The sequence below is a fragment of the Protomyctophum parallelum genome (genome assembly GCF_964188405.1).
Source record: "Protomyctophum parallelum genome assembly, chromosome: 2".
Classification (NCBI taxonomy): Eukaryota; Metazoa; Chordata; class Actinopteri; order Myctophiformes; family Myctophidae; genus Protomyctophum; species Protomyctophum parallelum.
Genome location: NC_139699.1, coordinates 24,974,941 through 25,035,888, shown reverse-complemented (window position 1 = coordinate 25,035,888; position 60,948 = coordinate 24,974,941). Strand labels below are relative to the sequence as shown.

The window sequence follows — 60,948 nt, the reverse complement described above, 5'->3', positions numbered from 1 at the left end:
TCCTACAGGGTGACACTCTTGCCCCTTTCCTGTTCGTTGTAGTGATGGACTATGCACTGAGACTTGCAATCAATGGCAGAGAGGAGGCGCTGGGGTTCACTCTGGTCCCGAGGAAGTCAAGGCGAGTACACCCCATCATGGTCACTGACCTCGACTACGCAGACGACATCGCCCTAATCTCGGACACAGTCGAGAAAGGAACGGAGCTACTAATGGCAGTAGAAAAGGAGTGCAGGAAGATCGGCCTCAAGCTCAATGCCAAGAAAACAAAGGTAATGACAATTAACACGGCCTCAAGCTCAATGCCAAGAAAACAAAGGTAATGACAATTAACACCAAGGACAAAACCATTGCCACTGCAGACGGGACGGTGCTCGAGCAAGTCGAGGACTTCAAGTACCTCGGGGCCTGGACTGCCTCAACTGAACAGGATCTGAAGGTTCGGAGAGCACTTGCCTGGAAAGCCTTGCACGGGATGAGGAGAGTGTGGAAATCAGGCATGGGAGAAGACCTTAAGAGGCGGCTGTTCATAGCTACTGTGGAGTCAGTACTGCTGTATGGGGCCGAGACATGGACCCTCACAGTACAACAGGAAAAAGCCCTGGATGGAGTCTACACAAGAATGCTACGAATGGCACTAGGTGTCACATGGATGGACCGCATCAGAAATGTGGACCTCTATGGGGACCTACCACGCGTCACGGGTGGGGTGTATAATGATTATTTACAGTAGTTTGAGCCAAAGTTTATCCACCAAGCTATCCAAAACTTTTCAATATTGCAATCATGTAGGCTATTATCTATCAACTGACAATATTCTCTGCCACAACCTTCTGAATTACTGAAAATTGTTTTGTTGTGTTTTGAGGATATCTTGAAACCTTATTCCAAAAAATATATAAATATTCAGACATTTATTAAATATTTAGTTTAGTTAACTTGAAACTGGTGACTATTTCAGAGGGTTTTAACAGAGTCACAAACACAATATTGGATTTAACAATTATATAATTGTATCTCTGCAATTTGAACAAGTTCAATGGACTCCTAGACCCCAAAAACATGGGGTTAGACACAAAAAGTACTTGTCTAGGATGAATAATGAAGGAGTTAGGCTATTTTAATGGTTTTTAGGCCATCTTGGACGCCATCTTGAAAATAACACCTTTCGGGTGGTCAAACTTTGGTAAACCTTTAGTATGTTATTAGGGACACCTAATACTACAAAAAACTGTTGAGAAACCTTTTGTTGCAATTTTTTTAGGGTAAGGTGCTTTTTTTTCATAGATTTACTCGCCTATGTCTCTCATCCACTGCCATCCAATAACACAAAAAGTCCTTGAAAAGTATTGGGAAACAAAGTGTAACCTTTACCCCATGTCATATTCAGAGTTGAATCATACTTTATTGAAAATAACAATGATCCAAAATGTACAGAATTATATTGACAAAAGATTGACAGTAAGATTAGTACAGAGACATAGAAATCAATAAATACCATATTTAATAAACATGCCAGACTATTGTAAAATGATGAACTCCTATGATTGACTGGGAGGTTGGGGTTCAATCCCCGGCCGGGTCATACCAAAGACTCTAAAAATGGGACCCAGTGCCTCCCTACTTGACACTTAGCATCAAGGGTTGGATTGGGGGTAAGTCCCTGTGACATACTAGCGTCATGTCCAGGGAGTGTACTTGTACATCAAGCTGCCTCACGCTACAGAAACAGGAGATAGGCTCCTGCCCTATGGGCCTCATGGCTCGGAAAGGCTACTTACTTACTTATACTATAGCCTTTAAACTCTTATCAACGGAGCTGGCAGCATACACCAAAGTTTGTTTTGGCTTACCGAAACCGAACAAGTTCTCAGACAAAATTATATTATACTCCATGCAGCTCCTCTTTCAGGGCTTTATACCTCCTGTATTATGACTGTGGGAATAAAACAAACCACATCACGAGCACCTTATATTTTGGACCAATCAGACATGATGTTCACATTGGTGTGTCTCTACGGTGATGTCCAGCTAGTTAGGGCATTCTTAGATGTGAAATAAGTTATGAAACAAACTGGCAAGGCAATGCCTTCGTTTGCTTTGCAATTATGTCATTTTCACGACATGGCTCTGCACTGCAGTCTATAGCCTAGTGCTAGTTTTAAGGGGTGAAATCTACTTGAAATCTTTAACTATAATTATAGAATACAGTCAATGGGGCTCTGATCAGGCTGAATCATTTTCCCAGCCTGTGTTTCGGTAAGAAGTATGCAGCCTTTACAGTACAGTGAGAGAGGTTCCGTATTGTTTAAGGCAGGGGTTCCCAAACTGTGGTGCGTGCACCCCTTGGGGTGTGCTAACGCCTTCTCGGGGGTGCGTGCACCCCTTGTGGTGTGCACCTTGTGGTGTTATTTAACACAAACGGCAAAATCCGCTAAAACACTATACAGCAGCTGGATGTCTCTCAGTGCAGTGACATTCTGTGATTATTTGCCATAATCACATTCAAAAATGTATCATTTTCGACTGAGCTTTGGGGGGTGCGTCAGCTACACGTAGGTCAGGAGGTAACAGGGACCGCTGGTTTAAGGAGTACTTTGATGACTCAGGGACTAGGAGTGGACATACTGTAGTGCAGACTGAACCACTATCATCATACAGTACAGTGTACATCATGTACATCATCTCTGGTTGTTTGATATCAAGAACCACGTGAGTTCAGAATCAGAGTAGCCTAAGTGTAATTTACCGTCTGATGATTGTAAACAGCAACTGACATCCAATACAGTACAGTGAGAAATGTGTGCGTGCGTGCGTGTGTGTGTGTGTGTGTGCGTTTGCGTGTGCGTTGCGTGTGCGTTACGTGTGTGTGTGTGTGTGTGTGTGTGTGTGTGTGTGTGTGTGTGCGTGCGTGCGTGCGTGCGTGCGTGCGTGCGTGTGTGCGTGTGTGCGTTTGCGCGCGCGTGTGTGTGTGTGTGTGTGTGATAAAAACTGATTTTAGGTGTTGACAGTGTTAGCAGCTAACAGTAGTTGGGCGAAGAACGACTCTGGTTTTAGTCTTAACACCTCCGGACGATCAAACTCCACCACCTGAGAGGGGGACAGGAAAGAGAAGGACAGGTGCAAGACAGGCAGGGACAAGTGTGACATGTGACAGATGGACAGGGTGGTGAAATATAGGGAAGACAAAAAAAGGAAAAAGAGAGAAAAGAGAGACAGAGAAGAGTTGGACAAAGAGAAGGAGGACAAACACCCTCAGACATTTTATTGTATTTATGTAACCTTTATTTAACCAGTAAAAACCACATTGAGACTACAGTCTCAATGTGAACTGGACAAGAGAAGAGGCGAAATAAGTAAAACAGCTCTGCCAGTAACAATAAATACAAGACAATAACAGGGCAAGTAACATTCATAAACACACTAGTTAGTACCCACTAACGAAGAAGCTCAAAGGTAGAACAAGAACGTCTAATAAGGCCCAGGCCGTAGCGTAACGGTCTGGGCACCGGACTGGTAATCCAGTCGCAGTGTGCCGCGGGTTCGACTCCCGGACCCGACACGGCCTTTACTGCATGTCATCCCCCCATCTCTCTCCCGTTTCCTGTCAGCCTACTGTCTGTCCCTTCAAAAATCAATAAAAGGCGTAAGCCGCAAAAAAATATCTTTAAAAAAAAAAAATAACGTCTAATAATGCGAACAATAAGGCTAATACGGTATATAAAACTAAGTAACAAAATGTGCTAATAAACTAAAAAGCAAGAGAACCAACATAATTATGCTATACGTCAAAGCAGGAGCAATGTCTGGGAAGTGATCCAAACATGCAGGATCCATTTGAACCCTAGCATCCCTATTCTAGGTATTCTAGGCAGCGCTATGATGTACCCAAGCTACTGAAATGGGTGTGGGGGGGACTAATAGCCAACTCCAGTCAACTCCAGTCAGTGGTAAAAAGGACTCAAATGTTTTACTTATTACTTTAAAAAGTATCAATACTGCAATGCAAGTAAAATCACAAATGCAATGCAAGTAAAATCACAAATAAAAGAAACACTTGAGTAATAGTAGCCTAAAAAACTATTGCCATCAAAATACTTAAAGTACCAAAAGTAGAAAGTACTCTTCATGCAGTATATCCCATTTCAAGTTTTCAAATCTATAAACATCTTTTGAAAATAGCCGAAAAGCTCACAACTCAGCAACGCATTATGGGCTTGTGGATTGGCTATTTTCAGATGGCCGAAATGCATATAGGGCTGGAGTGGTTAATACATGTTTTGTAATAATAATCTAAATCTACAAAGTAACTTGTAATTAAATCTTTCAAATTAATGTAGTGGAGTAGAATAGAAGTACAATATTTGGATCCGAGATGTAGTGAAGTAGAAATAAAAGTATTGGAAATCCACACTGACTATTCGTTTACTAAGTAGCCTATGGGGTTTAAGTGAATGGTCCTTTCTGTCTGTTGATCTCCCTATTTGTCTTTGTGATTGGCTGTGCATGTCTGTGTTACCTTTCCGTTGTCCATGACCATTATTCTGTCTGTCTCCAGGACGGTGTTGATGCGGTGTGCGATGGTGAGGACCGTACAGTCGTAAAACGCATCTCTGATGGTTTGCTGGATCTGAGCATCCGTCTCTGAATCGATGGACGCCGTTGCCTCGTCCAAAATGATGATCTGAGAGGAAAGAGGATGAGAGAGACGAGGGACGATGGAGAGGACAGGAGACAATACAGGTGCGCATAGGGAGGACAGACGGACAAAGGAAGACAAGCAGAGGGACAGACAGATTAGTACAGTTTATTGCATATTGTTGCTATATCGGAAACCTTCTGAAAACCTTTCAGAAAATGAAAAGAACCACGGACTGAATGAAGATTATTTAGTCACAAGTCACTTGTTAATACTTTTCATGTGTTAAATAATAAACATAATAAAGATCAAATATAGAGATACAAGGTTGTTGCCCGAAGGAAGGCAACAATGCTATATATACTCAGGGGTCGAGTGGCCGGTAGAGCGGGTGGAAGGGAACCGTGAAATTACCAGTTCGATCCCCCCAGAGTTAGTGTTGAAGTGTCCTTGAGAAAGACGCTGAAGTTGAACCCCTAATTGCTTCCGATGTGCAGGTTGGTGCCTTGCAAAGTTTCCTCCGCCATTGGTGTAGGAATATATGTGTGAATGGGTGAATGTGATGCACAATCTATGTAAAGCGCCTTGGATAAAGGCACTATATAAATGCACCATTTACCATTTATCTACTATTTACAAATTTGGGAAGCGAAAGTGAGAGGGAGATTGGATTTCTGTAATTAAGAAGGAATCACATAAATGTACTTCACAAACGTATTTGTAAAACCTCTCATCAAATGTAAAAATTACATTCTAGGACAATAACAGCGTTGCTGTTTTGTACAGCATATTGATGTATTAGCTGAAATTGTTCATCGTTTATTGCTACTGCTGCCAGCTGCTGCCGTCCATTACATCCATTCATTGGACGTAATGGACTCAGAAATAAACAGAGAGAAAGAGACACACTGATTGACAGGCAGGTACCTTAGAGTTCCGGAGCAGTGCTCTGGCCATGCACAGCAGTTGTCTCTCTCCCACAGAGAAGTTCTCTCCATTCTCAATCACCTCTGCCTCCAGCGACGCAGGAAGGCTAGCGATCTATAGAGAAAATACATTATACTACTACGGATAATAATAATAATCTATCTATAAATACCAAGAATGTATAGATAGATTATACATTTAACATAGGTAGACTAATAATAATACCCAATGTCTGTCTGTCTGTCTGTCTGTCTGTCTGTCCGGTCATCCGATACATTTAACAAGTGCTTCTTCACTTTGGAGGAAAATGTGCTTTCGTGGTGAAATGTGACTTTGATATTCTGGGAGCTGTGCTTGTGCTGCTGTACAAGTCTTAAAGAGAAAACTGACTGTCACACCTAGCTCCTCTGCCTTTGAATTTGAGCATTGACTTAGGTCCAGACCACTGGACTAATATTTGGCTTGACCTTAATGGTTATGTGGTTGATTTATGTTCTGTATTTGCTTAAGTCAAGAAAGGAAGTTGTTGTTACTATTCTTGCCTTTGTACTTGTTTACTAATACTGCAGTCCTTCGGACTTATTCTGTTATTGTCTGTATGTTCAGTATTTTGCCTTGTCTCCCTGTTCTGTTTGGTTTTCTGTTACTCTGTTGGTTTTGTGTATCTTATTTTGTAGTATGGTCCCTAGTGTTTCCTGTCTGCCTAGTTACTGTTCCCTACCTTGTCTCACTTACCTTGTGATGTGTCAGTGTTTTCACCTGTGTCCTCTTAGTTCTGTTAGCCTATCCTGTGATTGATTGTATTTTGAGTTCACCTGTGTCTAGTTAGTCTTTGTCTATTTATATACCCCAGTTTGTTCAGTTCCTCTGAACGCACCCTGACACTGACAGACACACATGCAGGCAGAGATAGAAAGACAGACATATACTGTAGACAGAGAATTCCACACGGACAACGTACGGCATCCTTCATGTATGTCTTTTCCAGGGCCATCCAGACCTCCTCATCAGTGGAGTGGTCAAAGGGGTCCAGGTTATACCTGATAGAATAGAAACATTATTGTCCATACATGGTTGTTCATGTTTAGCTTCATTAGGCTGAACTTAACCACATGAACGCCACAGTAGCAGCCCTATTCAGGGCATGTCATAATAGTACACAAAGTGAACATCCACTGAAAAGTCCTATACTTTTGGGAGGTTGAGTGCCAGCCAGCCACTGTACACACACACACTTTACAAATGGAACCAAATGGATCCATATGGGTCCATTTGGTTCCATTTGTACACTCTCAGAGTTATGGGGGTCGTTGCAAATCAAATGTTTGAACCACTATAGTACTAGGTTGGACTCCTAATATGCCACAGTGTCGTGTACAATTGTACATATTCTGAAGAAAACCTGTAGACTTAGCATAGTAATTGGGTTTTATGATCAAAATAAGAACATTCTAATGTTATAAAGAAATCACACCCATGTGAAGTGAGGGGCGCTCTTATCATCATACATCCATCATCATACATCATCTCATTCAAGCCAATCACAATTTGCGTCCTCACCTTTGTCTTCAATGTCTGTGTTTACATACTTTTGTTTTCAATGTTTGTGTTTACACACTTGTCTTCAATGTTTGTGTTTACACAAACACTCAAAGCTGGACATTGGAGGGGCTAGGGCCCCTCAAAAAACGGACAAGACCAAATCTTTGCCACGGATACTTTGTCCATGTATGGACATACTGTATTGTTGACCCCTGCCCCCATGGTTTAAGTGGTTAAAAAGCAAGAAAGACAATAAATAGATACCAGGAAACATAAGGACAACATAATAGAGCTTCAATGAGAAAGATTGACAGTGAGACAGGCTAAGACACAACGTACCTGACAGTTCCTATGAACAGCACAGGGTCCTGTGGGATGATAGACAGTTTGTTACGGAGGTCTTGCAGCCCGATGGTGGTGATGTCCACTCCATCTATCAGGATCTTGCCTGCAGCTGGCTCCACCAGTCTGAACAGTGCCACACCTAGAGAAGATTTACCTGGGAAGGAGCAACAATATCACCTTGCCGTTTTTGCCGTCAGTCAGTCAGGGAAATAACTTCCCTGTATCAAAATAATAACTAAACTTTGATTACAGATCTGGTCATAAATAATCAAGACAAATGCTATATTTGACCAGATCGGTAGGGTGTGTTGTAGAGTGAATCAACGTTTCTCCGCTTAGTGGACATATTTTATGTCTTTATCTTATCTTTTATCTTCAAAAGTGTATTCTACATAAAAGGTGAAGATCTGAGAGGATTCCCAATGCAGCACAGAAAAGGTTTTTGATACCACAAAACCGCCTTTGCTTTGGTGGGTTCTATTATTTAGCTTTACTAGACATCAGTAGACATTGAAAACCTGGTCAATGCGGATATACGGGTGTTACTGAGTCGAGAGAACTCGCTAATACTATGTGCATGAGCTATGATCTTTCTATATTCACAGGAGCGTTGATCTGACAAACATCTGGAAATCTGCCAGCCATCTCACCAGATCCTGTTCTTCCCACAATGCCAATCTTCTCCCTGCCGTAGATGTGCATCTTCAGGCCATTGAGGACGATGGGGGTGTTCTCCCTGTACTTCATCTTGTAGTCTTCGAAAGAGATGGCGCCCTGCTTGGGCCAATCCTCTGGGATAACGACATCCTTTACCTTCCTGGTACCCTCAGATGGACACTGCAGAGGAAAACATATAACAGGTGGACAGACAGACAGACAGACAGACAGACAGACAGACAGACAGACAGACAGACAGACAGACAGACAGACAGACAGACAGACAGACAGACAGACAGACAGACAGACAGACAGACAAATGGAGTGATTGAGAGATACATTTTGGTGAAGAACATAATGGAGACTGAAAATGTAATCTCGCTGGGCAGATTTTCAATTTGCAATGAAAATCTGTTACTGTTAGCAGGATTGCTGTTTTGTTGAATAGGAGCATGCCCTTGAGCGAGAAGCAAGTCAATTAGCATGAAGGGCACAACCAACCATTTCTGATATACTGTAATTTGTACAGCACACTGAAACAAGCTTTCCCCCAGAGGTTAACATAAATATATAAATATAGTCTGTGTGTCCGCGTGTGCATGCGTGGAGAACATGATGTAGATATGCAGAACATTACAGACCGACAGTTACGTACATGGCTGTACTCTAGGAGTCTCTCCGCCGAGCTAAACCTGGCCTCTACCTCTGTAGCCAGCCGCACCACGTACTGAAACATCCCTGTTAACTGAACACACGCACGCACGCACGCACACACGCACGCACGCACGCACGCACGCACGCACGCACACACGCACACACGCACACACGCACACACACACACACACACACACACACACACACACACAGCCTATTTCACAGGTGGCATGATTGTCTTTTTAGTACCATCACCCAGTGCCTTGCTTAAGGGCACACGAGTAGCTGTTAACTACTGTCACCATGGTATTCCTATGACATTATAGTCAACATCAAAACAATGAAATCATAAGTGTCCCAAAAAGTTCCACAAAAATTCTAAACCTATTACATTTGTAAAAAGAAAGAAAAGCATTTTTAAACTTTTTATTTTTTTATTTTTTATTGCTGATCTGAAGGCTAATTATCACAAGATGAAGTATATATATATTTGGAATGGGTTCACTCAAATAGCTAATATGTGATAACAATGATGCACCTGTATAGTGTAGGAGAGGGCCAGGCCCTTCATGGCAGGTTCAATGACATCATTGGGGGTGAGGACTACAAACAGCGACACCAGGACAGTGATGATGACAGACAGGAAGTCCAGCCAGAAGGACAGCCAGCGCGTCCCGCAGTTAAACAGCAGGAAGTGGTTGGAGTTGGTATCACTCAGTTGTTTGAACCTATGGTAGGAAATGTTAAAGCTACACTCAGTATGTTTTATGTCTCTTTTCTCACTCTCCATACTATATCAGTCCTCATTGTCTCCGGCAGGCTGAAGGCGTGGCCGAGACAATGTTTTGCACCCTGGCCAGAAAAATTTAACTATAAAGGTTCCCAGTTGTCTTCTTCATCTATTGTATTAATTTCTTTCTTTTCAAAATATTTTTATTCAGGTTTTTGTAATATTGTATTCATTTAAGCGTTGCACCAGTGCTGTTACAGTACATCTCCTATCTTATCTTATCTCACTAAGCATATTTTACTACAATTCCCAGTGGTGGAAGAAGTACTCAGATTTTAGTAGCTACTAGCTAGTAGCAATATCCCAATATCAAAATACCCTGGCTGTTACAAGTAAAAGGCATAGTTGTATTCAAAATCTTACTTGAGAAAAATAACAAAAGTATTGGCATCAAAATATACTTACGAACAAAAGTAAAAGTACTCACATTTGTCAAAATTCGTCAAACCGTTTTTTCAGATTTGGCAAATCTACGAGGCAAGCTCACAACAGGTTGCGATGTGAGTGTGACGCGTTATGAGCTTGTAGTTCAACTATTTTTGAGTAGCCTAAGTACTGTATAAAATAGGGTTTATGTGGTCAATGCGTATTTTGTATAATCTTAATCTGCAACTAGTAACTAGTAACAAAAGCTGTCAAATAATTGTTGTGGAGTAAAAAGTACAATATTGGACATGGAATATTGGAGATATAATGGAGTAGAAGTTTTCAGTCAACTAATCAAAACATAAAAAACAGCTGTGCTGGCAGCTGTGGCTTCTAAACTAGGTGTTTACACAGGACAGGGCGATAGAGGCTATATCAGGCTATGTCATTAAAATATGTCATAATGAAATTGAGTTGACGTGGGTTTTTTTTAAGGGCAACTGTGGTATAATCACAGTATTCTGTAACAACCTCTCATAACATTGCTGAATTCCAAACTCCATGATCAGTTCTCTTTTTCAGTCACACAGAGAATTAAGTTAATATAATGTATTTGAGAATATAAAATTACATTATACTGTACATTGGAAACTACTACTACTTCTACTACTACTATAAAACAATGTTTTAAATTCTTTCGTAGATGATAGTGGGATCTAATGTTTCTGTTTTCAATAGGAAGATCTGCATAATTGTCTGAAAATGTAAATGTGAATGTCATACAGTCCAACGTAGATGTGTTGCTTCTCGTAGGCATGGATGACATTTAGACCCTGGATGGTGGAGGTGGTGAGAGAGATCCACGGAGACCTACTGATGTTCTCCATCCGTTTCATCTCACGGATACTCCTCTGGAACACACTGTAAGACACACACACACACACACACACACACACACACACACACACACACACGCACGCACACACGCGCACACGCGCACACACACACGCGCACACACACACACACACACACACACACACACACACACACACACACACACACACACACACACACACACACACACACACACACATTCAGTAGAAACAGGTCACCCCCGTCATTCCTCCCCCGAACACTTTTCACAAAAGACAGAATTTAATTTAGGTGGATAGGATCAAGCTGTGGCCTTCTTTAGGTGGATAGGATCAACCTGTGGACTTCTTTCAACATGCCAAAGAAACCTAATGGCTGAGTGTCTGTGGGTGCTAACACTTTAACTTTTGTTTCTTTTTTGTGGCTTTCGCCTTTATTTAATATTTTTGAGTGGTGCAACCACTCCTACATCCAGCATGCAATGTCCGTGTACCTGTGTGTGTGTGTGTACCTGTATGTATAAGTGAGCACGAGTATGTTACTTATTTATACCAGTAGGGGGCACCAGAGTGGTGCAATTGGAACGATACAGAGAAGAAATTGGAACGATACAGAGAAGAAATTGGACGATACAAATTGGAATGATACAGAGAACCAATAGACGGGAGTTGCACCACTCGGTTCACACTGGTGTGATTTTTTTTTTTTTTTTTTTTTTTTTTTTTTGCGGCTTACGCCTTTTATTGATTTTTGAAGGGACAGACAGTAGGCTGACAGGAAATGGGAGAGAGATGGGGGATGACATGCAGTAAAGGCCGTGTCGGGTCCGGGAGTCGAACCCGCGGCACACTGCGACTGGATTACCAGTCCGGTGCCCAGACCGTTACGCTACGGCCTGGGCCACTGGTGTGATTTTTTATAGAGGGACAGACAGTACAGGCTGACAGGAAATGGGGGAGAGAGATGCAGTAAAGGCCGTCGAGATCGGGAGTCGAACCCGCGGCACACTGCCAGATTGTGACTTTCTACATAACAACAATTTATTAGAAGGCTTTCAGTCAGGCTTCAGAGCTAACCATAGCACTGAGACGGCACTGCTGAGAGTTACAAATGACCTCCTGACTGCAGCAGATAATAACCTCCTCTCCGTACTGGTGTTGCTGGACCTTAGTGCTGCATTTGACACTATTGACCACCACATTCTGCTACAGAGACTGGAGCATCTGGTTGGCATCAGGGGTGCCGCACTGAAATGGTTCGAGTCCTATCTGTCTGATCGATTTCAGTTTGTAGATGTCAATGATGGCTCCTCAACACGTGAAAAGGTCAAATATGGAGTCCCACAAGGCTCTGTGCTTGGACCAATACTTTTCTCCTTATATATGCTCCCTCTGGGTAACATCATCAGGGAACACTCTATACATTTCCATTGTTACGCGGACGACACTCAATTATATCTATCGATGAAACCAAACGAAACGGACCAATTAGTCAAACTTCAAGCATGTCTTAAAGACATAAAGAGTTAGATGACCCGTAATTACCTACTCCTCAACTCTGACAAAACGGAAGTTATCGTGATCGGCCCTAAGCCCCTAAGAGACAAGCTAGCCGATGAGAACGTTTCCCTAGATGGCATTACCTTGGCCTCCAAGGCCACTGTAAAGAATCTGGGAGTTACCTTTGATCAAGATATGTCTTTCAAATCGCACATCAAACAAATCTCAAAGACTGCCTTTTTTCACCTGCGAAATATTGCAAAGGTTAGGCACATCCTGTCCAAAAATGACGCAGAAAAACTTGTCCACGCATTTGTTACCTCAAGGCTGGACTATTGCAACTCGCGATTATCAGGCTGCCCAGGCAAGTCTCTGAAAAGCCTACAGCTAGTTCAAAATGCTGCGGCGCGTGTGCTGACAGGTACCAGAAGAAGAGACCATATCACTCCTTCACTGGCCTCCCTACACTGGCTCCCTGTCAAACACAGAATAGAGTTCAAAATTCTTCTCCTTACCTACAAAGCTCTCAATGGTCAGGCACCACAATATCTCAAAGATCTCATTGATCCCTACAAACCAAATAGAACACCAGTGCGTCTACAGTATGCAAAAATGCTTACTGTCCCAAAAATATCAAAAGTTACAATAGGAGGCAGGGCGTTTAGGTCCCAGGCACCTCAGCTGTGGAACCTTCTCCCGGCTTCGGTCCGTGGGGCTGACACGCTCTGCACATTCAAGACTAGGTTGAAAACCTTTCTCTACGACAAAGCCTATAGCTAGAGTTGTCTCCAAGTCTAGCTGGATACCATAGTCGTACATTGTTGTGTGGGTCTGTCTCCCAGCAGTACTTGTAATATACACTATATAGGCTCCAGTAAGGCCTGCCACTAATCCAACATCCGGGGAATCTCTCCCCGGAGTCTCTTTTCGTCCTCCCCGTCGCAGTTCTGTGGACCTCTAATATTAACCCCCAACTGACTGCCGAGTGTGACCGTGGATCAGGCCTCTTCATGGAGCCCACCAGAAGTGTGACCTGGACCCGGCCTCACAGAGCTCGACCAGATGTGGACCAGACCCCTCCACGGAGCCCACCTTTCTATTTCTGTCTATTTCTCTCTGTCTATCTCTCTCTCTCTCCCTCTACCCCCCCCCCCCCCCCCCCCCCGCCCACCCCAGAGTCGGGTTCTGCCTGACGTTTCTCCTCTCCTAAAGGGGAGTTTTTCATTACCATTGTCGCAAATTCGCAATATTGCTTGCTCTGGGTGGATCTTTGTTGGTTGTAAAGTGTCTTGAGACAACTCGTTGAGATTTGACACTATAATAAAATTGAATTGAATTGAATTGAATTGACTACCGGCCAAGGTGCCTGGACCTCTGAGCCACGGCCCAGGCCACACGTTTACGCTTTGATCGTTCAAACGGTGTAAACAGAACATGACTCACAAGAGGATGAGACCAAAGATCATTCCCAGCAGGGCTATAACTGCCAGCATGGCGGGGAATATCACGGCAATGGTCACCATGGTGTAGGCGACCAGGAGGGCGAACTGCAGGAAGTTCTCCATGTTGAAAGGCAACACGGCGTCCAGTTCGTCCATGTCTTTGGAGAAGCGGTTGACCAGCCGCCCTGTCGGAGTGGTGTCGAAGAAACTCATGGGACTCGCTATGACCTGAGGAAAGACAAGCATGGGCGGTGTAAAGTAGCTAAGTACATTTACTTAGTACATTTACTAAGTACAATTTGGAGGTATTTGTACTTTACTTGATTATTTCCACACTTCAGCCCTATACATTTCGGCCATTTTAAAATAGCAGATTTACAAGCTCAAAATGCAACACATTATGAGCTTGTAGATCTGCTATTTTCTGAATATTCTTATACATTTGAAAGGTTGAAATGGGACATTCTGCATAGTGAGTACTTTCTACTTTTGGTACTTTAAGTACATTTTGAAGTCCAGACATTTACTTGTAACAGAGTAGTTCTACATCACAGTATTGATACTTTTACTTAAGTAAAACAATTGAGTGCCTTTCAGTCACAAATAATCAGATTACCACGTACTGGCATCAAATGGTCTTTAAATAATTACTTTTTGAAATGTCTATGGGAAAAATGAATGGGAAATTCTCTTCTGGTGCCCTCGAAGGGGGCAGGACTGCAACGCTCTATAGCCTTACCTTTTTACACATCTTGTTGTGGAGTTTGGTGGAGGCGTTCAGAGTGAACTTGGTGAACGAGTAGCCCTTGACGACGCTTAAGACCAACATGACGACCACGATCAGTCCGTAAATCAACTGGTAGAAGGACATCTCAGGGTTCAAGGAGATGTTTCCCTGATCTGCAACGCTCACATTGGCTTTCTGTCGGCACAACGCACAGCTTGTCACACTCACAGTATTTTATAGAGGCTATATGCACGTGGCATCATCGTACCCGGAAGTTACGCGAAAACGCCTACTGGATGGCAAAAAAACTACTTGACAGCCCAATACATCCAAACAGAAAAGTCTGATTGTAATCTCATTGTGATCTGATTGTAATAAGCGACGTTAAACTCACCAACATTGCAGCTGGAAAGCATGAATTATCCTCTTTCTATCTGCAAAGTTTGTGTTTCATAAAAACCCACAGAAAGCATTTTTTGAGCAGCTGACTGCTTTAGATATCATGTCTAGGGTTGGGATCTGTAAACGGAGGATTCAGAGGAATCGGATCCAACATTGAGGAACCGGAATCGGTTCCATCACATTTGGAACCATTTCTGGAACCGGGTTTTATCTCACTGACGGGGCTGGTATGTGGACTTATGGGCTCCATTTTCGTCAACGCTAAACCCCCTTATCACTAAACCTCTTTGCCTTTTTTTACTATTTTGCTAAACATTTTTGAATAGTTAAAATGGCCAGTCTACAAGCTCACAACGAGTCAATGTAGATTGGCTAGTTGAACTATTCAAACATGTTTTGCAAAATAGTAAAAAAAAAGGCAAAGAAGTTGAGGGATAAGGGGTTTAGCGGTGACGGAAATGGAGCCCCATGTCTGCTATACAATTACAATACTGGTGGTTCATTGATCCATTTGGAACCCCCTACACCTACAGGAATCGGAAACCATTAGGTCAGTCCGTTGCTCTCCCCAGGTTGGGGTAGCGCCAAGGATACAAAAATCGTGGGATAAAAAGAAAAAGAAAAAAAAAACGTCAAAGGAAAATGCTAGGCCGAGTCTGAGTGGCGATTATTTAATTATGACCTAATATCCATCTGTGCACTTTGAGTTTATGTAAAGCAATGTTTTTATGTACAGAATGTGTCGTAAAAATAACATGTGATCCCTCTCACCCCATGACCTTGTTGAAGCCAGATGGAGAGCCACCAGTTGGAGAAGGCTGTAGTTCCCACCAACAGGAATATAATCGACATAACCAGGAACGTAGCGATATAGCCTGGAACACAACACACAGTCACTGAAATAAGTTGAGACTATTGCACAATATGTCTGCGTCTGCTACGTGGAAGATGCTACAAGACCAAATTGTGAAAAATGTCTTTCATTACATTAATCTATTGCACACAAGCTACTGACAACTGATTGCCAATACATTGCCTTACACATTGCTACGCGCACGCACACATCTCACACACACACACACACACACACACACGCACGCACATATCCTTGTCGCACCCCCTTCTCTCTCCTGCAAACAGTCCTTTCAAACAGATATATCCCTACCACCTGTATGCACTGCGTGCATACAGGTGAAAGTACAACATTTGTCTCTGAGATGCAGTGAAGTAGAAGTAAAAGTACTGGAAATTGGAATTACTCAAGTAAAGTACAAATACCTCAAAAGTGTATACTTAAGAAATGTACTTTCCACCACTGACTGTGTGTCTGTTGTAACAGCTGTGTGTACTGCGTGGTAATCACGTGTGTCTGTTGTAACAGCTGTATGTACTGCGTGGTAATCACATGTGTTTTACCTCCACCAGCTTTGCAGTACTGATGATACGTTTTCCAAGTAACAGAACCCTCATTAGATCCTTCCTTAGTTACCAGCTGATTCTTTGTCTTTGTTTCTCGACCTATAATAATAATAATAATAATTAATCTTCAACTACAAAAGCCAATACATTTTATTGAAATCTGATGAAAATATTTAAAATAATTACACATTGAAATATAATCTCTTCTTTTTAACACAAATCAGGCCACGTTATATTACAGATGTTCTTTTAGACTTACGTTTTTTATCAGGCTTTTTTCCTCCATCATCTTTTTCATCTGACATGTCAAAGGCTGTTGGGAAGCATGCAAAACAATCACTCAAAATACATTTACTTTCACAGACAGTATTGAATACAATACCCAGCTTTCCCACGGGTATCAATAAAGTAACATTATCTTTATTATACAAAAGTAGGCCGATGACCGCTGGGAACGACGACCGTTGGGAACGACGACCGCTGGGATTGCGTGATAGTTTTGGACAACTGCCAGTCTGACCGAATTAAAATGCCATCACCTTCCTTTCATAAAATAAATTATACTGTATGTATATATATATATATATATATATACATATATATATATATATATATATATATATATATATATATTATATATATATATACACACACTTTAGACCACTGTTTTAGACCACTGTTTCCCAAAACAAGACAATTTTTTATGGGTCACGACTCACGAATCAAATTTATATTTTTCAAAAGATAAGGCATTTATATTCAAATATCATGACCAATGGCATTGTAAGACTAAACAATAGGACCCAATGATGAAATGAATAATAAATTAAATTAAATTATTGATGCAAAAATGTATGATTTAATATAAATTTTGCCCAAAAGCATCGCCGGTCGTCTGTAGGGTTAATTCATTTTGTTTTGTTTTTTAATAGTAGTGTAGTGAAAATAGCTGATCTACAAGCTTGCAGTGTGACGAAATGATTATTCTCATTATCTCATTAACATAATTGAAGCCTCCATTCCCACCTTTGTTGTCATGCTGACTGTCTATGTCTACGTCTTCTAGTTCCGTCTCCTTGGTCGGGGTGAGGGGGTCGGGTGTAGACTCCTCTTCCTCCTCTCGTTCAGTCTGATAGCAGAACGAGACAACGTCAAAGTCAAAGAAGAGTTAGAAGACAGACAGCAGGAACGTGCATGCGTAATTCATGCAGGATGTCAGTTCCCAAAAAGAACAGATCTAACAAGCTAACAATGCATTGTCATCTTGTAGATCTGTTGATTGTACCACATGCACATTGAATGAATCAGGGTTTAGAGGGAGATGGTGTAGGGCAGATAAAGGACATAAGATTCTGGTGGGATTTGTAACGATAGTAATTGTACAAACAAAGGAGTAGGATATAGATTGTGTGTGCGCGAGTGTGTGTGTGTGTGTGTGTGTGTGTGTGTGTGTGTGTGTGTGTGTGTGTGTGTGTGTGTGCGCGAGTGTGTGTGTGTGTGTGTGTGTGTGTGTGTGTGTGTGTAGTTGGCATGTAATTATAATTAAACATAATGTGTTAATGTGTGCACTAGATTAATGAACAGGGTGGATTTGTGTAGGTCAGGAGTATGTTCATGTCAGGTATGTTCTTGTTTTTCATTTCATGTTATTTATACATTTATAAGTGTTTCCGTATAACCAGTGGTGGCGCCAGAGAATTGTGAGCTGGGATTTTTATAGCAGGTGCTATTTTGGCATCAGGCAATAATGAATGTTACCACTAAAGACAAACATGAGTCAGTGATTTCAGTAGGCCAATTTTAAATAGGTAGGTTACCTCATAACGATCCAATGCAATTCCTTGAATTTGGAATGAACGAATCAAATGAATACCAAAAGTCGATACAATACAAGTAGTCGATACACAAGCACGAACAACATACAAAAATCTCATATCTTGGTAAATTAAGTCCATAATTGAGTTCCTTGGCCTGTTGGCAGCATGCACAAATTTGACACTGTGATCAGTGCACAAGATTGCAAGATTATCTGCGGATTGGCACACAGATGGATGGGCACACAATGCATGCACAAACTGCGTGCATGGACATGATCACTCACTCTCACCACCTCAGTATATTGTGGAATATACTGTAAAAAGAGAGGTCACCACAGAAAGTATCAGTGGATTTACAGGCTAGAATTAAGCATCATAGCCTAATGTAGTGCCATCTTATGCTACTTTGGAAGCATCAATTCACAATTCTACATATATCAACACATAATATGTTTTCCTTCTGTATTCCGTAACCTTATCCCAAAACACTGAACACAGAACAGAGATAATAACAGTACAGCCAGTACAGTTATGGTTTAGTATTTATTGCATCATATATTTATAGTTCAGGTCAGTTCTGTGTTATTACATCATATGTTTACAGTACCTGGTACTTAGTGATGAGTTGGGTGTAGCGGCCCCCGGCCCACATCAGGGACTTGTGGCTTCCACACTCTCTCACCTCCCCTCTGTCCATAAGCACCACCTCATCACAGAACTCCAGATACTGACATGCACACACGGACGTATACACACCCATGCACAAACACACACACACACACACACACACACGCACGCACGCACGCACGCACGCACGCACGCACGCACGCACGCACGCACACACACACACACACACACACACACACACACACACACACACACACACACACATGCAGTTACAACAGCTAGAGAAACCACCTAACTCCAAAATGTTCATTTTTCAGAAAATGAAAAAAATAAGAATTCAGGAAATTAAGGGCGCGTTCGGAAATGCGCCCTGAACGCACTGGTGTGCTCTCTTGTCGTTCGTTTATTCAGTGCACTCAGTGCGTTGTCGTTCTAAAATCCAGTGTGCTGCGCACCGGGTGTGCCAAGTGCACGCACTGAGCAACCCTACCCTCAGGGTAGGGTTGCTCAGTGTGAATGGTGTGTTGTAACTGGTCGTTCGTAAATAAGGCACACTGAACGCACTCTGTGACGTCACCGCCCACCACACTCAACAAACTGACCACATTCCCGGTGCGCATAGCCGAACGCGCCCTAAGAAAACCTTATCACCTTATCACGGAGTCAATTTTCATTTCTATGCTGATGATACCCAACTATATCTTTCTGTGGCTCCAGATGATCCCTGTGCTTTAGACCCGCTGTTGACCTGCCTGTCTAGCATCAAATGTTGGATGAGTGAGAACTTTCTCAAGCTAAATGAGGATAAGACAGAAGTTCTCATAATCGGTTCTAGTGAGCAGAAAGAATCAATAATAAGCAGACTGGGCAACCTAACTGTAGAAACTAACAGTACAGTAAAGAACCTGGGGGTTATTATTGATTCTGAATTAAACTATAATTCACACATTAATCATGTCACCAAGATTGCCTTTTTTCACCTTAGAAATATTGCACGAATCAGAGCCTATTTGTCCTTGGACGATGCAAAAACGCTAATCCACGCCTTTGTTTTTTCTCGGCTTGATTACTGCAATGCACTTTTTTCAGGACTGCCTAAGAAAACAACTGACAGATTACAACTTGTCCAAAATGCAGCAGCCAGAGTTTTAACTAGAACTAAGATGAGAGAACATATTACTCCAGTTTTGGCATCACTGCACTGGCTTCCGGTTGTTTTTAGGATTGATTTTAAAATTATTTTACATGTCTATAAAGCTCTCAATGGTCTCGCACCTTCCTACCTACTTGACTGCCTGCCTAAATATGTCCCAAACCGCCCCCTAAGGTCTTCCACCGCCGGCCTGCTCGCTTTGCCCAAAAAAATGGCAACTAAAAAATACGGGGAAGCAGCTTTTTGCTTCTACGGGCCGTCGGCATGGAACAAGCTCCCACTGTACCTTCGTCAGGCAGCCTCTGTAGACATTTTTAAAGCTCAGCTCAAGACCCACTTCTACAACATTGCCTTTAATTGATCTTGTTTTTTTTTTTTTTTCATGTCCTCACTGTACTGCATTACTGCTTGTTTTTTAATGTCGTTGCCTTGCTTTTCTTTTATTCTCCATTGTTCTGTAAAGCACTTTGAGCTGCATTTCATGTCATGAAAGGTGCTATACAAATAAAGTTTTATTACAAGTAAGACGCGCAAACGCGTGAAGCGAACGCAGCTCGTGTGTGTGTGGTTGTGTGTGTGTGTGCTACAGCTGCGCCCTGTGTGTGTGTGTGTGTGTGTGTGTGTGTGTGCGTGCGTGCGTGCGTGCCACAGCTGCGCCCTCTGGTGGCGGGCCGGTGGTGTAACAGCGTGACAGTAACAGCGTGACACACACACACACAGACACTCAGCCCCTGCTGTCATAGTAAGTGGCTCACTGCGTTCGCAATTATTATTATTATTATTATTTTTAAACAATGCAATACTGCCTCATAAAAGTTGGTATTGTGACTTCATATATTGTCAATTACTTGCATGAGAGGGGAAGAGATGGTGGAGTTAGCTGCTTTAGAAGACAGTTTGAGGTTCCAATGGAGTTAGGTGGTTTTGTCAGAAACACTTTTTTATACTTTTGGTTCTAATTTTGTATAACCAACACAGGGTGTTCAATAGCATTTATTTATGATTTAATAAGAAAAATGGAGTTAAGTGGTTTCTGGTGGACAGCAACGAATACTGCATACAATTCAACTCTCAAGGGAGAATCATAATAAATGGTGAATGTATACAGTACCTCATGCATTGTCAAGTGTTTATTTATTTATTCTCTCTTTACAATGTACGTAATGTGGCTTACTATCTGCTCATACACTGACTGACAGTCTGCATTTCTATACATTATATAAATGCAGACTATTTCTCATCATTTCCCAGGTCAGGTGTGTTTCATAACATCATGAATGTACTGGCATTTGCAAGGTCTAGCATTAGCCTTAGTCCAGTTTTGAACATGGTTCTAGACAACTTGAGCTACAGCCACGCTGTGAAAACAAAGCCCTGCAGTACCTGTAGCTGATGAGTGACCAGGATGATGGACTTTCCCTGCAGCTCCTTCTTAATACACTCCTCAAAGATGTGTTTTCCTACATGTGCGTCAACGGCCGACAGGGGATCGTCCAGCAGGTATATGTCTCTGTTGGAGTAAACTGCTCTGGCCAGACTGACCCTCTGCTTCTGGCCTCCTGATAGGTTCAACCCTCGCTCGCCTATCTGGAGAGGAGAGGAGAACAGCAGTGGTGTAAAGTAAAAGTAACTAAGTACATTTACTTAAGTACTGTCCTTAAGTACAATTTTGAGGCATGTTTTACTTTACTAGAGTATTTCCAAATTTCAGTTATTTTATCTCAGATCCAAATATTGTACTTTCACTTCACTCCACTACAACTATTTGAAAACTTGAAGATTGAAGATTTTGATTAATATTAAAAGAAATACATTTCAGCCAATTCAAAATAGCCAATCTACAAGATCACAATGCGTCGTGAGCTTGTGACATTCTACATTTACTGGGTACTTTCTACTTTTGTAACTTTAAGTGAATTTTGATACCAATACCTTAGTACTTTTACTCAAGTAAAATTTTTATTCCGGAACTTAAACTTAAACAAAGTATTTCTAATTCTCTATATTGCAGTATTGATATTTTTACTTTTTCCACCACTGGAGAACAGGACAAGAAGGACAAGAGGAAAGACGAGAGATTACTGCATTATTAACCTGAATGTCTTTAACATTCCCCCACAAGGAACTGCTTTTTACAACCTTGAACTGAGATATGAACTGGAATATGCTACAGTATGTAGTGGAGAGACTCAGGTATGGTGTCCTTGTATCTTGTGGAGTTTTGTCGCTTTGTTGCACCTTACCTCTTTTAAAGGTATATTCAGTGATTTCACTCAAAAAACCTTAGGTTTTGTTTTTGGCTGGGACCTAAGCCTTTCATCCAATCAGGATAGAGAGCCAAAAACGAAACCTAAGGTTTTTTGACCCCCAGGGGTTAACTGGGGACAGGGAGGAACTCCTTATATGGTCAGCACACTCTATAGTAGAGGATTATCAAACAACAAAACAAAAAAATAAGTGATATTTGAATTAAGAGAAATCACTGAATATACCTTTAAATTGTACTACTGTATAACTCAGGGGAAACATCTTATTTCACCTTTATCTTATCTCAGGTACAAATATGTTGTGTGCAAATATGTTTTTACATGTGTAAAAATTCCCAAAAAACAAAAACAAACAAGAATATATTTGAGCTTGCATTCCATTGTATATTGCATATTGTACTTTTAAGTGGGGCTTTCCGTAGTAGCGTTTGAAATCTCTAGTCATGTTGCGGTGGAGAGCGGGCTTGGTGTCCCATTGGCCGTATAGGCCACGTGACTAGACTAGTCTAGTCTAGAAAGTCTGATCATTGAGCATCTCTGCAAGCTGATAAAAACAAGAAATTATGACATAGTCATAATGTGTCAGGTGAAACAGGCGCTGTCTCCGTTGTCCCCCTTGTCTTTGTTTTCCCCCTTATTAATATTGTTATTAAAATAGTACAGTAACAGGTACTGGTGGATGTGTGCACGCCCTCAGGTGTCTTACTGGTATTCTATAGCTCATTTTACCTCAGTTTGATCTCCATAAGGCAGAATTTCCAGATCTGTTTTCAGACTACAGGCTCTGATCACACTGTCATACCTGAGAAGGAGGGGAGGGAACATTTAGTTGAAATTGTTTTCACTTTCAATTAGCCCTACGCTAAGTCCCAGCCCAAAAAGCGATTGTCCAATGCCAATGCCATCTCTATGGGGGAGAAGGACAGCTTGCCTCCTTGCTGCTAACTATTGGACAAGGACGGGTTGCCAAGGACCCCCAGAAACAATGTTTTAGAAACAAACAATTAAATCAACAACGTTATGACCAGCGAGCACTGACACTTACAAGAGTACAACACCTTTTGGTGTTTTAAACATTATGTTATAATTTAGCTATTGAAAAATAGCAGATCTACACTACGAGCTTGTAGGTCTGCTAGTTTTTGAAGAATCGTGAAAATATTTATTTCAGAAAACTGGAGGATTTAGAAGATTTATTTTTAATTTCGAGGTCAGGCCAAAATGTTAAATGATTTTTTTGTCTTCTAAATGTGCCTTTACCTGGTCTCCTCATAGGTTTCCCCCATCAGGATGTTCTCCCTGACGGTTCCATGGAAGATCCAGGCCTGCTGGGAGACGTAGGCAAACTTCCCGTCAGCCGTGATGGAGCCACTGTGAATGTGCATCTACAGGATTGGTAAAACACGTGACGAGTTAGAATACAAATATACATGAAACTAAACAAAACATGAAAGAAATTATAGACTCAATCATTTTGTAGATTTATTTGAAGTTTTGTTTATTTTAACACTAAAGCTAAACGATTTTCAATGATTTTACAATCATAAAACACCTGGACAACAACCTTGCTCTATCATGTACTGTAGGTGTCAGCCGTGATGTAGTAAGTAAGCCTTGCCGAGCCATGTGGCTCTACAGTATATGGCTCCTGTTTCTGTAGTGTGAGGCAGCTTCATGTACAAGTACAACCCATGGAAATGACGTTACCATTGATGCTGAGTGCCAAGCAGGAAGGCATTGGGTACCATACATAGTACATACGTAACATACCCAGTGTTTGGTATGACCTGGCTTGTGATCGAACCCCGACCTCACAGTCTCAGGGCGGACCACTCTAAAGGCCAATTCATATTCCAGTTTTAAGTGATAAGCTATTCCCCTTTTTGGTGGTTAGTAAAAACAGAGATGTGTTGGAGTGAGCAGTGAGTCGCTTATCACCACGGCGTGACGTCAGTGGTGTGCCGTCAGGGCCAGCAAGGCCTTCTCTGCTGGCCCTGCACTTGCCTGATGCAGAAATGTATAATAAATATAAATTTTTCGAAAATATATTGTATTTATTTCGCTGCCATCATTGCACTGTCTCTCATTCAGACAGGCTTGACGCGCTGCTTCCATTCTGTGCAGGTACAACAGCGCTTGTTTTTTTTTAACCAATGAGATTTTTTCCTTGTGTTATCTCCGGGTACAAACTTCCACCGTGAGGCCTTCAGAATCTCCACAGAATCCCCTTTCTGTTGAATTGAATGGGAGCGATATAAAGATTGACAGGTTCCTTAGCCAATCAGATTTTGAATTTGCACTGCTGGGCGTTTTCTTTCAAGTGCCAGGATACTCTAGCTGGCCTTTGATGACGTTAACGTCTTGCCTGTATCCCATCGCTGGGCAAAAATATTGTCTATTGAGAAAAGAGAACTGGTGTTAAAAGTTTCTGTGCGAGTTCACATCTATGGGTTGACTGCAGAGATAGCTAAATTAACAGATTTAACTCACAAACAAACGCGGATATTTTTTTGCGTGCGTTCGTGTTGTATAAGAACATATGACAGGTGTGTGTGTGTGTGTGTGTGTGTGTGTGTGTGTGTGTGTGTGTGTGTGAGAGGGGGAAGGGGGAAGGGGTGACCCCCCTCCCACTGCGTGACGTCATGTTGTAGTTTTTGGTTGTCACTTTATCACCTAAAACTGGAGTATAAAAAGGTCTTTACAAGGCCACTGAGCTGATCTAATAAAAGCTTTTTATCAGATTCTGTTACACTACTGTGCCTTGAACCTTTCTTGAACTGAGATAACTGACTCTGACCTTTTGGGTGTGTTATTTTTTATTTTTTCCTTTTCTCTTTTTCAGTAGTTAGTCAACTTAGAACTTAAAATACTTAAATAAAGTCAAAGACACATTCAGTCCTCCTATCTTATTCATTACACAACAAAACAATATTAAAGCAAGCAATATAAAAACCCACAGAAGTCAGTGCACTTAAAGCACAGAAAAGAAAAGTTTTCTAAAAGTAGGATATTTGTAATGCTGGTGACCAACCTGTTGTAAGATGCTGGAGATCAATGATGTCTTCCCACTACCCACAATTCCACAAACCCCCAGCAGGTGACCCTGTAGAGGATGACAAGGATGGTCTGAGCTCAAGTTCATAATGATTGACTCATTTGTTCTTACTTACTTACTTACTTACTTCCAGGGTCTCCTCTGCAAGTGCTGAAATATTACCTTCAGGCACTGGTACAACTTGTCATCCAGTCATGTCAAACCTAGCCTTTTTATATATTTGCACGACTGTAAAGATGAAACCGTGAAGCATGTCCTCTTTATCGCTTAATCATCAAAAGAGCTTCCGTACTCCAGACTGTATGACTAGGAACATTAAAGAGGAATGTACACAGGGGCGTGGCCCAGTCTCCTGCGGGAGGTTTGCACATGCTCAGTGTAAACAGGAACAGCGATGATGGAGTGTTCCAGCAGAGGTGCTAGATAGAAAGCTCATAACTTTTGATGTAAATAATGAGATCCAGAACAGTTGAGAATGTTTCCATGTTCCTTTGACATTTCACAAAAATAAAAGTTTAACACATGTAGTCATCAAAAGAACATGGAAAATCCACAAAAGAAAAATATACAAAAACATTAACATTTAGTAAATGTACTTTATCTTTCAAAAGTTCCACAGTTATGAAATTGATATACTTTTAAAAATAAAAACAAAATCAACATTGTACTATTCTCTTTTTTGATATCCTTTTTATTATTTCAGTTCAGGGTCAGCAACTCTCATGTACCTCTAGCACCTCTGCTGGAAAAATACATCATCGCAGTTCCTGTTTACACTGCACATGTGCAAACCTCCCGCAGGAGACAAGGCCACGCCCCGTGCACATTCCTCTTTAATTTTCCTAGCTGTATGACCGGAAGCATTTGAAATTTGTGGGAAGGAGGCAACAGTTTGGTCACGCGAGACTATGGTGACCTTCACACCAGAAAGCTTTACTGCGATTAAAACGAATCCTGCTGCACATTGTCGGAAAGTGCGCTTTGTTTGGCAGGTGTGAAGCATCATTCGAATCCTAATGCGCATCAAAGAACCGCATTCTACTCCGACCAAAAACGGGGGTTTCGCTTCGCTTCCAATCGCACTTGATTGTGATTCGGTGCAGGTGTGAATGCAATCCGCAGCAAATAAAGGAAATGAAGCAAACAATTTGGCGGGTGAGGAGCTAAACACAGTGGGAGAGGGAGAAGGCATATATATTATATATTACTCAGCGCAAAGATGTCCCGTTACCATGGATAGACGTGGTCGAATGCCCTGGTCGAAATGAGGACGAGTACATTTGCCTAAGAAAACACATAAAAACACTGCAGTGTAGCCTACAGAATATTCTGTCTGTGCTCAGTGCGCTGAGCACGCTATGCCCAAAGGAACAGTACGTGTGGAGGAAGAGAGAGAGAGAGGCAAACCGCAGTAAATTAAATATGCAAGAATCCCAAATTCCCAACTTGTCAAACCAGACACAGATCTGTTCCAAAAGTGTCAATGGAAGAGCCAAAATACAACCACCCCAATTGTATAAGTTACCGGTACTGTATATATCTACCATACAGATTGAACAAAATAACATTGTTTTCCCACAAAAGAAAAAATATAATTATATGTTACGTTGTCAATAAAGATAGAAGAAAGAACAGGAAAAAAAGTATGGCCTGAAACAGTGATTCTCAATGTGGAGTCTGAGGGACCCCAAGGTGTAATTGAGGGTGTTCCAGGGAGTCTGGAGCTAAGTGATTGATAGTTACTATTGTAGTAACCAAATGGACCATAACGTTATGGTGGTCCTGGTCCATGGCGTAATGCTTACCAACACGGCGTTCCTGAAATTATAGGGTTTGACCACCCTGAATCACACAGAATATTCACCTTGGGTAAAGTGAAGGAGATGTTTCTCAGGGTTGGTTTCCCGATCTCCTCCTCTGTCATCTCCTCGGGCATCTTCTTCTCCTGGTCATCAGGGTCAGGCTCTCCTTCCTTCTCTGGCCATTGTCCCTTCTCTTCAGTGTGCTCTGGCTCTGCATGCACGTCAGGGTGCGCCCAGGACAGAGTAGCGTTTTCCATCACTATGGCATAGCCTGTGCCGGTGGTCTGCTCCAGGTAGGAATCTGGGTTCTGAGTCAGCATCAGTTTCTGTGCCCCAGAAAGCCAAGAGAACATGCACATTTTACTGAATGAAGCCTAATGCAATGACTACACTGTCAGAGCCTTGGCTGTGAGATAATTTGAGAACTCATTTAAAAATAAACTACATAAGTGTAATCGCCGGAGTGCAGATCTCGGGGTTGGCGGGGTTGGCTACCCAGGGCTTTCATATTTGGAAGTCAATCGTAGCCATACAAAATGGAATATGGTAAATCTGATCATTTGACATCACATGACTCCACGAAACTTCTCACAAAACCGCTCTGAGTTATGGGCAGACCCCCCTAGAAAGAAGAGTTACCTTGAGTCGAATCAGAGCGACACTGGCCTCAGCCACTGCCTTGATACTGTAGGGCAGTATGCCCAGAGTGATCCTCATGCTGCCGAAGATGGAGATTATACTGAAGGCCTGCATCCACAAAAAGAAGAAGATAAATGAGCATTTGCGCCTGTCGTAGACATGCGCAGAGCAAGTTCAGTCAGGGAACCTCAGTCAGCGCGCCGGCCGTTAATTGGGCCACCGCAGCATCAAGCTCTCATCCACATGATTCACTCAGCCAATCACACGCTCACCCCATCTCATACCGGCTACTTGAACCAGAGGTTTGCATTCCTCTGCCTTCTTGCTTGCTTACACTGCTGTTGTATCAGCGTGCTGCTGTCATACAACCTGCGCTCAACTCTGCTTGCTTTACTGCTGTTGTATCAGCGTGCTGCTGTCATACAACCTGCGCTCATTCTGCTTGCTTATACTGCTGTTGTATCAGCGTGCTGCTGTCATACATCCTGCACTCAATTCTGCTGCTGCTGCTGCTATACTGTATACTGCGTGCTCACCCACCTCCACCCCAGCTACCACCTGTCGTTTTGGATCTACTGTTTAGGTACGGGGGATTCAGAGTCCCTATGGTTGGGACTGATGCGCTTGACCTGAGTACCTAAAAGCAGATCCAATACATCGCCAAACCATAATAAATATATTGCATTGATTATCTTATATTCAATAAATATATATTACATCCTCCTTGAGTTGTCTGACTGAACTACCTGGGAGTGAAGAACCAGGCATGCAGGACAGGAGTAGTAATGCTACTCATAATCAGCCTTATCAGTCAATCAAACACACAACTGCTCATTTTATTAACGAATTATTATTCAACCTGTCAATTCAGAATTTGAGCAGGGTATTTTCGCCAAGACCCAAAAAAGGAGCTTAAAATAACCCTGTTAATTATCGATCTGTGTCAATGTTATGTGTAAAAGATCTTGGAGAAGGTAATTAATGAGCAATTATACAAGTACAAGTTCAAGTTACAAGTTCAAGCAATTCCGTGCAGGTGATAATTTTTCAAAGTGTTCGAGTTTGGAAGCGCTCATTGGTAATCACTCAAAGGCCCTGCCCCTGCGTATCACCTGTTCTGAAGTTGCACATAATGCAGGAGGGAGGCAGCAGGACATTCCTTTACTGAAAGCGAGTGCTCCCAAACGTGTGGCTACGTTGTTTAATACAATCAGATTTTCTGTTTAGATGTATGGGCTGTCAATTGCAAATTGTGGCTAGTTGCCACCCTGCCATTAACTTAACTTAATGGCAAGATGGCCACGGTCTGCATGGCCTATAGACTGATCAGGGGCATACTAGGGTTGGGGGCTACTTGTGTCAAACTGACAACCAATCTGAGGTCTTTTGTCAGCCGACAAAAGCATGTCTATTAGAAAAGGTTCCCATATAGAGGTTCATTTAGTCTAGGAAAGATTAGGGAGTGTTTGTTTTTATGTACTGTATGTTACTGTCATGTGTTTTGTATTGTAATGTATTCTTAACTTATTAAAGGAGAATTCCGGACCAGTGCTTTTCTTACCGTAATCTGATTGTATTATATCCAAGAACCAGTAAAAAACTATAAAAACGAGTAATAACCAATAAAAACAACATCCAGAGTGGTCCACACAGAAGCTTTTTACAGAAGACCCTTTGGGACAAAACACTGTGCAACGTCTTTGGTCTTTATGAAAGATGTGTAGATTTTCTTTTCCCCAAGCTAATACAATAACCGATTTAGCCTAAGACCCAGTGTGCATGGTCGGAGCTGGGCTGCGCTCTGAATGTTATAAATTTTCACCCGTAACACTTATTGGTTATTGGATATAATAACATCAGATTAAGGTAAGAAAACGATAAATCCAGAATTCTCCTTTAACTGTTAACTGTGAGAGGAACTCAACGGACTTTCTTGTGTTATCCTCTTACTGCTTGTGGTTATATTGCTTTTCAAATGAATCAAATCTAATCAAAACACAATTATTGTCAATAATGTCAATAATTGAGACTACAGTGAAAACAAATGTCTACTGTAGTCTGTACTGTCCACAAACTTGTACAGTGTACAAATTGTAAAAGTTACCACATTTTGACCAAAGATTGTTCGGTCAGAACACCCTATTGCAAAAAATAATGATTCATATTGCACCAAGATTCATACTTGCCTCTGCAGTGCCCAATGGAAGGCCAACTGCGGTGTGGACGACAAAGGTGAGGATTGTGGCCAGGGTGGGGATCAGGGTGGCAATGGAGGAGTTCACACTCTGGACGTAACCGGCTTTCTCTAGATGGCACTGCTCCATTTTCCTGAGACCTGAAGATGAAGAGGATGGGGGAGCACACGGGTGAAATTGGCCCTCAACAGCTTCTGCCAGACATAACAGCGGTTGGCCCTTGCATCCAGCAGCCAAACCCAGTAAACACTTTGAGTGGCACCGCACGAAGCCACAGGTATGTACTGCATGTTGGACATTACTAACCCCACCCCAAACCCTAACCGCAGTCTTTCTTAACCGGCCATGTATTCCGGACTCCGTCGCCTCAACCAACTTTACATAATCGCCAAAAAAAGTGGTGGCACAAAAATAGTGGTACAGGCAGGATTCAACTCTAGGAGGTGTGGATTCAGAGTCTAACCAGCCAGCCAGCCATGATACCAAGCTGGCTGCCAATGGGTTTTCAGGCCGTGTTAGAATATGACAACACCCAACTCAAAAGAAAGAAACCCTGCCAGAAGCCCCGCCCAGTAGGAGAGAGGTAGGGGAGGGGAGGGGAGGGTCCCTCCCCATACCCTCCCCATATTTTTGGCAGAAGCCGTTGGGGGGCTGATGTCACCCTTCTGCGATGGGGGATGCATGGAAGAAAGAAAAGAAGAAAGATAATGAGTATAATGCCAAGTATTTCCTACAGCTTTAAGTCAAAAAATCTGAACTAACCCTTTTTTAAGTGTCTTGCTCAGGGACACTTTGACACTTTGACTGGGGCTGGGACACGAACTGAACCGGGGACCTTTTGTTTCCGAGGCCAGCCTCTCTACCCACTCAGCTGCTATACATAACTAATAATAATAATAATAATAAGGGTAATAATAATAATACTATTTATCTTCTCCTGAAAGCTGTCCTCCCAGGCGTACATCTTGATGATTTTGATGCTGTTCAGAACTTCATTCATGGTCATCACACGGGTATCTGTGAGTGTCACCGCTCTGGTTCTGAACATGTTAATGGACTTGGCCATGATGCCCTAAAAACACACGCACACACGCACGCACACACACACAAAGACAGAGGAAAAATTTCCATAATGCAAAAGTGTTCAACAGTATAATCTACAGCAGTGTTTCCCAAACACAATAGTGGGCTCTTCAATCAGAGCCCACTATTCGAAGTGAGACTTTTCCGGCTGTGATTTTGGAATCTGTTTGTAACCGCCTCTTTGGAAAGGAATCTTCCAGACTAATATCTACGCAGTGATATTATTCTGGCCATGCCAGGCTATACTGATCTACAGTACCTGAACGGGGATGAAAATGATGTAGACTCCGACCCCTATGAGTGCTGTCCAACCCAGGATGTAGGCGGAGTAGATGACACACAGCACTAGAAGTATGGGGCTATAGAAGATGAAGGGTATGAATACTGCTGCCTCAAACATCCTGTAGCTGTCAGCAGTCAACACGTTGATCATCTGAAGGAGAAGAGGAGGATGTTTTTCATTTTATTTCACTATTACAGTTGCATTTTAAACTAGAAATGCACTCTGTCGAGGTGCCGACTTGCACACAAGTAGGCCATACATGGCCTACTTGTGCACAGGCAGAGCACGCAATTACTGCTACTAACTAATGTCTATTACAACTGCTGTTCTAAATCCGTTAGACCCGTTACTGACATTAAACCAACCTTGAAACGTACCTTAGTTACGTCCACCGGCCAATAAGGGACCACCATTCTTATCCCGACATACATACATACAGTACATACAATACAATACATACAATACATACATACATACATACATACATACATACGTGGTGTGTATGTGTATGACTATCTCTTAATGATGACGTAAGAAATATGGTCATTTGTGGTCATTTGGTCCAGCAACACAGGCACAGATTTGATGTTTTTCTGCGTAAGCCTCAAATGGCGGAACAGCTGTCACGGTTTTTGGCGCAAAGTAACCACAGTATACCGCTAATCAACTTACAACTACACACTTTATACAGTATAGAGTATAGAGTGTATACGTATATAGTATATGCCTATATACTATATATATACTATATATATTTCTTACGTCATCATTTAGAGCTAGTCATACACATACACACCACATACTCTGGTCCCAGCAGATCAGGCACAATTTGCTATTAATTTTTTTTACTGGTTATGTATATAGTATACGTATGACTAGCTCTAAATGATGACGTAAGAAATATGGTCATTTGTGGTCATTTGGTCCAGCAACACAGGCACAGATTTGATGTTTTTCTGCTATCTACAACGATAAAACAGTATTTCTTATATAGATAGAAACTTGAATCATACTTAATAATACTAGATGTTTATATGTATAAAGTAGGTAGCAAATAGTTACATCTAAACATTAATCATTTCAAACGTTCCTTCACAGAGATACTGAGATTTGACATTTTACAGCGGTCGAAAGGACTTGCGCGCTCTGCTTGTGCACTAGTTGGCCATTTATGGCCTACTAGTGTGCAACAAGCAAGTATGCACTCGACAGAGTGCAGTTCTAGTTTTAATTGTTTTTAAATATATGGAGGTATTGTGGGCTGGTCTTTTTACAAAAAAGCCCCCCTTTTAAATACATACACACATACATACATACATACATTTCAGAAGTTTTAGCAGTTTTTAAGGACCCACTTTTAGGCCAGTGCACCAGAGCAAGCTCTTGCCTTACCCTACCCATTTTAACCACATTTTCTAAGTATTTTTGTATTTCTTTGTCCACGTTTTCTCTGAAGATGTATGTGTGTATATAAATGTATGTGTGTGCATGTATGCTTCTTTAGAGTGTAATGTCACTGGTTTTGCTTTTACACAAGATCTGAGAGAAAATGAACATGTCTTGTAATATGAAACAAATTACCTGCAAAAGATCTTATAATGGCAATAAACAAGTTAAAAAAAAGAATGTGTACCTCTCCCATAGAGATGGCTGAGGAATCTCGCAGTGAGATGATCTTCTCGAAGGCCAACATGGAGAAGGCTCCCTTCACCCGGACGGCGGTACGCAGGCTCAAAGCCCACGCCAGAGATGCAAAATAGGTTTTAAGGAACTCTGAAAAGAACAGAGCCACACAAAGACCCACACCGTATTCCAGCGAGAATGACAGAGGCCGCTCGATGTATTCTAGGATCAGATTCACCAACACCGCCTATCAGGAGAGGAGAGGAGAGGAGAGGAGAGGAGAGGAGAGGAGAGGAGAGGAGAGGAGAGGAGAGGAGAGGAGAGGAGAGGAGAGGAGAGGAGAGGAGAGGAGAGGAGAGGAGAGGAGAGGAGAGGAGAGGAGAGGAGAGGAGAGGAGAGGAGAGGAGAGGAGAGGAGAGGAGAGGAGAGGAGAGGAGAGGAGAGGAGAGGAGAGGAGAGGAGAGAGGATACATATCACGATACGTATCACGATATCGTATCGTTACACCCCTACTACCCAGAGAATAGATAAACGGAAAGTCATAGGTTCAATTTGAGAAAAAAAATGCGGTATAATTATGTTTCTATAGTACTTACCGGCCCTATGAATACACAGGTCATGAATATGACCCCTGACAGGAAGGTGATCACTTGTCTAGTTTTCTGGAAGCGCATGAACAATCTGCCTAGGGAGGCCTTCTCCAGACCTTCTTTCTCAACCTCCTCATCCCACATCTTCTGAATCCTTCACAACACAGACAGACAGACAGACAGACAGAAAACCACAAAAAATTGACAGTTTAAGAAATTGACACCGGGTGAAAAATGGGCTACAAAAATTGTGGGATTAAAAACATTTTTTTTAACTCACATAGCTGGGCAGAATCGCAGGCTTGATTACTTGCGCTAGCAGAGCACGCAAGCATTGTGGTCGGCTGGACCAAAAGTGGTATGTATGTATGGTATGCATGTCTCTAATTGGCTATTGATGATGACGTAATTAAGATATGTTTCAAGATATGTTTCAATGTTGGGTGGGTAAAAGGTAACGTATGTATGTATGTATACATGTATACGTATATATGTCGGGAAGAATGGTGGACTGGTCCCTTATTGGCTATTGATGGTGACGTAACTATGGTACACTTCAAGGTTGGTATAAAGTCAATAACGGGTTTAAAGGATTTAGAACAGTAGTTGTAATAGACCAGGGGTTCTCAACCCGTGGGTCGCGACCCCCCGGGGGAATGCCACATTATTTTGGGGGGTTCCCCCAATTTTTATTCTTTTTTTGCAACTGAATGGCTGGAAAATGGAAATGAAGAGTTTACATAGTACACATAGTGCATGCATAAACTTTCCTTAATGATTATATCTGGTTTCAGTATTTATTTATGATGTATTATTAAGGTTATTGTAGCAGTCAATTTGTATTGGGGGTGGGGAGGAGGGCGGAGCGGGGGTCGCGACGACTCGCGAGACAAGGCCAAAGCATTTCCGGGGGTCCCCAGCCAAAAACGTTGAGAACCCCTGTAATAGACATTAGTTAGTAGTAGTACTTGCACGCTCTGCTTGCGCACAAGTAGCCTACTTAATCCGTCTGCCAATTTGGGACCACCATTCTTGATGATGTAACAAAGGTACGTTTGGTGATTGGCTGGGTATGTACAGTATGTGTGTGTGTGTGTGTGTGTGTGTGTGTGTGTGTGTGTGTGTGTGTGTGTGTGTGTGTGTGTGTGTGTATGTATGTATGTATGTGTGTGTGTATGTATGTATGTACAGTATGTATGTATGTATGTATGCCACTCCTAACCCAACCAACACGCACCTCTTCCCATTGGGGTCCGACGCATCGAGGGGAGACAGGTAGAGCGAGCTTATATCCAGCTTGTTCTTAAACACACACCACATGATGTGCGTCAACCACCAGAAGGTGGAGAAGGAGATGAACCCCGCAGAGTCCAGGGGGTGACTCCTGGAGACAGGCGAAACAGACATAAAGAAGACACTGCTTGTTGACATGACTTCATTGATATCACAACATGGACCAGAACGTGAATACGTTTGTATCATGTCAATGTGAGGATGTCTTCCATTATGTCTCATCGTGATAGATTCAACCATATTATATTACACGATTCAACAATGCTTGTATTATAGGTTTATTTAGGAGGCCATGTCCACAGAAAATAGTCAGTGCCAACACTTTTCTGCTATAGTACTACTAATAAAGGCCTATTCATACTCCAGTTTCTGGCCACCTAAAATTACAACATGACGTCACGCTGCGGTGGTAAGCGACTCATCGCTCACCCAAACAAACTCTTGTTTTTACTAACCACCGTTCCAGCGGTCCTCTTATCACCTAAAACTGGAGTATCATGAATGAATAGGCCTTAAGAGTACTTAGTGCAGTACCTATTATCAGAACTTGGAGGCCATGACATGTCATATTGATGACACCAGGGATCTGTCTTCACTGCATCTTTACCATTCTGTGTTACAGACATGCTAGCTAGTGGCACAGTTTGAGCACTCTTGGCATCCAGTGTTTTTTGGGGTGGAAAACAGTCCAACTTTTGGAGGACGCCACTCATCAATGTCACTTTCCCATGCAGAGGGTTGGAGCGACACCCACACAACTGGCACACATTGGGAGGTGACTTGCTCACTGCATCTGTTTGGATCTGGACATGATGTCCAAAGCGTTCTGCTGCACAAAAGACATTTTCTGTGGAGACGGCCCTGAATTACAGAGGTAGTGCTATGTAACGAATAGAAGATGAATCTGGTGAATTATTTTCCTTTACACTGTGGAAAGATTAAAGAAAATCATATTTGTAAATATTTTTACAGAATTTTTCATATTGTTCATTAGACAAATTCCTCATACATGCAAATATATATTTAGATTTGATTCATTATACATTTTTTTGTTTAAAAGAAAAACACATGGCTTACTGCTTGCTTCTCACAGAGAAAACATGACAAGGACAGAAAACACAATAAAGTAGTCAGTGACTTATTTCCATTGTGGTCCTTGGTCTTGGACAAACAAAACAGAACAGACATAAAAGTTATATAAAACTTTTTTTAAACGCTGAAACTATACCACAGTATAAATAAAAGAAAATTAAACAAGCAACTGTACTATATTCTGCACCTTCTTAAAAAAGATCATGACTGCTAATGCTGCTAATATATATATATATATATATATATATATATATATATATATATATTAGATGTACGTCCCGGTACTGTATCGGTATCGGGAAATGTATCGGATCGGGCGATCGGCCCTTATTTGTCATATCGGTATCGGTGAATATGCCAGTCTAACCACCAATCTGACACAGGGGTAAGGGGTTGACACTATGGCAGGTAAATAAAATGTTGGGACATGTGGGACATCCATATATATATATATATATATATATATATATACACACACAATTTGATCATTTCCATGCTAGTTTATACTGCTTAATTAATTTACTAATCTTGGATTGCAGGTTTGCTAGGCTAGTAAACCTAAAGCTTAATATTATTACTTTTGCATTATGTATAGTTTAGTTTTTCACAACAATAATAATTATAATAAAATCAATTATCATCATATCATCATCATCATCATACTGTACCTTTGTGCATTGTGATTTTACTCACGTGATGCACTTTTGTGCTTGAAAGGTGTTATATTAAGTTTGTATAGGCTATATGAAATGGTTTTACTGCATGGGTAATGTGGTAATCCGTTGTGTTACTGACTTTTTGGAGAAGCGAATGGGTTTGAGGGACTGGATAGCCTGATGGTATTTGCCATGTATGGGATTGGGATCTTCCACTTTGTAATCTAGATCTGGGAGAGCATCTCGGAGACCGTATCCCGAATCAGCCCGGAACTTTCTCACATTACTCTCTTTTCTCATAAGCTAGAAGAAAGACAGACAGGGAAGGAGAGGGGAGGGGGATGAGAGGAGGAGAGGGGAGGGAGACATAAATAATTATGTGGATAAATAGACAAAAACATGAGAGCAGAACATAAGAGACGGAGAGTGTAGGGTTAGAGATATGAAATGGGGGGGGGGGGGGGGGGGAGAGAAGGCGATGATGGGGTAGCAGAAGAGAGGAGTAAGGACAGATACAAGATAAGGGGGGTGTGAAGAGAGGATATAGAATAAATAAATAAATAGGGAGTAAGAGACAGAAAGAGAGAGAAAACTAGAAACAGTGCCAGTCTCCACCAGGAGGATAGGACTGTGTAAGATGTTTGGCAAAATGTTTAGACATCATGTTTTTTTTGTTTCATTTTGTTGAGGAAATGCAGAGCCAGATCACTCATAGCATCTCTGAGGATAGAATTCTGGATGAGCAGGACATGAAATCTGTGCGACTAACATAAGCAATGTGTTTTGCAGAAATCGGCCTCATGGTGGCGCTATAACCGGCAGATGTGGAGGGATGCAGGGACAATGTTTTTCCATGGCCTCTAGGGAGTGCACATACATAAGTTGTATACAGATCGATGCAGTTATAGCTAAAAACAGAAATTGGCCTGTGATAGCGCCACCGTGAGGCTGATTTGGAGAAAAAAATTAGTGGCATGTCGTCCTCGGCCTAGTGGAAATGTGCGTGTATAATTTCACGGAAATTGCACACTGTGTTTGTGATTTGTGGCATTTTGTTCGAAACGGACCAATCATGTGAGCTTTGGAAGCCAATCTTAGCCAATCAGGATGGAAGATGGGAAATGGTGCAGATCCGTGTTGATCACATGACTATGGAGATAGTGTATACCGAATTTGGATAAAATGTGTAATCTACAGAATTTTTTTTTGCCTAAATTGGCCTCATGGTGGCGCTATAACAGGCCGTTGAAGAATATTTGGGGCAGAGGTTCGTCGTTGGCATCCAGGGAGTGTGTGTGCACAGTTTGGCATGGATCGGTTGCAAAACATACTCTGTGCAAAACATACTCTCAAAGTGCAAAACATACTCTCTCCCCATGCCTTCGGGCCTGGTGGAGACAATGACTGAGGAGCAGGGTTCATTTTGACTAAAAGACTAAGATTTAGCTGTATATATTTCACCCCTGTGTCAATTATCTAATGTGATCCTGGGCTCTACACACCCTCTGCCAACCTGGGGAGAGCAAAAAGCATGACTTCCTTCATGCAGGAGTGTCCAAGTCGCTCCTTTACACCTGACAGGGGGGAGTTTCCCTGGTTGGACATAGCGCATGGAAGGAACACGTTATTCCAACCAGTTCCTTTCCCCTCCATCAGGCACCCCGGCTGGCCAGGGGAAGGAAGTTTAGAGACCAGGATTACTGCATGTTTTTTTGAGGGTACCTACCCTAGGGGACACGGGGAGAACATGCAAACTCCACACAGAAAGGCCCTTTCGCCAACCCTGCCTCGGGTATGGGCAATAATGACGCGGAGGAGAGAACACGCCCATAGCGCCCACAGCGTCCCGAGCGGGAATCGAACCCAGGACCTTCTAGCTGTGTGGTGACAGCAGTGTAGACTTTTCAAAAAGTATGTATTTAAAGACGTTTACGCCACGGACAAAGCCAACTCGAGTTGTGACAAATCATGACAATAAACACAATGAGAGAGAGAGAGAGAGAGAGAGAGAGAGAGAGAGAAAGAATGGCAAGGCAACATGAAATGAGGTGGAGAGCTGGCATCTATTTTACATACGAATGAGATTCCCTGAATGCCATTCTCTGCTGTTGAGTGGACTGTCGGATCCATGTCTTTATTCTTCATCCTGGCTTATGTTCATGGAGACCAGCTGCCTCCGTCTCTACCTGGCAAATGGGAATTAAAAAAAATATTGTTATTTATTTTTGGTTAGCAATAGCTGTCAAGGTGGCTTGCATTCAAGTATAGGCATACTCGCTGGCCACAACCATTATTTTCCCATACATCTGCTAGATTACATTGGCATGAATGTGCAGTGAAATATATAGGTACTTCTGTGGCCTACTGGTGTTAATTGGTCTGGCTGTTTGCGCACGCACGCACGCACGCACGCACGCACGCACGCACGCACGCGCGCACACACACACACACACACACACACACACACACACACACACACACACACACACACACACACACACACACACACACACACACACACACACACACACACACTCTCTCTCTCTCTCCCTTACAGATGGGTACTCTCTTGCAGAGCCACACTGTGTAAAAACATATAAACACTAAACTCAGGCTGTTTCTAGTTCCAAACATCACTCAACAAAGGACAATTCAAGTAAATCTAGTCAAAACTAAAATGCTGCACCAGACAGGCATAAACAGACCCATATACAGACACAGAGAAAATGACAGATTTACCGACCACAACCTATAAATCTGAGATAGTATTATTATTATTATGATAAGGGCTGCTATGCCCACATGATTACTGTCACACTGGAGTACTGGTGTAGTACTGAAATACACATTTTATTCTATTTTCAACCACCCGAGGATACAAGGAATGGTTCCGGAAAGTAGCAGGGTTTAAAACAAAACAAAGAGTTTGCTGTTGACAGAGGTGCATATGTCTTTGGTGACATCTGATAAAGAACAGACGACCATTCACAGCACATGCGTAGGAGAAATGGAGGGAGAGGTACTTTTTAGATGACAATGAACCTTCTATTCCCTAATCATGAAAACAATTAGATTTTATACTGGAATACCAGTGGAAGGAATTCAGAAACGCAAAGTTACATCCAGGTACTGTCTACTACAGACAGATAGACAGACAGGCAGACTCAGAACTACTGTAACCTACAGGCAGGACAAGGAAAACAGATCCAGATTTATTTATGCACTACCACTGATGTATCACTGTATACACATATAGACAATAGATACAATACATTCGGACATAATAAATTAGAAACTCAACATCGGGTTACATTAATTGGGAATCGGAGAGAACACATTTCTTACATTCAGACTATACAGTATAATATAGTCAGTACATGCAGACAATAGCCCAGTGATTCTCAAAGTGGGGTCCAGGGGTATGGCAGCCAGTGCAGAAATTCAATTGTGTATTTCTTTCTTTAATTTTTACAGAAATCTTATCTTATCCCTGGAACAAAATATTTTCAGATGTGGACATGAACAACGGCCAAATAGCCTACTTGAATTTGGGGTCCTTGACATGGAAATGTTTGAGAACCACTGGGCTAGCAGACTATAGAGACTACAGTATACGTTTGTTCACAATCAAGACACATAATCAGTGCATTTTGCATGTCTTCAATGCATATTGAAGTAGTTTAGGTTAAACCAGACAGCAGACATAAGGACCCACAGTTCAAACAGCATAACCATAGGACCTACTGGTCTTAGGCTGAATAATATACAATACATAGCTTAGTAGTTCCGAAACACTGGGTCAGGACCCATTTGTGGGTCGCGGACCCACACATTTTTATAGGTCCCTTTATTTTTTGTTTCCTACATTTTGTTTTTAATTATCATTTCAAAATATAAAAAAAAAACGTTTTTCATGAATCAAGAACAAATTCGATGTTTTTTTAAAGTAATTTCATGAAGAAATTTAAAAGAAAAATCTAAGACAATACATAAATTAGGAAACAAATGTTTAAGAAGTAGTGGAAATAGCCAATCTACAAGCTCCCAACCCCGCTTGTGAGCTTGTAGATCTGCTACTTTCACTAGCTTGTTTCCCAGGGAGACATCAATCTTCTCCTTTGGGTCACGGGCTCCAAAGTTTGGAAACCGATGCCATAGCTAACTGTAGCTAATGACAACTATAGGCTACTACTCACCTCAGCACCAGTAAGTTATCAACACACAATATTGTACTGCACTGTAGTCTATACTCTAACAAACAAAGCAAATCTAAAGTAAAGTTCAACCAAAACAAAGCCAAACATGTACAACATTTTTTGAAGCATTGAAACTAGATGTTACCTTTGGAGGGAGTTGAGATCCAGTGTTTTGCTATAGCCAGCTGGAAGCCAAACTGCAGACATCAGTGCGTCATCACATTGTTTGTAGTTCAAAGGTATGCAGTCACCTTCCACCTCCTTGTGACTATCAAATGTGACAGTGGTGTTGTTAGTAGCATTCCCACTTTTATTCTCTTAATTCAACAGGTTTATTTTTCTACATATGTGTTATATAGTAAGCAATGACTCATTAACAAAGTATTGATTGTATTCTAGAGCCGAGCCCTTTCCTCCACATTAGTCTTTTATTCCCTGGCTGTTGGGGACTTAAGCAAAAGAGTGATTATTGTTATTATTGGTAGGTCAGAGGTTCTCCAGATGTCAAACATTGACAGATACCCTTACACTAGACAGGCAAGTCCATAATGTAAGTAGGGGAGATGGTGCTCATAAAAGACTTTACTACTCTTGTCTTGACGTTGATGGGACTTGGCAGCACTGGCTTTATTACAGTGAGAAGCCAGAGGCATTATCTTAATAGTAAAACAGTCAGGCTTTACATCCTAAAAAAAGGCAGATGAATGAACACCTGTCATGTGCCAATATGTGATAGAGAAACAGCCAATCAGAGACTGACAGACCCAAAGATAAGTGAACACCTCGCACAGCTGTTAAAGGAGAATTCCATACTAAAAGGCTTTCTTACCTTTCTTTGTAGTTGTTACGTCCCCACCAAAGAGGTCCAGGTGTTATTTTGTGCAAAAGCTCCTTATTGGCTATTTCCCCTACCATAAGCCCTAAATGAATTGCATTGAATTGAATGGGGCTATGGGGTGTTGTGCTAATTCGCTTATTTCCATTGCTCAAAATTATAATTTCTTTGTATATATCCTCTCTTGATAATGTAAATAATATCCCAAGCGGCACACTTTACTACTTCTTTCGATGGAAATAAGCAAACTAGCATAACACCCCATAGCCCCATTAAATTCCCATTAAATGCAATGCAATTCATTGAGGGCTTATGGTAGGGAAAATAGCCAATAAGGAGTTTTTGCACAAAAAAACACCTGGACCTCTTTGGTGGGGACGTAACAACTACAAAGAAAGGTAAGAAAGATAAGAAAGCATTCTAGCATGGAATTCTCCTTTAATGACTTTGGTTCAGTCATTAATTGTTGGATGGAGCAACAGTCATCCAAACACAGAATCATCTAGTGGCCAGAGCAAGAGTACGGTAGTCCAACTCCAAATACAGAGACAGGCAGACACAGAAACGATCCGTCAGACTGAAACAACAGACAAGCAGCCAGGCTGACAGTTAATTTAAAAAACGGTTTGGTGTTCAGACTGGAATATTCACTGGGTTAACCGAGGTTAATGGTGTGGGTTCCAAAAGTTAAACATTACTTGTTGCTAAACTGTGTGATTTACTGCCACCTCTTCTTCCTTTTTACGGATTATTACATTTCTGCATTTCTACTTTATTATAATAGTAACGGTAGAGACAGGGGAGGCAGACAGCGAGCAGGGAAATGCCACACAGCATACAGTTCAGCCAGCCATGAGCCGAACCAGAGTAGCCTAGGCTCAAGTGTCGCTTCACCGTCCGTCGTGTCCGAAGAAGGCATTTTACGCCCACAATGGCCCCACATGGTATACACCCAAACCATTCAGATATCGGCTCGCCCACTTCCAGCTCTTCTTGAATGTTGTTGCACTAAAAAGGACCTCGATTCATATTCACACGCTGTCTGAATACATCATTTTTCTATACACTCTACAACAGTTATGAGAATTCAACATGCATAACTGTCTGTATTTCCCATGTATTGTTCTTGTTCTGAATCATGTTACATTTAATGACTGTAACAGTATGCATGTTGAGGACAGACCTTTCCTATATACCGTAATATTTATTCATCATTAGTGTCCAACTCTTCATTTGGTGATGATTTATTAAATCTATGTGTTTATTTCAGTGTCTCCCCCTCTACATATGGTAGTATAACATAATGGTTTCGCTCACTTCAAGGACAAAGACTGACCCAAGTAACACAATGGAAATGTGCAACCAAGGTGAGAATTTATAATACATTTTCTTCCAGAGGAGGGAATAATCCCTCTTCTGGCCAATATGTGCAATTACAGAATCTCTATAATATATTAACAAAACTGTTCACAGGAGAAGTTGGAGTGAATATGTCCTAATAGCTAGCTATATGCACGGTATGAATCTGCACTAATTAATGTCTGTGTTAGAAGAAGTATGATGTTTGGTCTAAGGTGGCATGTGACTGGTCAAATCCTTCTGGCTTTCCGTGGGCGACATCCGTTGTGGGGTACAGGAGTGTTGTCTGTGATTGACACCACCTCTAGACCTCCCATGGTCAACCCTTTGATGGCAGCCTGCATGAAAAGAGAAATAGCACTAGTTACAGTAGTACAGTAACTTGTTTGATGAATGTATTATGTATGTGTGTATGATAGAGGGCATGCACGTGACATCAGCATCATACCCGGAAGTTATGCGGGAACTACGGCCTACTGAGTGGCAAAAAAACCCTACTTTCTGGCAAGCCCCCAGAATGGGGTTTTACCTTCAGGGGTCGCAACAGCAAACCATCTGCCTCCTTCTCACCCTGTCCCCTGCCTCCTCTTCTCTCACACCAACTAACTTCATGTCCTCTTTCACTACATCCATAAATCTTCTCTTTGGTCTTCCTCTAGGAGGCTAGGCGTCCTGCCTGGCAGTTCCAACCTCAACAACCTTCTACTGATATACTCACTATCCCTCCTCTGTACGTGTCCAAAACATCTCAGTCTGGCCTCTGGCTTTATCTCCAAAACATTGATCAATCAATGCTTCAGCATTGATTGATCTGCCATAATCAGTCATAGTCATTGTATAGTAAGAGCTGTATGTTGCCTTGGCATTCCGCAGCAAATTATCCTTCTTGTCCAAGATGACTGGGGACAAAGAAGAACCACATCTTTTCATTGTCTGTCATTCCATCATCACTGACTCTTTTCACTGAAACATTGTACCGTACCACAAAAGTATTTTTTTCATTTGATGAAACTTGCCTTTGTCTGTTGTCTAGCGACCACTTGGCTGAATAAATTGTAACCTCCTGCAGTATTCCTTTCAGCAGGTTTTGAAAAACCACTATCTCTCTCCTGCTGCCAATGTATTAGCCTCGGAAACCCAGACGTTTTTATTTAGCCTACTACAAATGGAACCAAAGGACCCTTTTCTACAAATAAACTCTGACTGTACAAATGGACTGTTATGGGTCGTCCATTTGGTTGTAGCCTACCCCACACTGACCTCCACGGGGACCCCCCTTTTATCCGCGGACCCCCACACAGTCTACCGCAGACCCCCGTGGAGGTCGGCGCGAGGGTCCCCGCAGAGGTCGGCGAGGGGGTCCTCGCGGAGGTTGGCGCGGGGGTCCGCGATTGTCATGCCGTTCACGTTGATGCATGTGGTTTATTTTCCACATGTCTGGTCCCTGGCGTCAATTTCCACATGTATATGTATGTATATATTACAGTATGTTGTGACTGTTCTTCATGCCGTGCAGACGTTGAGTTAGTGACTCTTGGGAGGTGCAGACTATGGGATGTTCCTATCCCATTGGCTGAGAGGTCAGCTAGAGCAGGGGTTCCCAAACTTTTTTGGACCAGGTACCCCTTTTGGGGTAGATATTTTTCCAGGTACCCCCTCATCCTCGCAACACAGATAAGAATATATTTACAACCACAAGCAGTGTTTCCTGCAGGAAAAAGCTTTGGCATGGTGCTGGGCGCAGGCCGCAGGGGGGCCTTCTTGCGTCGAACATTTTGATAAATTAATTAATTTGATTCAATAATTAATTAATAAGATTAATAAATTAAGATTAATTTGTATTATTGCTCTTGTATTGCTATTGGAGACACTGGGGGGACACTGGGGGACACTGGGCAGGCACTGGGGAGGCACTGGGGAGACACTGGGGAGGCACTGAGGGGACACTGGGGAGGCACTGGGAAGGCACTGAGGGGACACTGGGGAGGCACTGGGAAGGCACTGAGGGGACACTGGGGAGGCACTGGGAAGGCACTGAGGGGACACTGGGGAGGCACTCGGCTGGGCACTGGGGAGGCACTGGGGAGGCACTCAGGGGGACACTGGGGAGGCACTGGGAAGGCACTGAGCGGACACTGGGGAGGCACTGGGAAGGCACTGAGGGGACACTGGGGAGGCACTGGAGAGCATGGGGAGGCACTCAGGGGGACACATGGGAGGCACTGGGGAGGCACTCGGCTGGGCACTGGGGAGGCACTCAGGGGGACACTGGGGAGGCACTGGGAAGGCACTGAGCGGACACTGGGGAGGCACTGGGAAGGCACTGAGGGGACACTGGGGAGGCACTTGAAGGCACTGAGGGGACACTGGGGAGACACTGGGAAGGCACTGGGGAGACACTGGGGAGGCACTCAGGGGGACACTGGGGAGGCACTCAGGGGGACACTGGGGAGGCACTGGGGGGACACTGGGGAGGCACTGGGGAGGCACTCAGGGGGACACTGGGGAGGCACTGGGGAAGCACTGAGGGGACACTGGGAAGGCACTGGGGAGGCACTGGGGAGAAACTGCAGCCACTGGGGAGACATTGGGGAGGCACTGGGGAGACACTGGGGAGGCACTCAGGGGGACACTGGGGAGGTACTCAGGGGACACTGGGGAGGTACTGGGGAGCCACTGGGCGGACACTGGGGAGGCACTGCAGGGCAGACACTGGGGTGGCACTTGGGGAGGCACTGGGGAGGTACTGGACATTTCATTTCACACACACACCATGATTCACTAGCCCCCTCAAAAAAAACTTTTTTTTTTCTTTTCTTTTTGAGGGGGCTTGGGTACCCCCTGGCTATGCGTCGCGTACCCCTAGGGGTCCGCGGACCCCACTTTTGGAAACGCTGAGCTAGAGGCAAAACGTGTGTGGTTGCCTAGAGACGGGGCAGCTAATGACAAATAGGTCAATACGGCAGCCAATGCGAAGATAAGTCGCACTACCAACCCGATAGAATGTAGCCCAGTCTGCTTCGCAGCTGGTAAAGAAACAACAACGAAGCAATATTCATGAAGTCATCTCATGTTTTATAGAGGATATGCTCATGACATCATTGTACCCAGAAGTTATGTGGGAATGCCTACTGAGTGGCAGAAAACTACTTCCCCAATACATCCAAAGAGAAAAGTCCGGATCGGATTCTATCTACAAAGTTTTTGCTTCATCTAAAATCCACCATAGACATGTTATGAGCTACTTTCCATACAGGTAATTATTTTATCAGTTTTGGAAGTACTCGTTTTCAATAACGTTCTGCTGGCTCCTGCATTATGTGACATTTAGAAACCGAACCGTTGAGTGATTTCCAACACGCGCTTCCAAACTCCAACGCTCCATGTTTCTCAATGTTTTACCACTCGGTCTAGATGAGAGGGATGTGACCCGGTGGAACAGTGATGCATTTGCATACTCTCTCTATTCATGAAGTCATCTCATGTTTTATACCAGCATAATGACTTATAACAACTTTAAATCCTATACTGTGTTGCTTCTCTGACCAGAATGTCTCAGTCTTGCTGCTCTACTTACCAACCGTCCTGGTCCAAGGCCTTTCACCACCACACGGACATACGTAACTCCCTTCCCTGTGGCTTTCTACACAGGACAGACAGACACAAGAAAACAATTTTTACTATTTTAGTATAAAACCAGTGTCAAGGCAGTGACGATATCATTTAAACATAGGTGGTCATTGATCGATCAATCAGTAATAGGATAGGAGCATCTTCATTACAGAAGCGTTGTACAGAAGAAAAACAAAAACGTTATGGGTCGTACTGAGGCAGCAGATATCCCAGTCGTCTGAGCAGCGATGGGGGTGGACTTCTTAACATTCTTGAAGCCCTCTGTCCCACAAGACGTCCTCACCATTGACACACCTGCACTGTCTGTCACCTGGATATGTGTGCTGGGGACACAGATACAGGACCACACTTGTTTCTTTAGGAACAATATTTTCTCGTTATTATTGTTGTTGTTATTATCTATGCTAACTGCATTGTCTGAAGGAAGCCAAGCAAAAGTAAGTTTTACTCTTATGTACCTGCACACAAAGCACAACCTTGAACATGTGAGTTTGAAAATATTCGTACTTGTTGTATGTGGCTTTGACATGTGCAATCGGCAGCTCCTCAAACTTCTGCCCTGCCCACCTCAGAGTGCTGTCCTCACCAGGCATCGGTGGGTAGTGACTGCAGGAAGAAAACAGCAGTCATCTCAGCGATGCTTGTAAAATGAGTCTTTTGTTTTTTGTTAAAACAGTTGTCATGTACAGTATGTAAGGCTATTATGAGTAGGTCTAGTAGTTCTTAGGGAATGTCACAAATGTGTTTTGCATATGTGCTCTATAAACACAATATTTCAATATCGTTCTGCTTGTAGGAAATTCATCTTTTGACGCAATTGTCTTCTTCTGTTTTTGTATTTCATAGTCATGTCGAAAGACCGAAATGTTGCATGATTTGACATTAAATAAAAAGCTCTTGAACCAGCAAGTGACAGTGTGCGGTTCTCCCTCCCTCTCTGTATTTCATAGTCAGAAGTCTTTTTTAATGTAGTGTGGAATAGAGGTGAAGAAACTAGTGCAAGCAGGTTGGAACGGATAGAAAAAGAGAAAAGTGTCAGGTGTGATGTGTGAGACTAAAATGTTGAGGTTCTCTCTGAGAGTAACAAGGATCAGAAACAAGTACATCAGAGGGATAGCTCATGCCAGATGTTTTGGAGATAAAGCCAGAGAGGCCTGCCGCCAGAGCTGAGACATGTACAGAGGAGGCATAGTGAGTATATCGGTAGAAGGACGCTCAGGTTGGAAGTAACTGCCAGGCAGGAGGCCTAGAGAGGAAGACCAGAGATGTATGGATGTAGTGACATGAAGCTAGTTGGTGTGAAAGAAGAGGATGCATGGAGGCACTGTAGTGACCCCTGAAGGGAAAGGCCGAAAAGATAAGAAGAGCTGATAAGCACAGCTATAAATAAGTAAATTTATGTTTGGACTGGATCGTAGCCTTACATCAAGACTAAATGTATTTTATCAATTTTGAATTTATTATATACAAATTAAAAAATCGATCAAATTCATCTACAATAGTGTTGATCAATCTAAGCCTAAGGCTGGAGTGACTGGAGCTTGCGATGTGTAATACTTAGCTTGGGATGTGTGTATTACATACATCCCAAGCTACAGCCACAATAACCTGCTGAACTGTGTATGGACTTACTGTACCTGAACTCTTTGGATTTGGATGATTGTCCAGCATCTGTATCTGTGATGGGCAGGGCTGTCTCCTCCTCGTGTGACCTGACAGCACTGGAACATAGCGCTCTCTGCAGCACTCTGTTCACATTCAGAAACAGAATATATAACAATTAACAAAAACAAAAAATAGACATCGTTTCCAGCATCATTAGCTACTAGCATAATAATCACAGTGTAACACTGTTAACGCACTGGATCAGGACATATCACAGACATTCTAAACGCTATGTATTGATGTATTCTAATAGCATTCTGGTTTCAACCATTACCACGGCTGCTAAATAATAAGACTTTCATATAAAAATACACTTACGATCCTCCAGTAATGTCTACATGTCCTTGCCGGCATACGTTTCTGATTGAACTAATTAATATACAGTTTAATTTAAACATGGTTATTTAATCTTCTGTACAGTCACTTTTGTACACAAAACAAAACGTGTGACATTGAGCAAATTGCAAAAGCTCATCCTGGTAAGCACCATTATGTGGATGTTTTGGGGGGCATATACATAATACAACTGTGTCTGTTAGAACGATACATTTTATTTTATAAAATATTTGGACTAAATACAATACAATATCTAATTGTTGAACCCGTTGTTGCAAATCATGCAGTATAATATTCTGAGTCATACTTGGTTTTTATGATCATTTCTAGATCCCCCTTTCACAAAGTAATGGCATCGACTTTCGCAAAGCGTTCTGGGTAATGCTGCAGGAGAACCAATATGGCTGCGCCCTGTGTCAGGATGGCGAGTCGGTGCTTTATGCATTTAGTTAAGTGTTTTGAGAGAACAAGGGTCAGTAATACAGCATCAACGTTGCGCCAGTTTTCAGTAAGCTCTGCGTGTCGCGTTTCGTTGAAAGCTAAAGATCAAATTGAAACCGTCGCGTCGCCATGGACGTTACTGGGTTCAGTTTGGCTGCAGAGACTCCCTGTCATCTCCCGAGACAAAAACCCCATAGAGGAGCAGCTTACAGAGCTCATGTACCAGGTGAGTTTCAGTGGATCATGAAACGTTTGAGGCCCCTAGCATCCCTATTCTATGTCTGGGCCGACGGTAGCCCCTCTCGGTGAATTGATGAATGAATTGAACAATGTGGACCCTGTTGTAAACAAGTGTAATGCTTAATTGGGTCGTCCACTCACAGTTGACAGTCTTTGTATTGAGTTTGTGCTTAAAATGTACTGTAAATTCTACAAACTGTTAATAAATATTTCAATCAATCAATCAAACTCGGGACCCTACATAAAGCTTTTCTGAAATTTTGATGAGTTTTATGTTGGGTCCCTGCATGGTCAGACCTATATTTTCGTATGGAAATTCCAGTACGCGGAAGTAGAAATTCTCTCTAAAATAGGATCTGCGCCAAGTGACGGCATTATTTTCCTTGAGTTATTCTGAATTCGGTAACTTTAAGTAGCTATACATCCCGCTGCGAATATCTCCTGTGGCGCGGAAGCCGTTAAGTATTTTTAATCTTTGTTTGACCGATTTGGTCGCTTTATTTCTTCTTGTTTGTTTACCGTTTATTGTACCGCCTCCCGGTGTGCGGTTGGCTTGTGAGGCTACGTCCCTGCCTCTGATCTGCTGTGTCATAGCTATAGCGCCACTAGCTAGCCAGATAGGCGGTACAATGAGGTGTCAATAAGCAAGGAAGGAAGAGAAGAATCCAAGCTTCCAAATCGGGCAAACATATATTAAAAATACTTAACGGCTTCCGCGCCACAGGAGATATTCGCAGCGGCATGTATGGGTACTTATACTTTACATATTCAGAAAGCCTCACACGGAAACATTTCGTCATAGAGCGCGGAGAGGCGCTAAACATGGAGTAAATGTTTTAAACAGGTGGCATGGTAGTAGTGCAACAGGACCCAATGCTATCTGGGTCGTCAAAATGTCAGAAACTTCAGTAGCATTTGGGTTCTGCTTGGAGGGCTAGGCCGACGGTGTCATATAGAGCTCTAGTCCATAACTCAAATCGTAACCGAGAGGTTCCAAATCGGGCTATAATGTGGTCCAGAGCTAGCTAACTCTTAGCCCTCCAAGCAGAACCCAATGGTACTGAAGTTTCTGACTTTTTGACGACACAGACCATGGGGTCCTGTTCCAGCAGTATCCTGCCACCTGGTACGCGGACAAACAACGTGGATAACGCCTGTCTGCGCTCTTTGACGACATTTTTTCGTGTCAGGGCTTCTGAATATGTGAAGTATAAGTACCCATACATGCCGCTGCGAATATCTCCTGTGGCGCGGAAGCCGTTAAGTATTTTTAATCTTTGTTTGACCGATTTGGTCGCTTTGATTCTTCTCTTCCTTCCTTGTTTATTGACACCTCATTGTACCGCCTATCTGGCTAGCTAGTGGCGCTATAGCTATGACACAGCAGATCAGAGGCAGGGACGTAGCCGCACAAGCCAACCGCACACCGGGATGCGGTACATTAAACGGTAAACAAACAAGAAGAATTAAAGCGTCCAAATCGGTCAAACAAAGATTAAAAATACTTCACGGCTTCCGCGCCACAGGAGATATTCGCAGCGGTTTGTATAGGTACTTATAGTTCACGAATTCAGAATAACTTAAACTAAAAAAGGCCGTCAAACACCGCAGATACGATCTTAGAGAGAATATTTATGTCCGCGTTCCAGAATTCCCATACGAAAATATAGTTATGAGCAGGGACCCTACATAAAACTCATCCAAATTTCAGAAAAGCTTTATGGAGGGTCCCGAAAGGGGCTAGCTAACTCTCTGGATCAGAGCCTATTTGGCCAACAACATATGCGAAAATGGCAGATCTTCAAGCTCAGATGGAAATCACCCACTGTATTTTCAGATGACTCCTTGGGCTAAAAACAGCCATAGCCACTTGCCCAAATCTGCTGACCACATCTCATCACATTTTGTCATGACGTCTATGGCCGTTTTTAGCCCAATGAGTGTTTTTTGTGCAAAACTTAGCCCAACCATTTAGATTCTCGTAGCGTTTTTTTTTCGATTCTGAGAGAGATTCGTCAGAATAAAAAAAAAACCTCTACGAGAATCTAAATGTTTGGGCTATGCAAAACTAATGCTTGGAATGGATTCAGAATCATGCAAACCCCTATAGCCCCGCTCGGAACCCTATGTACAGTAATTGTTTACACCCCCTAGTGTGACATGTTACATGCTACTTAAAGCATAAGTAAAGTTTGACTGCCATAGGATGTTATGGTAGGGTCACAAAAAAACCCTATAAAAATGCCCAATACCGACAGCCGGTCAGCAAGTGCATGATTCATGAATGTATGTATTTCCACCCCATCTGCCGGACTAATGGTTCCCATCGTGTCGTTATTTCCATATAAAAAGGGCAAAGAAGAAGGGGGGTGGGTGGGAAAGGAGATCAAACAAGAAACAAAAAAATATTTACACATTGTACCTGAGATAAGATATAAAGGTGTGTGCGCTATAGCAGCAGATGTGTACTGTGCATGGTATACTTAAGGACATTATAAGGTGCTAGAAACACAAACACACACAAAAAATTCAGTGTACATAGACATTTTTATAGTGTATGACTTTCTCTCAGGCTTGTGATGAGTGATGCAAATGTCGCATTATCTTCATGAAAGCTAAATTCATGAGATATTCAAGATGTAAACTTTCCATGGTTATTAACGTTAAATAACCAAAAAGAATGGGAATACAATTATTGAATATTGGTGTTATTGCTCAGACTGTATTTATGCAGATATTGTAAGCCTGTCCTCTGGAATGGGCCTGGCCTGGATTAGGCATACACATACACACTTAACACCACTTGTGATGGACTGACTGTTAGTGCTGACCTTCAATTCAATTCAATTCAGTTTTATTAAAGTGTCAAATAAAATCACAACAAGTTGTCTCAAAGATCCACCCAGAGCAAGCAATATTGCGACAGTGGTAACGAAAACTCCCCTTTAGGAAGAAGGGGGGTGGGGGGAGATTAAATAATGAATCAGTGAATCGTGGAGCTCAAGCACATGGCTTTGAAGGTTAGCAGATCTACAAGCTCTCAACATGTCATGCCACAATGCGTTGTGGGCTTGTAGCTCAGCTATTTGTCAGTCCTGCCCTACTGTCTGTATGGAAGTACTGAGCTGACCATTGATGATAAAGTTTTAAAAGTTGTAGAAATTAATAAAGCTTGAAGAAGAGCATGGCATTTGCAAACAATGCTGCCTGCCACAGACGAGCATCTTCTACTCCCTGCTTGTGAGCTTTGTGGCAGTGCGCAGCTGCTCGCTTTGAGCCGGTCAAAGAACTGGAGCACTCGCTGGACCACAATTTGCTTAATGCCACTTAATACCTTGGACAGGACACGCCCATTTTATTGAATTTAGTGATAAAACAAAGTGAATGCGGCTTCTGGTGTGAATTCAGTCTAAGGTTTTACACATTGGGACTGGGAGCAAAACATTACAATCTGAAAACGTGTCGGAATATTTCACTTCATATAGTCTTATAGGGGATTCACACTATGGTCCCGGGTGCGCACTCGGAACCACTTGGCAGATGTTGTGGTAGTGTGAATGATGCGTACCGTTCCCGGGAGCGGATCGCCCAACCGTCCCCGGGACCGCATGGGGGGAGGGTCTCTGGACCGTTGAAGTGTATTCAGATACGGATCGTTGAATGCATGCAGTCGACGAGCCAAGCGTCAACAAAAAAAAACACAGCCTCTGCACGATGCGTAACACCAGCGCATTTCTCAACGCCGCCCTTCTACTGTTGAATCTGCTTATACGCGCAGCACCGCGCTGATCTTATTCTGCGGACTACACGTGGCTCTTGGGCTTTGCTTGGCACAGTTTCCAAAGTAAAACAAAATAATAATAATGCTAAAGTAGAATCCCTAGCAAACTAATACACTGGAGCACAGAACTGAATGACACAGTGAATAGCAGGCAGGCTGACAAGTAGTATAACGGCAAAGAGGCAATGCAATTAAGTGTGTCTGGATTTATTTGAGACAATGTCGCACAGTTGATGGTCAGTGTCCGTGCGCGCCAGCCATCAAGCACACCGTCATCAGGAGGATTAAAGTGTGTTATGCAAGTGTACCCGGGTGCGCTGTTGAATCTCGGGCAATGTGAATCATGGCCATCGGGGACCAGGCAACCGTATTCGAAAACGGTTCCAATGAAACGGATTCAGTCCGTCTCAGTGTGAATCCCCTATTAGTGTCGTATAGTTGTTGATGTGTCATTGATTTCATACAGTTAGATGATAAATGAATTGCAATTGCAAAAGTTGAAAACGCATAAGTAATCACCTGAATTTCACCTCGGAGATGAATAAAGTCCCTACCTAGTACCTACCTACTGTACCATCTATTAAAACTTAGCAACAAGTAACCTGGTTGGTTAACTGAAACTTTGCAAAGAATATAATATATAATGTATTAACAATTTTTTTTGTTATCACAACTTTCTTGAAATAACTTTCTGTAGTTCTTTCAGACAATGGCTTAGTGTTGGCATTAGGGTGTGCTTCACTTGTGATGCAAGAATGCACTGCACATGCATTGCACATGCAGAGATTTGCAGTTTTTGCATCCATGGAGCAGTGCCCTGTAGGCCAGATGTAGCTAATCAATGCAGTGTAGTAGGTGTCTTATTCATGAAAATGTGAAAAGTGTTAGAAAATGCTCCACAGTGCCCCAGGAGTTTGTTCAATGTTACTGCAGTCTCTAATCAACTTTGTCACATCGCAAGTTTACAGGTGTAAAGAAATAGGTGAAATTAGTTTTGACACTCAACACGGATATGCACAATAATTCAGCCATCATTTACAAGATATCAACATAAACCTGGCAGTACATGGAATGACACAGGATTACCTTTGGACAAAGGTATGCCTTCCCTTATTATTATTAATATTATGTATATAAATGCAGCAAAATATAAATAAGTTAGCTTGGAAGTTTGAGAATCCCAGACTATATAACGCATTATAAGACCAATCAATTGGTCATATAATGCCTCTGTTTACAGAGCTATGCAGTTATATTTTGCAGGAATGTATTATCTCTGTGACGGTAACTGGATACTCATATGGAGCAAGTCCCTATTAGGAGTTATTTTCTTTCTTTTAAAAACAATATCTGATGTCAATCAGCTGCATGACATGACGTGTCTGTGATGCTGTTTCAAGAACAAAACATTCCTCATCGAGTGAGTAGTAAGTCTGTTTGCTTAGCTCATTGTGCTTTTCTTTTTTTATATAATCTTTATCCCAAGATTTTGTAACCCATTTTTCACCCCTGTGTCAATTATCTAATGTGATCCTGGGCTCTACACACCCTCCGCCAACCTGGGGAGAGCAACGGACTTGAACTCATGCTTCCTTCATGCATGAGTGTCCAAGTTGCTCCTTTACACCTGACGGGGGGGGGGGGGGAGTTTCCCTGGTTGGACGTAGCACGTGGAAGGAACACGTTATTCCAACCAGTTCCTTTCCCCTCCATCAGGCGCCCCGGCTGGCCAGGGGGAGGCAGTTTAGAGACCAAGATTACTGGATGTTTTTGTGAGGGTACCTACCCTAGGGGACACGGGGAGAACATGCAAACTCATTGTGCTTTTCACTATGCTGGACAGGATCAGTTGAGTAAGGGACTACTTACTGCCCATGCAATACAAGTGCAAATGCAAGTATACACTTGACGGAAATTGGAAATTGTAAGAGTTTAGTTAAATCTTCGTAGAATTGGCCCTCATTAATGGTCATTATAATAATCATACAATTTTTGTCTAATTACTGTGTCTCAGAGGATGGCTGTACAGTTCAGAAACCCATCTACCAGTGACATCATCCGTAGGCATGATTAGTCATTTCAGACTGACAGATGTGAGAACAATGGCTTCTATTATAGCATGCTAACTTTCCAGGAATAGAAAGCCTGCAGCCCTATAGAGCGGCGCAGTCCCTCCCCCTTTCAGAACAACGAACGGCCCAGGAAATGAAATGCAATGCATTCTGACCATAGGATTTTCTTTAAGTATTTATTTAAAGACGGTTACGCCGCGGACAAAGCCAACTCGGATCGTGACAAATCATGACAATAAACACAATATTTTGGGCCGATCAAATCATTAGAAAGAAGAAAATAAAGGCAGGAGACAACACTATTTGTTTCGTTTTTCTTCTTATAAATTATTTGATCGGCCCAAAACATTGTGTTCATTGTCATGATTTGTCACGATCCGAGTTGGCTTTGTCCGCGGCGTAACCGTCTTTAAATAAATACTTAAAGAAAATCCTATGGTCAGAATGCATTGCTTTTCATTTCCTGGGCCGTTCGTTGTTCTGAAAGGGGGAGGGACTGCGCTGCTCTATTGGCTTGGATTCCACATCAATGATTAGGCAGTTAAATTACTGAGAATATAAAAATATTATCTTGGTTCTCCTTACTGCAACGCTCTATACTCTATATATCTTTACAGACGTTTGAAGACATGCCTGGTATTGCAGCCAGAGATGCTGACTCCGATGCACAAGTCTCTGACACACCTGTTGGTGACGACGTCATCCAAAAATCACAAATCGCCACCTATTGCCAAGGTACGTTACTGGAGTTTATAATAATATTTCGAAGTGCACTCAATCATTTTTGGGATAGAAAAGTATGCAAAGTCATGCTCCGAATCAATAATCTAGAACAGTTTAGTCATACAGGTACACACAGCAGAATGTTCAGAGTCTGAGCGAACAATACTACAAGATAATTACAGCAGTATGATAATACTCTTAATGGGTGATATATATTTTTGCAGCAGTGTGGCATAAATGTGCAAGAGCAGAGCCATTGATTACAATATACTGTATTTTACGTATATCTTTAGCAGCACTCTTGACCTGGCCTAAACACAACAATTAAATAAGGTTATAATATCGGTGTTATGAGGAAAGCTTTATATAAGCTGAAAAGGTTACAATGAAATAATACACGATATGATGGTGGAAAAACTAACCAGAACCCATTTTACATGCAATTCTATGTTGCTTTAGTTTGTTTTTGCCTTGTTCGTTTTAGTTTTTATTCATATATATTTAATTTTTTAACTTCTATTTCATTTCCAGATAACTAATTTACAATAACCCTGGTATACAAAAAGAAGGTAATTTCAGAATTAGATTAATGTCCACTAATCTAACCTGAACTATTTTACAGCTGTTTCGGCGCTGTAGTGCCGAAATGATTTGGGCTCGTCAGAAATTTTCAGTAGCACCAAAGAGCCGACTTTAGGACGGTACCCGCCCCCCCGAACCTCAAATGACGTCAAATTGTAGGCTCTACAGAGCCGAACCGACTTTTATTCGGCTCTAAAATAGGAGTATGAATCGGCCCTAGGAGCTCTCACTCCCTCCCTTCCCTGAAGATATGAATTCCTAGTAAACTTTATACCCCATGAAGTTACCAGTACTTGAAAAGCTATGTTGAAGTCATACGCTTCTCACATACCAAAAGAGCTGCAGTGTATATAATGTATGTATAATGTATAATGTTTTAAAAATATGTAAACATAATATTTAAAATTCAACTCAGTCATTGTCGGATGACATTTATGCAATGTCACCGTGTGCAGAATTAGCTATTAATACATTTCCTAAACCCCTTTTGGTGTTCTTGTTGGTATCTACAGTATATATCGGCCTCAGTCCTAAATGGGTCAAAAAAAGGTTCTAGAATTTTACCTCTGCATTTTGGTCAAGCCCCTCAAAATCACACACTCCCACAAATTATGTACTTAGCAGCTGTTTCTGTATTACCGAAGCCAGTCATCAAAATTGTGAAAAAACTAAACAAAAAAAAGGTTGAATAGTTGATCCTATACCTACCATTATTATCCTTCATAATCAAACCCATTTTATTTTACAAAACATGGACTTAAATAATACTAGAATGTGTCCTATCATATATGGTATGCAAATATAATAATGATATATCAGAATGGCAGTTGATGCAGCAAAGCTCAGCTCCCTGTTCACATTCTCACCATGTGGTTCAAAAACAATATGAACTCAGTTTGTTAACTACAAAACGTATTTAACAAAGGAATAATGACCTTGGAATCGAGCCTGTAAAGAGAATATATGGTTTCCTGGTAAAACTTTAGTCCACGTGAATCTTCAACTACATTTGTCTCCACTTGACTGTGGCTGCCCCCTTTTGGTAGCAGCAGCTTGTCTTGAAGGACCCTAGTTTACTACAAAGACACTAGGGGGCAGCAGAGAGCTATAAGTGAGTAACTACAGGAACCCTAGCCTACTATTGTTGAGTGTTAAAAAGAGCAGCATGGTCCCACATGGATTTCCTTCATTGTTGTCCCTTAAGCAAACGTTAAGATATATATATTTGAAATACATTACGATATAGTATAAAATAAGTAATGGTACTAATAAGTACATTTGGTATGACAGGTCTTCACAGTGCCATTCCATTTGCATTGACCTGGCCTAACATCAGATTCAATCTTTCTTAAGTCTTGCCATTAATTATAATCTCTATATATTTATCATCCTTTTGATTAATCAATTATTCAAATTATTACTATTTAATTATTTCCTGGAAAAATCTTCTCACTGCTGTCTTTTGTTTATTTTTAAATCCTCAATAATACTGCATATGTTTTGATTATCTTGCCATTTGAAATCACTCATGAGTGTTGCTATTAATGACATTATCTTCTCTTGTATCTTTTTTCTTTTTTAACAGATGAACTACATTATTCCTGGAGGCTCAGATGAATGCTTTTGAACAGTGTCTGTGGAGGGATTTGTCCCTCGTCTCAGTGACTGCAGTGGTTGTTCTATGTTTTTACCTCATAGGGTCAGAAATAGAATGTCTTATGTTTGATCTATTTTTGGTCTGTATTTTACTTTGCACTATAAACTATTTAGTTAGCCCTGGATGCACTGTAATATGCACACAGCTACATAGCATTTCTACAGCTGTTATGTTGTACCAATGTACCTTGTGGTTAATGTTTAAAGGGATGGTTCACTCTCAAAATAACTTGAATTCATGGATGTGTTTGTTGATGACTAGCAGTGGATCCCTATGGATACACAAAGAGTATTCTTTGTGTCCCCATAGGGAACCACTGCTGGTCATCAAATTATTGACTTAAGAATGCGACAAAAAAAAAGTAAACAATATCCATGAATTCAAGTCTTCATGGGGTGAGTAATCAATAGAAAAATTGCATTCTTTTAGGGTGAATCTCTTTAAGTTCTAAGATATGTGTCAAAAATAATTATCTTTTTTCTTTTGTTAGAAAGATACACAATACAATTTTGAAATAATCTACCATGGCTCTGCTGTCTTTATTTTTTAACTTAAGTTATTTTCCCTGTCGGATTCATATGTTTATATCTATGTAATTGACTCACAACCATCATATTTATAGATGAAAAGAAAAGGTACTGATTTGCCTAAATAGTTAATATTATTTTGGTGGTGATGCTCTTATCAATACACAATGCTTTCATCTGGAAAGTGAGAGTGGGTGGTGTTGTGCTGGACTAAATAGAGATGGAAGCTGAACATGCCTGTGTGTGAGTGTATGAGAGAGAGAGAGAGAGAGAGAGAGATGGTCGATACTCCCATGATTAAATACATTGAATCCCCGTCTTGTCTCAGATGGAGCTGGAGAAAAGCCTGCTGGCTGACCACGAGCTGCGTCTCCTGGAGGACGCCGAGAGGCTGAGGCGTAAACAATCGGATGATTACGACTCGGATGACGAGGAGGAGGGTCGCCGTGGCGACGAAGAGATCGTGTTGGCTCAGGACCTGGAGGACACATGGGAGCAGAAACTCCAACAGTTTGTGCCTGAACCCAGGACCACAGGTATGTGTGAGCAGTTTGTGCCTGAACCCAGGACCACAGGTCTGTGTGAGCATCGAGAGACTGGCCATGTGCTCTGCACGGGGGCGGATGGATAGACTTGTTGAAATCGATTGTTCATTAGTTGGGATCGTTTTGGGTCTCGCGAACATCATACCCCTCACTCGTGTGACCCAACCGGGGTGATGAAGTCCCTAGTTACGTCCCAGTAGCTACCCTCGATCAGACCCACTAGGGAAAGACCAGTGCCACACAATCCGTTGGAACCACTCCGGAACTACTATGCCGGGACTGAGAGGTACTATTCTGGCATGTGGAGGGACTACTAGTCTCTGTGGGTTGACCCCTGTCCGGGCCCCTCCTACATCTCACCAAGTCCACTCCTGCTCTCACCAGACTCCCAGCACCAGAGTAGTAGTGGTGGATTCTTAAGCCGCAATGGTTCTGCAGGCTCCACCGCTGGGCAACGGTAGTACCGCAGGCTCCACTTGCGGCTCGAATGGCCCTCCTAAAGGCCTCACCAAAGGTTTTTGGGCTTCCTCCTCACAGAGGATGCAGGGGCGCTAACCCATACTGCTCCCGGGGTGCCGTCTACATTCCGGCTGTCAACCGTCTCTCCAGTGGTCACCAGACTATACCTGGTTGTCACATAGTCTATTCCTATGAGTCACTATAAACATATCAACTGGATGATGTACGTATACTGGATAATGGATGCCATGTTTCCGCTTCATATTTTAAATGTTGAGACAAGAAACAAATGTTTGGCTTCAATGTGGCAGACAAAATATAAATATCACTATAAACATCACCTCAGCAAGACGCAAGGCCAACAAGTACATGACCCAGTCAAGTAAAAGTATCGATCACAGGGTTTCTTCCTAGTATAGTATAAGGTCCAGTCATATCACATTCTATGTGTTTTTGAAGGACCACTTTGCCCCTTTTGCAACCAGAGCGTATTTTTATGATGTTTAGAACGTGATGTTTGACGACTGACGACTGAAGGTCGTCAGTAGACCGAAAGTCTGCTAAATAATTTGTTTTTTCAGCAGATGAGCGTGGTTCTTTTTACATTAATGATGTTTAGGACCCAAGAAACTCTTTCCTGGGTTTTTTTTTTCAAATTGTGCTACTGTTATCTACTACAAATGCTATTAACATTGAGTGACTGCAGTTTCTTCCAGCGGTGAAATGTCCTTTTAAGTAACTTTATGTACCAGTTTCTTGTCTTCATGTCTGTCTATCTGTTGTTTTAACAGAAGCTGATTTAGAAGAAAAGATGTCTTCATTGGAACGCTGCTTAGCGGACTCCCTAGTTCTGTTAGTGGAGCAGAAAGTTGGAGAGCAGAAACATTGGCTGCTTCCTCAGATCAACTGGGAGACAGGAGAGACCCTAAGACAGACTGCTGAGAGAGCTCTGGCTTCTAGTCTACCAGGTAACCGGTTAATACTAGGGAATAGTGATGCATAATTAATCTGTCATCATATGTGACCAGATTTGACAGAGGGGCTGCCATCGTGCAACCTCCAGCTTTTCACATACACATCAGACTCTTCACATACTAGAGCATGTCTCAAATAAATGTCAGAGTTGAAATCGACATGTAAATATGAAATAAATGCTTAAACATGTAGCTAGGTGTAATGTTAGAGACCAGACCACAGAAGTGAACCTTTCAAGCCTGTTTTCGCAAGTTGCTGTTTTCTGTCAGACATCACTCTATAAGCCATATCTCCAAAACTGGTGGGTCAAACTGAACAACCAATTGAATAGCTTCAATTGGTTGTTCAGTTTGACCCACCAGTTTCCATGCTTTCATATGACATGAAAAATAAACAATATTTTAAAAAATCCAATGGCAGTCCCTCAGTCAAATCTGGTCACATATCACTATCAGCCTCAAAAA

General features: G+C 42.1%; 3 protein-coding genes across 3 annotated transcripts in view; 1 reads left to right on the top strand and 2 right to left on the bottom strand.

Moving 5' to 3' along the window:
* Positions 1-1,555: 1,555 nt before the first annotated feature.
* Positions 1,556-34,739, bottom strand: abcc12 (ATP-binding cassette, sub-family C (CFTR/MRP), member 12). Its single transcript, XM_083759251.1, has 28 exons — positions 34,655-34,739; positions 33,424-33,571; positions 32,837-33,073; positions 31,180-31,353; positions 30,762-30,909; positions 29,829-29,977; positions 27,643-27,750; positions 27,066-27,329; positions 25,178-25,249; positions 23,407-23,531; positions 22,876-22,948; positions 21,263-21,466; positions 18,707-18,826; positions 17,309-17,411; positions 16,542-16,595; positions 16,280-16,381; positions 15,635-15,738; positions 14,474-14,656; positions 13,736-13,962; positions 10,704-10,841; positions 9,303-9,492; positions 8,766-8,855; positions 8,104-8,290; positions 7,448-7,607; positions 6,528-6,606; positions 5,567-5,680; positions 4,520-4,684; positions 1,556-3,090 (listed from the first exon to the last, which is right to left on the bottom strand). The coding sequence occupies exons 1-28, from the start codon at positions 34,735-34,737 to the stop codon at positions 2,998-3,000; spliced, it is 3,894 nt and encodes a 1,297-aa protein (XP_083615377.1). The 5' UTR covers positions 34,738-34,739; the 3' UTR covers positions 1,556-2,997.
* An 8,108-nt stretch (positions 34,740-42,847) lies between these two features.
* LOC310853816 (small ribosomal subunit protein uS11m-like) lies at positions 42,848-48,614 on the bottom strand. The gene is made up of 6 exons (XM_083758291.1): positions 48,465-48,614; positions 48,119-48,229; positions 46,989-47,087; positions 46,675-46,804; positions 46,426-46,491; positions 42,848-43,186 (listed from the first exon to the last, which is right to left on the bottom strand). Exons 1-6 carry the CDS (start codon positions 48,542-48,544, stop codon positions 43,079-43,081), a joined length of 594 nt encoding a protein of 197 aa, XP_083614417.1. The 5' UTR covers positions 48,545-48,614; the 3' UTR covers positions 42,848-43,078.
* Positions 48,615-48,884: 270 nt separating this feature from the next.
* Positions 48,885-60,948, top strand: part of mrpl46 (mitochondrial ribosomal protein L46) — a 12,832-nt gene continuing 768 nt past the window's right edge. The window contains exons 1-3 of the mRNA XM_083757555.1: positions 48,885-49,149; positions 58,834-59,041; positions 60,301-60,477. Coding sequence (XP_083613681.1) covers positions 48,904-49,149; positions 58,834-59,041; positions 60,301-60,477 — 631 coding nt within the window. The 5' untranslated portion in view covers positions 48,885-48,903. The remainder of the gene's footprint in view (positions 49,150-58,833; positions 59,042-60,300; positions 60,478-60,948) is intronic.

Coding starts and splice junctions, on each gene's coding strand:
- abcc12 (XM_083759251.1), bottom strand. CDS start 34,737: ATGTGGTGTGTGTTTAAGAACAAGCTGGATATAAGCTCGCTCTACCTG. Junction 13,963..14,473: donor ACAACAAGATGTGTAAAAAG/GTAAGGCTATAG, acceptor GTCTTTCCTCAG/GTCATAGCGAGTCCCATGAG. Junction 8,291..8,765: donor GACTCCTAGAGTACAGCCAT/GTACGTAACTGT, acceptor TTTCCTCTGCAG/TGTCCATCTGAGGGTACCAG.
- LOC310853816 (XM_083758291.1), bottom strand. CDS start 48,544: ATGTTTAAATTAAACTGTATATTAATTAGTTCAATCAGAAACGTATGC. Junction 48,230..48,464: donor GTAGACATTACTGGAGGATC/GTAAGTGTATTT, acceptor GAATGTGAACAG/AGTGCTGCAGAGAGCGCTAT. Junction 43,187..46,425: donor GCCTTGGACCAGGACGGTTG/GTAAGTAGAGCA, acceptor CTTTTCATGCAG/GCTGCCATCAAAGGGTTGAC.